The 72,089-nt window shown below is 36.2% G+C and overlaps 1 protein-coding gene across 1 annotated transcript; it reads left to right on the top strand.

The window, feature by feature from the left end:
- The first annotated feature begins 17,682 nt into the window (after positions 1-17,682).
- Positions 17,683-70,193, top strand: GNAT3 (G protein subunit alpha transducin 3). The gene is made up of 8 exons (XM_025873338.2): positions 17,683-17,800; positions 39,496-39,538; positions 45,244-45,385; positions 49,978-50,135; positions 55,348-55,476; positions 66,485-66,614; positions 66,819-66,975; positions 70,003-70,193. The coding sequence occupies exons 1-8, from the start codon at positions 17,683-17,685 to the stop codon at positions 70,191-70,193; spliced, it is 1,068 nt and encodes a 355-aa protein (XP_025729123.2).
- Positions 70,194-72,089: the final 1,896 nt, after the last annotated feature.

Genomic DNA, 72,089 nt, shown 5'->3' with positions numbered 1-72,089 from the left:
TGGGTGAAATAGGCGGCTGCGGGAAATCTCTGGAAAAAAACTAACAATCCCACAGCTATCATCAGGCAACAGCAGTCTAGCAATTGAAGGGGAGTAACCTTCAACCCTGAATAAGGGTGTGGGTGACTAGGCACAGGATCCACAACAGGATATCTATGCAAAATCCTAGTAAACATGTCCATTAGGCCACCCACAGGATAAAGAATTGTCCTGGAGATATAATCATCAGTGGTTACTTAGGGGAGTCCTATCAGAACATCTCTTTTGGGCACAGGACCAGGAAGAATATACTTTTTTAAAAAAGTGCCATAGGCAAGGCACTATTTTAATATTCTCTCATGTGTTAACTCATTTGTGACAATAGACCAATTTTATTATTGTCATTTTCAGAGATTACTTAAACTCGGTGAGCTCTGCTTGACTTTCCATTCCCCTATACTGCTTACTACAACAGCTTTAATAGTGTGATCTTTAGAGAGTAGAGTATGTCTGAATTAAGAGGTTCTGTTTTGTGCGAGGGTTTGAAGGAAGTGTGTCACTTAGAAAATGGGAAGTTTTGTGGGTCTCTGAGCTTTTAAGGAAGAATGTACCAAGAGTTAGGAAAAGAAAAACTCTCAAAAGGGAGGTAGGGTGTGCAAATAATGATGTCACTCATTTCCTAATAGGGTAACTTTCCTTAAAGGGATTGGTCTCAGGTCAAATAAAACTAAGGGAATGATTATTTAGTAATGTTGGCTCTTCATTCCAGGTAAACATCGTGGTGGATAATAAAGCCTTTTCTGCATTTTGCCAATGATCCATAATCGCCCTCAGTGGGAAATGTTTGGGTTCACCTTATTTTTTTAAAGCTAAGAAATGGAGAGGAAAACTTAATTCTTATTTTTTCCATCTGACCCAAATTGTTTGAGTCAACACAGAATGCAATATAAATCTGCTACCCTGACTGCTAGATCTGCACTTCCCTAAAATAGATTTTCTAATTTACATACCCCACATTTTCAACTTTTAAATGAATGTTGCATAACCTTGATATCCTGGACATGTTTGGATGTCATAATGACATTTCACATAGACATAACTTCAGGGAATACAGAGATAAAGCAAAGAGTTTGTTTTTGAGGAAGACTGAAAAGTCCTGGGAGATTTTGCCTTGAACAGCAAAGAACTTATGGAAATATGGTAAAGTATGAGCCGAAATGGGGATATTGGAGCTATTTAGCAGAGGGATGAGAATGCCACATCTCCAAAATCAATGGAAATTTTCGAATGAGGCTTAGAAAAAATATATTTAGTCATAGTGTGGAGACTGAATAGGAAAGGTAAGAATTACAGGCTGAGAAATCTATTACCTTGGTCTATAGCAGATTTCATCATGAGCTGCCCTCAGGGACGGAGAGAGTTCATGAACCTCACAATTCTGACATTCCAGGCTGAGATTTCTACCCCATTCTTCCAAAATAATCTCCATTTTCAAAATAAAATAATGGTGTCTCTTGAGTACTAGTCATGAATTTTCAAATACCTATTTTATGTTGCCTCAAGGAGGTCCTTCTATAACATCAAATTAAATAAATGTTAGTCTTCTTATTTCCTGTTTCAAATATGTTGTTCTTTTTTCCAAATCCTGTTCATTTACACCATCATCATTTCAATTCAAAATACAAAATGCATTACCATTCCATCATATTATAGTTACACAGCAAATTCACTGGTATCGTTAGTTTTACTTTACAGAGGAGATAACCGAGACTCAGGGAGATTGGGTATGTGATTAAATTCATGCAAAGAGTGAAGGTAGGATTTTGAGCCTAAGACTCTCTGACTCCAAAAAATTCCTTTCATTACACCAAATTTTCATTCCACGATCTCCTTTTCATCAAGCGTCTATCATCTTTCTGTAGGTAATATTTCTTCCATTTGTATATCACTTTTAAGTTACTTTTCCACATTTGATGCCTCAATTCTATTCCTTAGTTTCTAATGTTTCAATTACCATACTGGACTCTGGACTTGATGCTTTATTTCTATCCCTCTTTCTTCCAAGTATGGTAGATCAGTTTCTATTCTCAAAACACCACTTCTACTTGGCTATTGCGTTACTGAAGAACATTCACCGGCTCTTTCCAAGTTTTCCAGCTTATCATATGAACTCCTTACCTTGGAATAAAATGCCTTTCACAATCTTGTCTCAATCTATTTTTCTAAATATGTCTCACATTGCTCCCAAATATACACAATCCTTGAGCCAAACTGATCTGTTCATGGTAACTCACTGCGGTGTCTCCTAAACTCTCCTGTGTCTGTGGGAATTCCTGCCTCTGGTTCTCAGGACATGCAGCTTCCTGCATCTGGAAAAGTCATTCTGCTACTCTATACTGAAATCCAGTGATCCTCCAAGCACCATGCGAGGAGTTTTGCATACATTATATCTAATCCTCAAATAAAAAGAATGGTGTTAAGTCTCTCACTTTACAAGGAAAGAAAAATCAGTTTTTAAATATTAAGAAATTTGCAAAGGGTGACACAACTACCAAGAGAACGGTGTGCCTACAAATTCCATGTCTTTGCAGTAGTCTATACTGTGTTCTGCATGCCTTTTATTTTATTCATTTGAAATTTTATCTATAATTCAAAGAATAGCTAAAATCATTACTTCTTCTTACAAGATTCCTTATGTGTAAAGGATATAGGTCTCTCCTCTGAACCCTTTGAATCTTTGTGTGCATGTGTGTGTACAATTTTTTTTAAATATTTATTTGTTTTAGAGAGAAAGAGACAGAGGGAGCAGGGGAAGTGGCGAAGGGAGAGGGAGAGAATCTCAAGCAGACTCCCCGCAAAGCATGGGGCCCAACACAGGGCTCAATCTCACAACCCTGAGATCACGACTTGAGCCAAAACCAAGAGTCAGACACTTAACTGACTGAACCACCCAGGTTCCCCTTACAATTCTTTTGACATTAACCATAAACTTCTTGTACCACGGTTTTCTTTTCTTGTGTACTTGTATTACTGACTTAGTCATTTTTAAATATTCTTTAGGAATATCATTCTGTGGTATGACTACAGTTCAAAACTTTGGTAGAGATATAAAAAGGGTTGAATAGGTAGAGAAATCATTTGAGGATTTTCTAGGGACAAAATAATTCAATGGAGACATGAAATCATTCTTTTGCTAGCACGACAAAGGAAGAGAAAAATGCATAGTCATTGAAACAGATTAACTTTTCTTCCGGCTACCATCAAACACCCAGTAATGTCTCTCTGACCTCTAGGTGCATAGAAAATAGAAACCACCCCACAAATAGAAATGAAAATACTAGATCATGGGCTAGCGTTTGATTAGTAATTTCAGTTTAGAGTAGCATTATGAATTTTCCAGATGCAGGAAGCTGTATGTCTTGAGAACCAGAGGCATGAATTCCCACAGACACAAGAGAGTTTAAGAGACACCGTGGTGAGTTACCATGAACAGATCAGTTTGGCTCAAGGATTGTGTATATTTGGGAGCAATGTGAGACATATTTAGAAAAATAGATTTGATGAGTAATGGCTTTGTTTTTAGGCTTTCATGTGTTTTGGGTAGTGTGGGGGAAAGGGCAAAACACTCAGATTAGGGTTAGTTGGCATGAGTCATAGAAAGGAGGCCAAAGGTGGTGTGTACAGTGCAGTTTTTCAATGGCTGGGTGAGATGTGACTCCTATAGCAGCATCAGCTCGAGAGTTTGCATGTGGTGAGATGAATGGATTGTGGTGACAGTTACACAGGAAATCTCAGTGTACACATGCAGGCCAAACATGTAGTAACTGAAAGCTATTACCTACTTGTACCTATTTAAATTTAAACCCAAAATAATTAAAAATGAACCAAATTTTAAATTTATGTTTTATTTGCACACACCTCAAGTGCTCAGTAGCCACATGCAGCTAGTGGCTAGTGTATTGAACTGTGCAAATACAGAATATTCCCACCATTGCAGAAGATTCTATTTCAGAGTTCTGACTAAAGTACAAGTAATATGCAGGGTTTGTTTTTTTTGTTTTTTTTGTTTGTTTGTTTTTCAGATTTTTCTGTCTCCAGAGCCTACAGCTCATCAATTAGTATGAACAATTGTTGGGGGAGGTCATCAAGAAGATGTGACTGCTGGTTGGCCTGTGAGATGGGCCCAGCAACTGAAGAATCCTCACCCTCTCTCCTCTGTCCTTGGATTGGGGGGTCCACTTGCCTTCCCTGATCCCAGAGGCTGCTCCAAGGACATAGCCTTGAGCTAGTGATGTGCAGTTGAGACCATCTAGGTGGAATATGAGACTGAATCCAGTTAAGTCCTCTATATAAACATTTACGATTTCATGGGCAGGTGCAGAAAACTACTCATCTTGCAGTCACCCAGGTTAAGCCTCATATATAAGTTCCTTTCCTTCTTAAAATTGCCACCTACCAATCTGGAGCAACCTCTTATCTTCAGTCTTTCTCTGCCCTCCATGTTGGGGGACCAGTTTCAGATTATACCTGGAAATCCCCTGAGCTACTTGCAAACCAACAAGAAATAATAAACCAGATATATCAATAATTTAAATGAGTTGCAATAAGTTCAACAACTATTATAAAAGTGGTCCCAATAAAATTCTATATTTTCAGACAATATATAAATTGCTCAAGTTTGGGTAGAGTTGAGAGTAGTAGATGCAGTGACACTGAATTGGGCATTAAATATTTTTGAGATGGGAAGCGACATTGAGGCAACAAGAATAGCACAAGATTAATGATGAAAGGCATGAAGGCCTAACAAAAAAAGGTATGAAGAATAGTGATTAATTTTGACTAGGATTTAGAATAAATGTAGGAGAGAAATGTAAAATTCAGGAGTAAGGTAGATTGAGATCAACTAGTAGAGACTTAAAAGTTTTTGTTGTTGTTTTTATAAGGCATTTTACTTTATGATGTCTTCCTTCAAGCTGGAAACACAAAGTAAATATTTACAGAGATATTTGGAAGTGGAAGGTCTTCTTTAATGGATAACTTCAGTAGGCTTGCAGCTCTTTGGTCTTAGTGGTAAGTTTTGGTGTAGGGTGGACCTCAGTTTTATTTGAACTCGTAATTCAACAATTCTGGGAAAGTACAGTCAGAAGCGGGGAGTGGAAATTGTGTAATTTCCATTATTGAGCATTTCAAGGTTTTAGGATAATGGTTTCTCAAATCCTACTGTTTAAATTACTAAAAACTTAAAAACTAGAAAAAAAAACTAGTTTCTGTTCTTTGGGCCTTCTAAAAGTTTTTAATTTAAACAATGGACATGTTTTAAGAGACATTGCCACAGATTCCTTGGGAAGATAAATCTTCTATCCCTATGATGTCAGATCCATAAGAGTTTAGTTGAAAGAAAAGAGGAAGCAGGAAACTTTAGGAGTCTGCTCCAATAATCAAGGAGAGAGGGTGAAGTATGTACCTGGATAAGAAACAGAAAGGGAACAAAGGATTTTACAGAACTCAGGAGTGCTACAGAACCTATATTAAATGCAGTAAGAAAAAAATCAGAAATGACTCAGACGTCCAGTACGTGATGCTGCACAAGGGAATAAGGAGTTTATAGAGAAACATGGTGAGTTCAGTTTCAAAAATGTTAATTTTGAAGTGCTATAGGACTAGCCACAAACTGAGGAGGGTCAGTCGAGGTGGAAGTAAACATTTGGGGCTTCATCTTATAACAGTTGAAGCCTAAAGTGGAAATGAGATAGCCTGAAGAAGGAGCATGGGATTTAAAGACAGAAATGTGAAAGAACCCAGTTTTAGCAAAAGTAACAGGAAAAGAATACAGTGACGACAGAAGACCAGGTGTGAAGCATAAAAGGTTATTAGCCAGAACATGAAACCCTGTGTGACAGATGTTTCAGAAGAATGAACAGTTTAGCGATCTCCAAATTCCCAAGGAATTCAAGGACAACCCCTAAGGGAAAAAGGACTTGGTGATTTGTACACCACAATGACTGATGAGGCAACTTCGGTAGAGTTGAATGGGGGGGGGTATATGACTGATATAAAGGATTGTTTGGATAGAACTGGTAACAAATTGGATGACTATTTCACTCTTTCTTCTTTGGTATCTCCAATACGAACTCCCACTCTTGCTTTCTATTTCAGGGAGAAAACAGAAGCAATCAGAAGAGAAATATATTTTATTTGTATTTGTTATCTTTTTTTTTAAAGATTTTATTTATTTGAGAGAGAGAATGAGAGATAGAGAGCACGAGAGGGAAGAGGGTCAGAGGGAGAAGCAGACTCCCCGCCCAGCAGCCCGATGTGGGACTCGATCCCAGGACTCCAGGATCATGACCTGAGCAGAAGGCAGTCGCTCAACCGACTGAGCCACCCAGGCGCCCTGTATTTGTTATCTTTTTACTGAAGTATAACATATACTGGTAACTTTAGGTGTACAATATAGTGATTCAACAATTCTACACATTTCTCAGTGCTCATCAAGGTAAGTGTACTCTTAATTCCCTTTATCTCTTTCACCCATATGCCCCACCCACCTCCTCACCTGGCAACCACCAGTTTGCTCCCTCTGTTTAAGAGTCTTTTTCCCCCTTGTTTTATTTCTTAAATTCCACATATGAGCGCAATCATATGGGATTTGTTCTTCTCTGACTTATTTCACTTAGCATTATACTCTCTAGCTCCATCCATGTTGTTGCAAAAGGCAAGATTTCATTCTTTTTTACGGCCGAGTGATACTCCATTGTGTATACATACCACATCTTTTTTATCCATGCATCTGTGGATGGACCCCTGGGTTGCTTCCATATCTTGGCATAGAATGTAAATAATGTAAATAATAATCTTGTAAGTAGTAATCTTGTAAATATTGCTACAGTAAACATAGGGGTAAACATATATCTTTTTGATTTAGTGTTTTTGTTTTCCTTTGGGTAAATCCCCAATAGTGCAATTACTGGATCATATGGTAATTCTATTTTTACTTTTTTGAGGACCCCCCCGTACTGTTTTCCACAGTGGCTGCACCAGTTTGCAATTCTATCAACAGTGCACAAGGGTTCCCTCTTCTCCACTTCTGCTCCAACACTTATTATTTCTGGTGTTTTTTATTTTAACCCCTCTGACAGTTATAAAGTGATATTTCATTGTGGTTTTAATTTGCATTTCCCTGATGAATAGTGATCTTTTTATGTGTCTGTTGGCCATCTGTAAGTCTTTTTTGGAAAAATGTTTATCAAGTTTCTCTGCCCATTTTAATCAGATTATTTGGTGGTTTTTGTTTTGTTTTGTTTTGTTTTTTGTTTTTGCTGTAGAGTTGTATAAGTTCTTTACATATTTTGTATATTAACCTTTTATCAGATATATCATTTGAAAGTATCTTCTCCCATTCATTAGGTTGCCTTTTTGTTTTGTTGATGGTTTCCTACCCTGTGCAAAAGTTGTTTTGTTTTGTTTTAATGTAGTCCTAGTAGTTTAATTTTGCTTTTGTTTCCCTTGCCTGAGGAGACATATCTAGAAAAATGCTTCCACAGCCAAAGTTAAAGAAATTACTGTTTACATTTTCTTCTAGGAGTTTTATGGTTTCAGGTCTCACTGTTAGGTCTTAATCCACTGTGACTTTATTTTCGTGTTTGATTTAAGAAAGTGGTCCAGATTTCCCAGCACTATTTATTGAAAAGATTCTCTTTTACCCATTGTGTATTCTTGCCTCCTTTGTCATAGATTAATTGGCCATATAAGCATGGGTTTGTATAGGGTACCCTATCCCGTTCCTCTGATCTATGTGCCTGTTTTTGTGCCAGTACCATACTGTTTTTGTTACTATGGCTTTGGTAGTGTGTCTTGAAATTTGGGATTGTGATAGTTCCACCTTTGTTCTTTTTCAAGATGGCTTTGTCTTCTTAGGGTCTTCTGTAGCTCCATGCAAATTTCAGGATTATTTGTTCTAGTTCTATGAAAAATGTTATTGGTATTTTGATAGATGTTGCATTAAACCTGTAGATTGCTTTAAGCAGTATGGGCATTTTAACGATATTGGTTCTTCCAATCTATGAGCATAGAATGAACATCTTTTCATTGGTTTGTGTCATCTTTAATGTCTTTCATCAGTTTTATAGTTTTCAGAGTTCAGTTCTTTTACCTCTTTGGTTAAGTTTATTCCTCGATATATCATTATTTTGGGTTCAACTGTAAATGGGAACCCTTCCAGCATCAAATCCTAATACCTATCTGTTTCAGGATCAATTTACTTTTCCTTCTTTCTTGTTACCGTCAATGAACGGTCTGGTCTTCCAGTAGAGAACTGCCATCCACTTGTGTACTACCTCTCATTCTTTCTCACCGACTCAAGAAGATCACTTCAATAGCACAGTCCCTTCTTTATTACGCATTATCAAATCTTAACATTTTCCCTCTGCACTGTGTCTTCTCATCAGTATGTACAAAAGCATACCCCTTGACCAATGCTCCCTGCCTGTTACCATGCCAGTCTTCTCCTTTCCTTTACAGAAGAAAACCTGGAAAGCAATTTCCATTGCAGTCTCTAATTTCTCTCCCCATTTTTTCACTCTTAACACGGCTTTAAAACAACTGTTATCAAGGTCAACACTTCTAAATTCTGTACCACCTCTATATTCAGTTAAGAGGGGACACTTTCCTGGGCCCCACAACTTAGAAATCCCTGCTCTGGCCCTTCACTGGCTGAGCTCTTCCCTCATAAAGCAAGGCCAAGTGGACATGACCTCTTGGAGCCTGTTCTCTTCCTCTAGACCACACTTCAGGAAACCAGAATCCCCTAATTTCCTGCTAAAATCACTTCAACCCACTTCAGGATCTGCATGGGCCTCTTTCTTGAGTTTGACCCCTCAAGAGTTGATCACACCAACGGTATACTTATCCCTAGCCTAGAAAGATTGCCAATAAGCCTCTGTTTGTATGGTGTTAAGAAGCTTGGCCAGAGCTTGCCTGTGCAAGAATTCTGTCATGGCAGAACATAGAGTTGATGGTGGGAAGAGAAGAGGGGCAGGATCCTCATTCTTTCATATTTTGGTACTGAAAAGCACTCAGTATGCTAAATTTGAATGCCTTTTTACAGCACTATGAAGTTACTTTTTTTTAAAGAGGAAAGAATACCTTTTTTTTTTAATTGTTAGCTTGATTTATAATAAATATTTAGTTGTGTAGTATACGTGCTTTGAATGATATTCTTCCTTGAAAATGTTAGCGGTAGGCCTGATTGGAATCAATGGTTAATTCTCAATATATTTTACTTCTCAGTAGCATTTGACAGAGTGAATCATTGCCTTCATTTAAGAACCCTCCCTTTTGTTGGCTTCTAGGAGGACAGCATGTTTTCCTGACTCTTCTCCTTTCACACTAGCAACAACTTCTCAGACTTCTACTACCATCCCTGTACTCATTCTACTCCAAGCCACTCTGGTTCTCTTACAGTTCTTCAATCACACCAGGCACGTGTCTGCCTCACGGCTTTCACATTACCATTCCCTTTGCTCAGATTTGTCTTTCTCCAGGTGACTTTGTTCTTATTCCTCCTCTCTTTGATGCCCCTGCCTAAATGTTACTGAAGTGAACATTCTGCTTCACCACTTAGAAATCTTTTCCTGACTGAGACACTTGTTCTTTCAGCTAATGGGAGTGTTGGCAGCTGAGTCCCTCTTCAGGAACTGTGCTTGACCAAAAGGAGCTGTCTTTCCCAAGGCTTTAACTCCCACCTGAGGGAATCCCCCATCCAATGACTGGACAACTTGGGAGTATAAGGCTTCATCTCCCTTCTCAGTTATGACTTTGAAGACTCATTCTGGTTAAAGACTCCTTGTAAATGCATTGTACTTCAGCCTTTGCTCCTGCCAAGTTTTGACTCTAGTTCCATACAGGCATATCTGCCAAGGGTATTCCCCACTCCACTTCGTCATGTAAATCTGTCTCAGATTCTGTTTCCAGGAAACTTAATCTGAGAGAGTTAGTTCGAGGAGTGTACCTAAGAAGCAGACTCAAAAATGGGACGTTAGAAAAAGATTACCCACCCCTTACCCTCAATCTCTAGCCAGCTGAACTATTAGACTCCCTTTACTGGTGATAGCCGCTGGCTTCAGTAGCAGTTTAGTTTTGTAAGCTTTTCACCTGAGATGGCATACCAGTGAAAGTCAATGTATAGATGAGCAAAATCTTAGTGTTTGAGTTAAGGGAAATAGAAATTATAAGGACTGTAGTGGTGGACTATCAATTCACTGGAGAAAGACAATGAAAGATCAAAAGTGATTAAAGCCAACAGATCTCTCGTGCTGCATAGAAAGAGACTCTCACCTCCTGTAGTAAAGATGAGGGTGGAAAAACTGATGATCAGGTGTAGGACTTAGCTATAAGGGTAGGAGAGTTCCAAAGAAGATTGAATTTTCAAACCTTGGCAAGACTCTTACACCAAAATCAAAGTCCTCACTGGAAAGCAGTGCCTGGTCTGATGCATCAAAAAATCTTGAATCCTTAGATTTGGACCATGTGGGACTAGCAAAAGTAGAATACTCTTCTTTTTTAAAGGCTAGCACTCCCCCTTGCATGAAGACAACACAGAGGCCTTTGTCTTATAACATTTAACCTCATGAAGATCTATAACCACTGCTCCTATAGATCAGGTAAATAACTATAATCTACTTATGACATAACCTGGCCGGGGAAGCTCTGGAACTGCCATCAGAAGAGCCCACATACCAAAAGAGCTACAGAAATTAGCCAACATGTACAGGAGCTGGAATGCGCATACATATACATCATATACATATACAACTGGATTCTAAGGTTGCTAGATGAAAGGAAGGCGGGACATAAAGTTAGACAAAGGAGAGGTACCATACAGAAGCTTGTTCCCATGATACAGGGTGCCAGCACCCTGGGAGATGGTATTAACACATTTTATGGGATGGCTCTTAGAAGACTGTATATAATGTTGTCCCATGGAAGATGGTAGAGAAGAGCAACAAGAGGCTTAAAGAAGTGGGCATCCTGGATTGGAAAACCAACCAGACTTTAGGAAATGACCAAAAAGTTTTCTATGTATTAAAATAATAAGAAATACACTAGTGAAGAAAATTTCAGCATTACTGAGATAGTTCTTTATAAGCAGGGGTTAATAAAAAATTCAATTACAGAACTAGGCTTCCTCAAAGCAATGAGAAAAATAAGATCCCAAAATAAGAAAGACTAGGTTTCAGCACTTAATTATGAGAACAAAACTAAGTATAATATTGTAATGAGAGTCAAATTCAGAGTGGCAGCCCAGACACCCTTATATGCAGAGATCTATGAAAAAAGTTAATAGAACAGAATGTTCTTAAAGCCCAGATAAATGAGTAGGCAATACAAGTATTGCTCAAGTTAAACAACGAGAAAAGTGAAGGGTAATCATTACAGGATAAGAGTGGTCACTCTCAAAAAAATGTTATGAACTCTTGTTCTATTTCTATACCTGAGCTATTTCTCAAAGCCAGGACCCAATTACTGAAAGATCCTCATGAATGACAAAACATCAACAACGTGAAATATGTATAGGGTGAAGATTCACAAAAGATATCTTATGGGGTCTGTGTGAACCGTGATACTTGGGGACCAGCAATAGCATCATGGCCCTCATGTTAGAACGGAGACCTATGGGAAGCAGGTAATAAATGGTATCCTGGACCATATCGAGGTTACAGTGAATCCACTGGATTCACAGACTTAGCCAGTACTCATTTCTCAACTCCCTAAATACATAGTTGGAATAAATAGATATGGCAGTAGGCAAAATCCTCATATCACTTTTCTGGTTTATTCAGTAAGAGTAAACACAGTGAATATCAAATGGATGCCTATGATATTGCCCCACCCAGCCCCTGGCTGTTACAGTCCTTAAAGGAGGTATACTGGTCCATTGTAGTTCATTTCAATATAAATCTGAGGGACCATCTCAGTTTTTGAGCTCCCCATAGGAATGGCTGAATTCTCTGTTACAACTGCATTGCAATCTAATTTCTCCTTCTGTCAATATTGCTTTCTTTACTCATTCACATGGATTGTTCCAAAAAACACTTTCTGGTAAACTTCCTGCATGCATTTTTCATATTAAAGTCAGATTTTAGAAAACTTGATCTAAAATAATTACTTTTTCAGTTAGGTCTTCCCTGGACAAGTTATATAAAATTCTAATCTCACATCCTCATCACAACTCTCATAATCCTTATTTCATTCTAGGTTTGTTTTGTTTTAGATTTTATTTTATTTGCGAGCCGGGGGGAGAGCACAGAGGGAGAGGGAGAGCGAGAGGGAGAAGCAGACTCCCTGCTGAGCAGGGAGCCTGACGGAGGTCTCGATACCAGGACCCTGAGATCAGGACCTGAGCCAAAGGCAGAAACTTAATTGACTGAGCCACCCAGGTGCGCCCCCCTTTTTTTTTTTCATTTTGTTTTCTTTAACACTTGTCACCATCTATAATTCTACATACTTTAAGTATTTATCATGTTTATTGTCTGTGTGAGCCCCCATACATACTCACACCCTAGAATTTAAGTTGTATAAAAGGTGTTATTTAATTTGTTTACTGCTGAATCTGCCATGCCTGGTACATGACAGTTGTTAAGTATATCAATTGTTAAATTCCTGCAATTCTAGAGGTAATATTTCATACTTGCAATCACGTGGAAAGGAGAACCATGTATTTCCAAGACAGAGCAAAGAGGTGTCAAATACCATATTTCCATCAGTTACTTACAATTCACCAACTATTTCAATAAGGAAGATTTCCTCCTATGTACTCTTAGTTTGGAGCTTGCAAACAGAAGAGAAGCAGAAGGCACGGTCACTGGAAAGTATTCTACCTCATTAATGAGGAAGAACAAACTAACCAGTAATAGATTCCTCTTAGGAATTTGGAAAGTAAAGGATCACCCAATGGGTGGTAGCAGTTGTGAGGCATAACGGAGAATATACATATTAGGTTCTTAAGGAATGAACACTATGGAAAAAGCTAGCTATGGAAAGGCAAGATATTCTTACTGAGGAAAGAAAGCATGTGTGAAAGTTAAGTAGGGACATCTAGTTAGGAAAAAGATAAAAGCCTGGCTATAATAGAGAATGTGTTATGAGAAGTAATGGGAAATATATTGGGATAGTTGGACAGTACTAACTAGATTCTGAGTATATGGTGGCAGCAGACAGTCACAGTGAAGGAGTTCTTTGATTGTTTTCAACAAGAAGAGTCTAATCATGAAACTTGGGTTTGAGGGAATTTAACCTGGCACAATTAGACAGGTTAGAGTGGAATAGAGCAGAGACTAGAATCCGCAAACCTAAGTGAGAGGTGGTTGCAATTATCAGAACTGAAGTGACTGAGGAGTAAGAGTAAGGGGGTACGTGGCGGAAATATTGCATTAAAAAGACATAGTAAAAAACATCTTAAATAAGATCAGAATCTGGGCCAGGAAGTGGTCCCTTGGAGATAATTATGATTCTCACCTTTGTGGATTAAGCGTATAGCATTTTTAATTTCAAATAATCATTATACATAAGCATATTCTAATCTAAACAGAAGAACATGTAGAATAAGTAAGTGTAGAAATCCATTCCAATGAATAAAAACACATATTTGTATTACCTCTTAAGACATAAGAGCTGCTTAATGCTGGCATTGTAAATTTATTGCACCACATGAATGTACTAACTTGAAACAGCAAGTTTTGCCTTATTCCCTCAAGATCAAAAGAGTGTTCTCAGGAAGTCCCCAAAGATGTGAACTCTCTGGAGGAAATACCACACACACAGCTCCCAGAAGTGCACATTTGAGTACCATTAGCAAAGGTGGGATGGTTTGCCGCAAATTTCATGGGAATATATAAGGATAAAGGTCATTGCTAAGGCAGCCAGACTCAATCCACCCAGGGACCCAGTGTCTGAAGTCAACAGCTCCTATAATATGTGGAAACAAAATAAAGAGTGATACAGATGGTAGCCTGAATTTACAATTTCCAGAAGGAGCTGAGCCACTGAAGCCACTTATGAAAATCAGCCACATAGCACAACCTTGGAAGAAATCCAGCTTGAAGCCCAGGTAATACTGGCAAAAGAGACACCTACAAAAACATGGTTTGAAATCTCATTATGAAAAGCAGGTGGGGAATGATTGCATGTCCTCTCAAGCAAAATGTGGAATTATAAATGTAAAATAATGATTACTCAAACTTTTTAAAAGGCTAATGTCCCCTTCTGAAGATTACATTGAGACCCTGACCAAAAATATCAAGGGGAAAAATTATTCACACCATTCAAAGCTTGTGGTATTTCAGTGACCTTTAGAGCTGAGGACTCTCTCTGTACTTTACCTCAAGTCAATTTTCTTTTGCACAGCCTGGTACCAAAAGGAGATATTCTCAGGCAGGCTGATGCTGTGGAAAAAAAAAATTAAAAAGCAACAAGGTTCTACTAAGGACTCTGAGAAACAAACGGAGGGTTCTAGAGGGGAGGGGGGTGGCGGGATGGGTTAGCCTGGTGATGGGTATTAAAGAGGGCACGTTCTGCATGGAGCACTGGGTGTTATGCACAAACAATGAATCCTGGAACACTACATCAAAAACTAATGTTGTAATGTATGGTGACTAACATAACATAATAATAAAACAACAACAACAACAACAACAACAACAAGGCTCTTAGAAGTCATTCTAAATGATTATTCTAAACAACCATGACATTCCAGTACAATGTCTCCTGCTTTCAAGGGGTGGGTGTGTGTGTGTGTGTGTGTGTGTGTGTGTGTGTGTGTGTGTGTGTGTTTACACAGAGCAATTTATCCCTTCAGCTGGCTAATACATAGAACTCTAACATTATGGTGTCTTAGATAGCTTTCTGTTTGTTTTCAAGAACAAAATTTACAGCTGCTCTTTTCCCTGAATAAAAAGCTAATTTAGTTACCTTTCTCACTGTCAACTTTTATCAATTTTCTCTCACTATGAAATGAGGTTTAACCATAGAAAGGGATTATGCTAATGTTATTTTTAAGGCTGAGGGGAAAAAAGGTCAATGTTGGGCTAACAGTGGTAATTGTATATATTGACATTATTTCAGACCAAAATTGGGCTTTTTCATTAATTTTTGGAGACACGCTAAAATTTCCAGGTTGTTGAGATAGACCCACTATGACAATGAACCTTGGAAAGGAGCCCTAACCATACTGTCCCCTCAGCAGAGCATAAGAAATAAAAAGGACTCCAGGCCTCAATTTATTAGCAAGAAGTAATTTTTGAACATTTCCTATGGATAACACTGCCAAATACTGTGGAACACATCCAAGCTAGGAAGATATTGTCCCCACTCTAGTGGAGTTTATTATTTTACTTCCATCATTTTCTTAGGCCCAGAAAACTATAATCCTAAATGAAGCCACGGGACTAATAGCTGTATTAACAACCCCAGCTCATTAGTAAGGCTGCAGCCCAGGTACCCAGGGGAGAGCGCTGTAAAAGGAAACTTTCTCTTCTCCCTGGCCCTCCCCAGCCTGCCTCCCCTAAAGATAGAAACGTCTTGAATTCTCTATCAAGCTTATTTTAATCACTGATGAAAAAAAAATCATATAATCATCTCCAAGTTGATGACTAAACCTTCTGGGTTACACAGAAAAGTAGAAGTTTATAATTTTATACAGTGCAGAAAATTGCCTACAGCCCTGGAGGAGTTGGTCAGCTTAAGTTAATAACCTACTCAGGAAGGCTGAGTAAAATGCACACCTTTTCAAAGCCTAGGTATGTCCCCACCAAAAAGCTGTGGGGTATATTTACTCAAATGCAAATTATATGAAGTGTCTTAGTTCATAATTGTTATGAAACATACAAGAATCTTGTAGAGTAAGTGTACTAGGTATATTTAATTTTGATATAAAAACAATAGCGAAAACAAATTTATTTTAATGTTTGCTCTTTTGCAATGCTGTCGTAGTAAACTCTTTGTTCAGGGACGGGTATAAATAAACTAAGCAGTGCAAATCTTATTCCTTCGGGGCAGGCCTTTTGCATTGTAAAAACAGTACCACACGATTTGCACAAAGCCTTGCTACCTACCTTTCCACATTTTTATGCTATCATTACATGGCTTTGGAGAGGTGAAATCCAGGAGTTTTGATGATGCTTATTGTGTGGAGCCCAATATTGTATGTGAAAAAGTAAACAAATCAGGAATATGTATTTAATTTGGAAGACTAAAATTTCTTTGTTTTATGAATATGCAAAACCCCACCTGTTCTAACTTTGCACAAGATTCAAAAGAAGAACAACACTGACATGTTGATGGACTGACTGTATTCTATAATTTTCTGGTTAGGGCACATTCACAAATCCCAAAATATTCACTGAAAGATTTGCCTGCTGCCACAGGTAGCCAACCCTGTTTATAAAATTATATATATTATATATGTATAATATATATTATATAAAGTAATTATATAATTGAGATATATATCTCAGCTGAGATTCTATTATATATTATATAATTATATATATCAGTTATATATATATATAATCATATATATCTCAATTATGTTCTTTTATATATAAGACATAAATATTTCTCAACTACCTAACAAGTACTTTTCTATGCCTCATATAAACAAAAAGTTGTACAACATAATCTTTGTCCCCAACCTTGCAGGTCTTCAAGTGCATGATATCTATTGGGATAGTTGAAAGGCAGGGAACACATTTAGACATATTTACTGTTCTTACTTTTCAGGGTGAACCAATTACCTACCATTTCAAAGAACATTTTTTTTTTATTTCCTTGGTACCAAATCAATAAAAGTCCTTCCAGCACAACAGCTGTTGCTTAATGGCCCCAAAGAGTGAATGCACTGCCTAAATTGAACACAGTTCAGTGTCTACACCAAGTGGGCCCTCAAGTAATGTTGATGGATTGGCTTTCTCACAAGCAGTAAAAGCTCAATTTTTAGAGATGGCTCCTGTCAGACTAAAATCAGTAATTCCAAAGCAGTGTGTGTGTTGAATTCTAGGTTTGTGGCAATAGAACAATGTGTATAAATATAAAAACTACATTTATTTGTTTCTATTTTTTTAAAAAAACATGTTTTCTAGTTAATACTAAGAGATTCCCAACAATTTTGAGTGATAATCTGAATATACAAGACTATAAATTTGGATGATTCAATATAAATATTCTGATAGTGATACTGGAATGATCATGAAGAATTTGAAGACTCAAATATCTGAAGATACAAGCTTGTTGATTAGTAATAACTTTAAATCACAGTAATAAAGAGCATGTTCCAATTGAACTGCTCATTGCAGATTATCTTTAGGGTATAGATTTGGACCACGTTCTACATTATTATGCACTATTCTTTAAGCAAGATGGGCAAGTTGTTGAAGATGTGCCATAAGTGGTCATTTAATTTGAAAGCATAATGAATTTCCTCTTTTGCTTCCAGCCATACAACCATGGGGTTTTGTGGCTTTACCCTTTGATCAGGTGACAGCTCAGAAAGCATCTCCTTAGTCAAAGCAGAATCTCAGAGAGTAAGGGAGTGGGCTGTTAGGAAGCTCAGGGAGAGCAGTGCTTCTGCATCCTATGTCCAAGGCAGAGCTGTGCTCGACATTTGAAAAAGTTTGGGCAAATAAACTAACAAGTACCTAACGCCACAAGATGGGGAGCAGAATTAGTTCAGAGAGCAAGGAATCAGCCAAGAGATCCAAAGAACTGGAGAAAAAGCTTCAGGAAGATGCTGAGCGAGATGCAAGAACTATAAAGTTGCTGTTATTAGGTAATATTTTTTTTTCCCTTTTGCTTTCAAAACCCCCACTTTTTTTTCAATTATGATGTATTTCCTTTTCTCAAATTTTAATTTCAGGTATATTACCATATGGGGGATTTATAATGAATATGTACTTGGAAACTTAAAAATATTTTATATGCCCTCTATAAATGTTTACTTTTCTTGTTTAATATTTCACTTTTTTTTTTTGCTTAAGCAGAGAGACAAATATTTATGAGATGATTCAATTCCTCTTTGTTAATAATACAACTTACTATTATTAAAATAGAACTCATATCCACTTATTATTTTATCTCACCCTAATCATTTTCTGAATGTCAGTTATTTAGTACTGAAAACAATCCTTTAATTACAAGTTATAAAGAGTTACATTATTCTGTTTGAACAGAAACATGTTGAGTTGTTTGGGATCAAATTTAATATGTTATTTAATTACTTATGCTGTGAAAACCAATTAGTCTCAAGTTATTTAGAGAGTAATGAATGATAAGGTACTTTATATTAATAACATTATTCAGGTTTCTGAATATTGCCTGTGATACTGTTTTACACTTGTAAAATACTCCATTTAAAGTCTTTTAGGATATTTATATATGATTCAGGTCAGGAATTATGTTCCTTCTATCTTTTTATCCTTTTAAAACTCAGCACAATGTTTTACCACAACTCTAAATTCAACAAATGTTTAATGAGTTGAAGGAAATCTGTATGCTGCACATTTTTCTAAACATAAAAAAATCTAACATATAGTGGTCACGGCAAGCAAAAATGTTTTTGAAATAAAAATCAAGACCTATATAAAGAGATCAAAACAAGAACTTCAATCAGTTGTGTGTTCCTCCTGCTTAGTTACACACAACAGGACTTCATTTTATTTCAGAATTGTGTATTGTTCACACGAAATACCCTCATCTTTCTAAGTGCCCCCTTTCCTGTGTCTAGTTGGCTCCCCGTGGCAAGAGTGTCTCAGAAACCAACTGTGGGATTCCCAGCACCTGCTCCTCAAAGAAAAGAGCACATTCTCTCCCTTTATGCACAAGTTCTGTGGCTCACACTTGCCCAGAGCACTCGCAAGTAACCACCTAAGGATGGGTAACTTAGAAAGGTGTTGGGGCCAGCTCTTATGAAATCACCGAATATATTTTCCCTCACATTCCAGAGCATTCCCTGAGGCTTTGATCAAGAGTAGAAGTAATGTGGACATAGAAAAAGCAAATAAAAGATGAGAGGGAAAGCCAAGCACTCCTACAAATGCATTCGGTATCCCTCTCTTGTACTAAGAACAGTGATAGAAGAGTAATGATAAAATATATTTAAAAGTCCCTGTGTTGAGGGGCGCTTGGGTGGCTCAGTTGTTAAGTGTCTGCCTTCGGCTCAGGTCATGATCCTAGGGTCCTGGGATCGAGCCCCACGTCGGGCTCCCTGCTCCACAGGAAGCCTGCTTCTCCCTCTCCCACTCCCCCTGCTTGTGTTCTCTCTCTCACTGTGTCTCTCTCTGTCAAATGATAAATAAAATCTTAAAAAAAACCCTATGTTTGGATAAAATTTCCAAAAGACTAGACCTCTTCTCAATATACCAGTTATTTTTAGATTAAAGTGGTTGAGTTAGATCAAGAAAAGAGGGTAACTTTTAGTACTAGAGATAAAAAAGAATCATTAGGAGCACTATTTTATCTTTTACTTTCCCCAGACAGTCACAGTTTCATAAATTCAGTTCCAAAGTTACCAGACAACACGCTTGGATTTATTTGGTGCTGACAATATGTACACCGAACTTCTTATTTACACAAGTGAATCAAATTCTCAAGTCTTCCTCTTTCAGTTTAGTCCAAATATTTGTCTTAAGTTTTCCCTCTGGATTCTGAGTTCTATGTATGATCGTTCAATTGTCAAGTTCAAAACAACAAAGTCTTGTAAAAACTCTGCTTCAATCCTCATTTTTTCCTTGAACTCAAATTCTCTAAACAGTCATTTTTTTATATGCAATATGGCCTCATTAAGACATACAAGCGTTCAGTGGAACTAACCTAAACCTTGCCATCCTCCTACACTCAAATCCCCTCACGAATGAAATTTAACCTCTCCCATCATTAAAACAATGATTCCTATTCATGAGAGCAGTCTATGTGTGCGTGTCATGCGGGACTGACCAGTTAAGGCTTGGTAGTGATCAGATCCTGATTCTAAACTCAATTTTTTAAAAGATTCAAATTGAAAAATATTTTTGACAGAAGTCACGCTTCATGCTGATCCTCTCATCTAATAAATTCTAGGTGCTTAAACACATAACACAACTTACCAAATTTAACATGTGCTGTAAAGCAGGTGTACCATTTGGTATTATTGCAGGACACAAGACTTCACGGAAGTTAAAGAGCTATCTAATTGCTATTTTACAAATAAAGAATCAGCTTGCAGACAGGTTCCCTCTTTATTATGCCTTTCAGACATTTAGTAATATTACAGAAGAGAGGCCACATCTCTTTCCTTCGCAAAAAGCAGGCTTCTAGGAAACACTGGAGATGACTCAGACATCCCGGCCACATGTGAAAATTGCTATCAGGACAGTAATGTCACATGGTTTGAAAAGAGGGGGGAAAAAAGCCTGTAAAGATGCCCCCAGAAAGAGTACATTTTAATAAGAAGAACAAATTCTAATGAATAACATGTTCTCTTTTGGAGATTGCCTAAGTTATTTTTTAAAGGCTTAATTTATAAATGTCTGATTAAACTTTATTTCTATTCAAAAGGAATACCTGTCATTAAATTGCAGAATCAGTGTGGGTCATTTCCATTCTTTCCACGTCCCTTCTTTTTATATTTTACATTAATTTCTTTTGTATTTCTGTAGGTTCAGAGCTTAATGGGAAATATAAGGAGAACTTAGCTTTGTTTTCTCTTCATATTTGAAACACTGTTACATTTATTCTACAATTTTCAGCTATGATATTATAATTAGCTTTTAGCCAGTGATTTCCAGCACTATCCTGGACTGTTCATCATTTATTTTCTTCTAGCTCTAAACCCTTATATTCTTTATTTTCCTATGTGCTATATTATAAATGTCACATAACTTTTTAATGGTGCCATTTGAGCTTTATTGTTTTAAAGTATTATGGCAATCATCTGACTCTTAGAAACATGAACTTGAACATCCAAATACAAAAGAATATCTTTAATGTGTTAATTAAATTCAAGTAAATTTAATTTAAATAAATTTAAAGTAAATTAAAGAATACTTTAAATGTGTTTATATTTACTTAGGTAATCAACATTTTCAAATTGTTCAAATGGCCCCACTTATTCAACAAATGGATATTTTGGAAAGTGTATCATTTTTCCAGTATGACAGTAGGAGAATTATAATAATTCTGACACTGTCTAAGAGCTTATTTCAGAAATAATTGGTAAAACAAAATCTGCACAGCAGAATTGACTAAATAGGCTTATCTACCTGGCAGAGTGGAGAGAATATAACTCAAAACAAATAGAGTACAATGTGTTTTTAAGCCATGTGAGATTTAAAAAAAAATTGATTTAATGCTTTCATTATGTTATGCCTTTTTCACATCTCTGAGTTACCTCAGGCTAGCCACATAACCTCAGAGAGATGGTGGGTGTCAAAGTATTTTATAAACTGTAAAAATCCAGACAAATGTGATTTTTGTGGTGTAATAGATTTGCAAAACTGAAATAAATTGAATGTCAATTAATGTATACAATTTTTCTTCCTTTTGTTTTCCTGTTATGTATACCTAAGAAAAAAGAAGACAGAAATTCAGGTTAAATCAAAGTTCTTACTTTTATTCTTTTCTTTTTAAAGTAGGTCTACTTGGAGAGTTTTCAAATTTTCTCCAAAATGCAATGAACCATTTGCACCATAACAATTTGAAAGTTCCAAAAGCAAAGCCAAATATTTATAATGTTGTATTTATTTACCAAGAATGACAGATGGCAGTATCAAATAGCTCTATATAATGTCCCCTTTTCCAACAGGCAAAAAACACTTAGACAAATGCTTTGCATGTATTTGGTTGTTTGCTTTAAGTTAATCTATCTTAAATAAGCAGCATATTTTATACATAGACTCAAGTCTCTCACATAAAAGATGCAAACCATTTATTAAGGCATTCCATATTTAGCCAAATGATGGTATTTGCTAATGAGATTAAATACTCTGGAAAAGACTCTGGTTAACTCTAACTTAACAGAACCTCTCTAGTAGTATCACAGAATTTTTTTGCATTCACTTTTTATTTCATTCAAACTCTGAATTACTGATTCAAGGGCAAGCTATACTGTACCTTTAAAAACATTTACGTAAGCACCATGAGCAGCTAACAAAAAGTTATTTACGCCCCCAGACTGTTAGAGAGATAGAAGGGTAGTGAACTTTTGAGAGCATAATGACTCCATGAGAGATTTCACATAAAATATACCTCCAGTTAAGATTTGAGACTCAAACTCAGAATCCATCTGCTTATCTAAGTTTTCTCCAAGTATTGATGTGTAAATACATCAGTGTAGCCTTGACCCTATAGAAGTAGGATTGATTGAATGTGAAACTGAGGATGAGACCCACCAAGATGTGGAAAAACACCCATTCTGTTCATCAGCTCCTGATGCTTTAAAGCAGATTTCACAGCTTTCATTCCTGCCTCAGGATTTCATATTCAAATAGAATAAATGTGCTACTTAGAATTAATTGTTCCTTTCTCAAGATGTCTGAAAGTTTCAATCTCTGACCAGCGTTTTATATTCTCTCATTCTTTTCGACTCTTGCTGAGTTAGTTCTTCTATTTCATATACTTTCCTGACCCCTTCAATCGGAATCAGCCATTTTGGCTTCATTCCTCTGACAATTCTGACATAATCCCGTCCCTTTAATCTTTTGCCTTGAGATTCATACCCTCAACCCTAGCTAATTCCTCAAAACTCTCCATTCACCGTTGTTCTAATACCCTGAAGCCAACCAATTTCCACCAAAGTGATGCTATTCAACATCTTTTCAGCCCTTAGGGAAGATCTAACCCTGACCCCCACGCATCCTCCCAACTTCCTTCATTCCCGGGTGTTGTAGAATAAAATGGTATCATTTTCTGTTTCCTGGCTGACAAATTTCTGTTTTTAACTTTAGCTGATAACCTTAACTTTATAACCAATGAGTATTTTACTCAGTCCTAGTTTTCTCCTAAAGTCACCCAAAGGGAAGCTGTTTTTGTGTTCCCGATATCACTTTCATCTAAAACCCCTCCTCCCCTCGCCTCACCCTAGATGAACATCCGTGTACCAGATAGTGATCAGTCATCGTCTCCAATCTCACGGAACTATTCCATTTTCAGTTTAAAGCTAATTTCATCCTCTGTGTTATAAATTTGATCCTCTTTCATATCTTAAGAATTTTGCTCTATGAATTATTTTTTCTTTTCCTTTTTCTTAAGGCAATAGAAGGTAATTAAGTGCATTTTCAGAATTCTCTACTGGCTCCTTCCTCGGGGCATATAGAGCTATTTCTCTCCATTAGCCTAAAAAACATTCTTTGACTCCATAATCTCCTTGAATTGACCTTACACGGGTACCTTTTTAAACATGTTTTTGCATTGAAATACTTCTCAAAGTGTTTGCTCGCTGCTTGTTTTCTTACCCTCTACATTCTCTTCAGTTAATGACAATCTACCTGTGTATCTTCCTCTCTACTAAAACGTTATCTCTCGTAGAGCCCTGATAACCCCCAATTCACAAAACTCAGACCTCGGTAACTTCGCATCTCTCTTCTTTCTTCATCTTGTAACACTGCACTACCTTCCGGTGTTTTATATCCTCTCACTGCTCCCTTTATTGAAACTTGCTTCTTCTCCCCATTCTTAAGTGCTTTCACCTATCAAAGTTTGTCCTTGGATCTTATGTTTTGCAATCTGTCCTGTCTCTTGGGGACCTCACATCAGAACTTAATGATCTCTTCTGGAAGAAGGACACTAATATCCTTCCGTTGCCCATGTTTTGATCCATATTTGCAAATTTCTGTTATTTATCAGTGAACTGATTGCAACTTAGGAGATCTCAAAATTATTTTTCAGGTTTATCTTGCTGCCTATTTATCCTTAAACTTCGTATTTTATGAGGCTCCCCGTTATAGTCTTTCTCCTTACAGCAATTCTGACTTCAATCTTCTTTAACTCCTTTGTGATCATTCTTTGTCCATTGCCCGAGGGCAACCTTGTGGCAAAGCTGAGTTTTATCTCTATCTCTGATAGAATGGGATCTCACATTTCTCCACTGCTTGCTATTGTTTTCAATCTACAAAAACACCCCTATAAAATAGATATTATTTTCATTATACAGATAGGAATCTTAAGAAATTAAGAAGATAATTCCGTTTCTAAGATCACAAATTAGCTTACAAGAAAACAAAGCCTCTTATTTTTATCCGTGTCAGTTTTAGATTTTCATCTGCATTCTAAGGTCTATGAAAACAAACATGTCAGGCTTTGTTCTTCATTGAATTCCTATGGCTTAGCACAGGAATGCATGCATGCATGATGTATGTATGGAAGAATGACAGAATCGGAATCTAAAATATTTCTGTAAGCTGTTCATAGTGTCTAAAGCATACACATACATTTGATATGTGGAAACAGAGCTAAAGAAAAGCCATATATATGTCTTCCCATAAAGAGCTTGTTTAATTCAACTGGAAGATATTGATACGTTTTCAGAATGTAAGTGAGAATGATAATATTTGGATTTTTTTTGGGGGGGGGTCAAAAACCATCCTGGCTATACTATAAGACAAAGATTTTATAAGAATGATTGAGGTAGGTGGGCCAACTAGGAAACTGTCACTACTATGCAAATACTTGATGAGATTGTAAGTTAAGGTGGAAATTACAAGTTTGGAAGTAAGATTTGAGGGACATCCAGAGACAAGGTGAACAGAACTTGCTAGCTGACTGCATATGTTGTTTTTTTTTTTTTTTTAAGATTTTATTTATTTATTTGACATGGAGAGAGAGATAGTGAGAGAGAGAGAGAGAGATCAAAAGCAGGGGGAGCGGCAGGCAGGCAGAGGGAGAGGGAGAAGCAGGCTCCCCGCTGAGCAAGAAGCCCAATGCTGGGCTCGATCCCAGGACTCTGGAATCATGACCTGAGCCGAAGGCAGCGGTTTAACCAACTGAGCCACCCAGGCGCCCCTGCATATGGGTTTTAAGTGAAAGGAATGATTAAAGGTGAAATTGAATATGGTGATCATTTTATTCATCGGTATGTGAAAGGCAAGACAAAGTTTAAGTTGGGGAAGATACGAAAGGAGAAATGATTTAGGACATTCAAATGGGTGATGTTTATAGCACAACCAAGTGGAGATACCTATTAAATAGATGAATATATGGGTCTGGAAACCAGGAGGGACAACTCCAGTAAGCACTAGAGATTTGATATATTCAATCCTCTGTTTTCCTTTGCCCAATCATCAAATGTGGATAAAATAACCATGTAATTAACCAAGGCCCTTTTTTTTAAAAACTTTATTATTTAAAAATAAAAAGGTGTTTAAATGCCTGTTCCACAATTAATGAATACTTAGACAAATCTATCTATCATCTTTATCTCTAATTAAAATAGGCCTCTTTGGGGAAAACCACATAATTCTGTATTTTAGTTTCTTCCCTTTCCAGCCTAAAACATATAGTAATAAGAAAGATGACATATTTTTAAAATACTTCTTAAAATCCAAAAAGGCTCATATCATCTTTTAAACATTATATTTTTGAAACAAGTATAAAATTGGAAGTACTTAAATAAAATTTCATTAGAAAAGATAGTACATAGCCACAATATTTCTCACGAATAAAACATGCTTAGTTTGCCTGATAAGGTATTTTACGGATTTGTGATGCTTATTAGTATTCTATCACAGAAATAGGTACTCAGACATACTAATAGTCATAGAAATATATCTAACACCATAAGCATACTGATGTGATGCACAAAAAACCCATATTATTTATATCATATTTATGCTAAAATATTTATGTTGAATCTAATCAGATAAATACAGAATACTGGACATTATATAAGAAGTTATCCTAGGGGGCCCTGGGTGGCTCAATCATTAAGCGTCTGCCTTTGGCTCAGGTCATGATCCCGGGGTCCTGGGATCGAGCCCCGCGTCGGGCTCCCTGCTCCGCGGGAAGCCTGCTTCTCCCTCTCCTACTCCCCCTGCTTGTGTTCCTGCTCTCGTGTTCTCTCTGTCAAATAAATAAATCTTTAAAAAAGTAAATAAATAAAGAAGTTACCCTAGACCTTCCAAAAATGCTAATGTCATAAAAACAAAATAAAAACAATATGAAAATGGAGATATTCTAAATTGAACAAATTTAAATAGCATAATAACCAGAAGGAATATATAAACCTTGACTGGATCTTGGATCCAAGAACTATAAAAGGTATGAAAAACATTTTTTGGAACAATCAGATAAAACTGAATATAAAAATACCAGATCACATTTTGGATTAATATAAATTTTCTCAAACATGAAACTAGTATTGTGATTTTATAGAAAAAAAATGGCCTTATTCTTATGCATTCTGAAGTATTTCTGGGTAAAGTGATGCTTTCGGAGGTTCAGCAAAACAAAGCATATTATATATATGTAAATACATATATATCATTATTTCATATATATATGAAAGAAAAGAAACATGACAAAACGTTAACAATTGGTAAATGATACAAAATATAGGTGTTTAGGGGAGTCCAGGGAGGATGGTACAGTAGGAGGATGCTCAGCTCACCTGTTCCTTGGACACACTGAGAGAATAGCTACACATATGCAACTAACTCCGACAATGACCTGAAGACTGGCCAAAGAGACCTTCCACAGTTAATTGTAGAGAGGAGTCCACATCAAAAAGGGCAGGAGCAGTGAAGATGCAGTTGTGACCCAAACCCCCGGTGAGACTAACCACAAACAGGAGGGACACCACAAGTGCAGCAAAGCAAGAGGATCAAATTCCACCCCAGGTACCCCAGGAACTGAGAACTCACAGTGGGAGGACAAGTTTCCATAAGGTCTGGCTTTGAAAACCAGTGGGGCTTAAATTTGAGAGGTTTTATAATCAGTGGGGTTTAACTCCAATTACTTTAAAAATCAGTGGGCTTAACTCCAGGAGAGTCAGAAGGCAATAGGAAACTGAGTCTCTGCCCTTAAAGAGCCCCCCCCCCACCACCACCACACTGTGCAAGCAGCCCCAGCAGGGAACGGCACCGTTCCAAAATGATTCCTGTCTTGGGAAGAAGGGAAGATAACCCCCGACACCAGCACACCACAATTCCTGCATCCAAGCTTCCTAGCTGTCTGCACAGGGAGCAAGCCCTGCCACTGGATATGTCTGCACCCAATACATAGCAGCTGGCTGGGCAGAAAACAAGCACAGCTCAGTGACGACAGTAGGGCACATGCAGCCACACAGGAGATACCCTGGATCATCTGGTTCTGGTGACTGGTGGGGGGCATTGTGATACAGGGTACCACAGGACCTCTTCTACACAAGGCCACTATTTTGAAGACCAGGAGATGTATCTGATCACCCTTGTGCACAGAAGCAAACATAGAGTTAGACAAAATGAGACAGAGGAATAGGTCTCAAATGAAAGAATAAGACAAAATCACAGCAAAAAAAAGCTAAGTGAAACAAAGATAAACAATATGTGTGGTAGAGAATTCAAAGTAATTGTCCTAAGGATACTCACTGGACTTGAGAAGAATGGATAAACTCAGTGAGAGCTTTCACAAAGATATAAAATATAAAAAAGAATCAGTCAGAGATGAAGCATTCAATAGTGAAAATAAAAAAAATACTCCAGAGGGAATCAAGAGCAGATTGGAAGATGCAGAAGAACAAATCAGCAATGTAGCAGAGAGCAATGGAAAGCAAGCAAGCTGAACAGCAAAAAGAGTAAAAAATGGGAATCATTTAAGGGAACTCAGTGACATCATCAAGAGTAATCATGTCTGAGAAAGGAAACAAACATTCAGGACCAGGAATCACAGAAAGTCCCTAACAAGATTAACCCAAGGAGGTCCATGTCAAGACACATAATAATTAAAAATAACAAAAAGTAATGATAACGAGAGAATTTTAAAAGCAGCTAGAAAAAAAAGAAAACCGTTATATACAGGGCAACCCCATAAGGCTCTTTGCAGATTTTTCAGCAGAAACATTGGAGACCAGAAGAGAGGGGCATAATATATTCCAAGAAAGGTAAAAACCTGCAACCAAGAATACTATGCCCAGCAAGGTTATCATTTGGAATAGAAGGAGAGATACAGAGCTTCTCAGATGAACGGAGTTAGAGGAGTTCATTGCCACTAAATCAGCCTTACAAGTAATGTTAAAGGAAATTCTTTGAGTGGAAAGAAAAGGTCATAACTAGATGAAAATTTTCAAAGGAAAATATTTCACAGGTAAAAGCAAATATAGAGTAAAGGTAATGGATTTCTCACTTATAAAGCCAGTGTGAAAGTTAAAACACAAAAGTGGTTAAGATCAATTATATCTACAAAAATAAGTCAAGGGATATAGAAAATTACATATATAAAGTATAACTTTATATACATAAAACATCAATGAGGGAGGGAAAATTTCATGTTTTTCGAATGTGCTTGAACTTAATGACTATTAGCTTAATACAGACTACTGTACATGTGAGATGTTATATATCAACCTAAAGGTAATCATAAATCAAAAATCTGTAGCAGATACACAAAAAATAAAGAGAAAGGAATACAAGTGTAACATTTAAAGAAAGCCATCAAATTACAAGGGAAGAGGGCAAGAGAAGAAAGGAAAGAAAGAAAGAAGAAGAAACTACAAAAACGACCAGAAAACAATCCACAAAATGGCAATAAGTACATACCTATGAATAATTACTTTAAATGTAAATGGACTATATGCTCTAGTCAAAAGGTGTGGGTGACCAAATGGATTTAAAAAACAAACAAAAGTCTGGGACCAGATGCCTTCAAAGGTAAATTCTACCAGACATTAAGAGTGAATACCTATTCTTCTCAAGCTAGTCCAAAAAATAGAAGAGGAAGGAAAACTTCCAAATGCCTTCTATAAGACCAGCATACTGTAATACCAAACCAGACAAAGACACCACAAAAAAAAAAAAAAAAAAAAAAGAACTACCAGGCCAGTATCTCTGATGAACGTACATGCAAAAGTCCTTAAAAAATATTAAATTGAATTCAACAATACATTAAAAGAATCACTCACCAACAATCAAGTGGAATTTATTTCAGGGATGCAAGGGTGGTTCAATATTCACAAAATCAACATGAAATATCACATTAATAAGAGAAAGGATAAAAAACACATGTTCATCTGAAAACAGCTTTTGACAAAATAGAATATACATCCATGATGAGAACTTTTAACAAAGTGGGCCTACAGGAAACATACTCAATGGTGAATAACTAAAAACTTTTCCTCTAAGATCAAGAACAAGATAAAGATATTCACTTCACAACTTTTATTCAACACAGTACTGGAAGTTCCGGGCACAGCAATCAGACAAGAAAAAGAAATAAAAGGCATCCAAATTGGTAAGGAAGAAGTAAAACTCACTATTTGCAGATGACATGTTACTATATGTAGAAACCCCCAAAGATTCCACCAAAAATATTACTAGAACTGATAAATTAATTCAGTAAATTTACAGCATACAAAATTAATATACATAATCAGTTGCATTTCTATACACGAACAATGAAGTAGCAGACTTTTAAAAAGTCCCATTTACAATTGCACCAAAAAGAATAAAATACCTAGGAATAAATTTCACCAAGGAGGTGAAAGACCTATACACTGAAAACTATACAATATTGAGGAAAGAAATTGAAGACAACACAAACCTATGGGTTCAATGCTCATGCACTGAAAGAATTAATGCCATTAAAATGCCCATACTACCCAAAGCAATCTACAGATTCAATTCAATTTCTAGCAGAATACCAATGGTATTTTTCACAGAACTAGAATAAATTATCCTAAAATATTTATGAAATCACAAAAACCCTAAATAACGAAAGCAATTTTGAGAAAGAACAAAGCTGGAGGCATCACAATCACAGATTTCATGATATACTATTGAGTTTTAGTATTCAAAACAGTATGGCACAGGCACAAAAATAGACAAATAGATCAATGGAACAGGATAGAGAGCCAAGAAATAAACACATGCCTATAAGAGCAATTAATCATAGTCATAGGACTAAGGAGGAAAGAAGGTACAATGGGGAAAAGACAGCTTTTTCAATAAATGGTGCTGGGAAAAGTGGAGAGTACATGCAAAAGAATGAAACTAGACTCCAAAAATAAACTCAAAATGGATTAAAGACCTAAATGGGAGATCCAAAACATAAAACTCCTGGAAAAAAAAAAAAAGGCAGTAATCTCAGGGACATCACTCTTAGCAATTTATTTATGGAAATGTCTCCTCAGGCAAGGGAAACAAAAGCAAAAATAAACTACTGGGACTACAACAAAATAAAAAAACATAAATATATGTGCGCAGTAAAGGAAACCATCAACAAAAAGGCCACCTAGTGAATGTGACAAGATATTTGCAGATGTTATCTCTGATAAGGAGTTAACATCCAAAATGTATAAAGACCTTATATAACTCAATACCAAATCATCATCATCATCATCCAATTAAAAAATGGACAAAGAACCTGAATAGACATTTTCCCAAAGACCTACAGATGGCCAACAGACACATTAAGAGATGCTCCATATCACTAATCATCATCAGTGATGCAAATCGAAACCATGGGATTCAGGGAAATGCAAACCAAAACCACGGTGACCTATCACCTCATACCAGTCAGAAACGCTAGTATCAAAAAAGACAAGAAATAACCAGTGTTGGCAAGGATGTGGAGAAGGGAACCCATATGCACTGTTGGTGAGAATGGAAGTTGGTGCAGCCACCGTGGAAGACAGCTGGCAGTTTCCTCAAAAAATTAAAAATTGAAATGTTGCATGATCCAGTAATTTCACTGCTGGATATTTACCCAAAGAAAATGAAAACACTAATTTGAAAAGACATATGCACCCCTCTATTTACTGCAGCATCATTTACAATAGACAATATATAAAAAGCAACCCAAGCGTCTACCAATTGCTAAATGGATAAATAAGATGTGGTAAATACAATGGACTCTCACTCAGCCATAAAGAAGAATGAAATCTTGCCGTCTGCAACATGAATGGACCTAGAGGTATCATGCTAAGTAACACAAGTCAGAGAAAGATGCATACCATATGATTTCACTCCTATGTGGAATCTAAAAAGCAAAACATGTGAACAAACAAAAACCAAACAGACTCTTAAATACAGAGAAGTGGTGGTTGCCAGAGGAGTAGTGCGTTGGGAAGACGGACGAAACAGATAAAGAAGATTACAAGCTTCCAGTCATGAAGTATATAAGTCACGGAGATGAAAAGTACAGCAGAGGGAATATAGTCAATACTATTGTAATAACACTGTACGGTGACAGAGGATGAATATACCTATTTTGGTGAGCATTTATTATACACTCAATATATACCATTGAAGAATGAATAGAACTGTTGAATCAATATGTTGTATACCTGAAACTAATGTAACACTGTATGTTAATTATACTTCAATTTAAAAAATAAAATAGAGGTTTCCAATGTACTATTTTCTCAAACTTCTGCAGGTTTTAAGATTATTAGAATAAAATGTCTGGGAAAAATAAGTGTACATTGAGATGCTGTTTATTATCTGGCAAAAGAAAATGTACAAATTTATCTACAAATTCAGTATATGACTTTACAAGTAAATCCGACCAATTATCTCATGAACAAATCATTTAAAATTTACATAAAGAAAGAAATACCTCTTAATGCATTATTTGATAACCTTGACAACAAAATTTAACAGACGGTGACGGGCCTATCTCCCTCCTTAGAAACATAAATCCAAAGACCAAAGCCAATATCGGCAAGCTGATTCTGACAATGCATAAAATATAAGAAAAAAAAGTGTATGTGTGGGCGGGGGGGTTATCTCAAGAATGTATGGTTAAAATAGTATTAGAACATTAATATCATTCACTACATTCTCACATTAAAGGAGAAAAATCATTATAGTTATGTTAAAAGCTGAACCAAACACAAATAATAAACTTCCTTCATCCATTCCTGATAAAAATTCTTATCAAACAAGCTATAAAGGCAATTCCCTTAACCAGATAAGTAGTATGTATAAAACCCTTCAGTGGTTGCCATAGTTAACTACTGTTAGCCCTGTTCACTACACTGTTAACGTTGTTACTACAAAGAGTGAACAAGGGCTCGTGATGATTCAGGCACTTGATGTAGTTTCCTGCCCCTCACCCTTTCCTATTCAATGCTCCTATCAGGGATTCAGGTGAAGGTGGATAGGCAGCATTTCACACTCAAGTAAGATTCAGAGTTTGGCAACATATAGTGACAAACAAAATCAAAATTCTAACTGACTCGAACTACCAGAAATGATTGGTCCAAATAAACAAAATGGAATTTAACAGAAATCTTCAAGTGAGGTTTAAAAAAAGAGGATACATGTGTACTATATGAAAGAATCTGTTTGCTAAGAGGTGGTGTGGAAGAAAAGTAGAAAAATCTTAAATACTCCAAACTCAATATAGGTCAAGAATGTGATAATGATACAGAAAAAAAAAAAAAAAAGGCGGCAAATGAATCATGCTCCGAATTAAGCATTCTATTTAAAAACAAGCACCAAGAGCAAGGGCAGCCTAGGTTACATTCCTATCCTACCACATCAGAATATCAGTCATGTTGGTAAATCTCCTGATATCTAAGACACAATTTTCAGTACCAGTACTTCATACACTGGCTTTCACATGGAGCACAGTTCGAGTGGAATGGGTCTAAATATCACGTTCCACGAGAAAGGATTAAAGGAACAGAACATATTAAACTTGAAAAGTCTCTTAGAAAAGAGAGCATGCTTCAGTTAAGAGAAAATGTTGAGAACTCACCATGAGTTGAAGTATGTCCTGGGTATTTCATATCTCTAATTTAACCTGTCCCGACCCTCAGAGGTAGATACTAATAGCTCCATTTATAAAGGAGAAAACTGACTCTCTGATTAAATTTGATCAAGATCTCCAAAGTCAGAAATAACTGCGAGCCCACATTTGTTTAATTCCAAAATGCTTATCACATTTTCCTACTTTCAGTCTAGACGATTTGAAGGGCTGTCATGCAGAAGAAACAGATAATTTTGTTGTTGCTCCATAAGAAAGAGGAAGAGTCCCTGCAATAAAATTAAGTTGTTCAAAAGGGCTACCCTAAAAACCTTCCATGCTGCAGTCTATAAATGCATGACAAGCAGACACTGCATACCAGGATCTATGAAAAGGATACTGCTTTCATTTAATTTAAAATGAAGGAATTTAAAATAATTTCTGTGTTGAAATCATATTGATATTGACATTACCAGTACTTATTTTTTTTTTAAAAAAAAGCAACATTACAGCATTAATATGGGAGTCAGAAGACAGAGCTTCTCTGTTTTAAGGTAGATGTGGGACTTTGGGTGAGTATCAAAATTTCTACTGGACCCATTTTTCTCATGCATGGAATGAAGAGATATGCATAGGTAACTGGCTGATTTCTGAGGTTTTATTCTACTGCACAGTTGTGTGATTTTTAAAACCACCTACAAGAAATCTTATGCAGGATAACAAGTTGGAGTGTTTATTCTCATTTTGCCTCTTTTAGCAAATGCATGTGTTCAGCTGAAGTTCAGTTACAAGTATCTATACAGCTTCAAAATTGTTTTGAATATTTGCAAATAAAAATGTGGAATAAAATCTCTAATTCCCAGGAATAATTTATAAGTATTAAAATATGAGGCATAAACCGAAATATTTAATTATTTGAAACATTATTCCCTTCCAAGAAATAAAATTCCCCTAGTACCCCTTGACCCAGAAAATAATTTTAGTGATGACCAATTTGGAAGGAAGAGATTATTTCTGGATGCCCTCAGCCTATGTGAACACGCTGTTTTGATGTCTATATTTGACTCTGTAACATGATCTCATCATACAAGAATGGAATGGTTATTGTGAACTATGACCCAGAATCATTGTGAATATGGGACTTGATAATTTATTTTGGAAATAACTTTATAATAGAGTTTCAGATAATAAATGAGATTTTAGAGAGATTCGCTTTTCTTCAGGAATTTTCCTGTTAATCCTGTAGCTGACTGTACTAGACCTTCATATAAAAGACTGGAGTCACTACATAGAGCAAGAAATGTTCCAGATACCTTTTGTAAAGTCTTCCAAAGAAAATACTCATTTCATATGTAGTTTCATTTAAAAAAAAACTTACATACTATTTTTTAAACATGACTGATTATTCTGCTTACCCAAGAAAGGTCATGAATGATCAGCTAACCTAGAAAGAATCATTTTATAATAAGATACCCTCTAGACTCAGAAATAATTTTGGAAATGTGCCAGATCTTAGTGTTGTCAGTATGCTTCACAATTAAATATAATAGAGATGAGCTCCTTTTCTCAGTCTCAGATTTTCTCCAAAGTTTCCCCCCCCACACTATTTCCATTCTGATTCAACAAAATCTAAGACTAAATACACCTGCATGAACAAGCAAGGGAGTTCCTATTGGGCCCGTCGGCTTTCCTCCCACATCCCTATCACTCTGTAATTTTCCATATAGCAAAGTTATTAACATAAATATAAATATAAACATAAATATAAATAATATAAATATAAATATGAAGAAGTGAGATATTCTCCAAATATGTCACCTATAGAGGCTGATGCTATAATTTCTCATGTCCACATCTACTGTTAGAGAATTTAAAACAAAACTACCAAGAACAGTTTTATAATCTTGCCGGATAACTTTTTTATTTTTCCAAAGTAATGCACAGCCTGGAGCAAAATAGCAAATTTTCTGAAGCCAGCAAACCACGATGTTGTACAAAGCTCATCGATTTGCTCTTACCACTGTTGCAAACAAGCAATGCTCAACCATGCAAAATAATATAGCCAGTTGTCTTCTGAAGATTGGTGAGGTGATATTTTAATGTGATTTTTATTTGATCCCCAGAAGTTTCACTCTTGGACATAGCAGTCACTATTAAATGAGATGGTTTTGCTCCATCTGTCAGTCAAAGAAAGATTAGCAAATTGCTGTGGTTGATTTTGCATTCGTCAAATTTTATGCTGTGTGGTGTAGACCACACTAGCATAAAGCCATAAGGAGAAGTATGCCAGAGGCTTACCCAAGAAGAAGAATCCATTTATCCCCACCAGGCAATAAAATTTCATTTCCCATAGCTTTGCCACTCTGATATCCTGGCTATATAAGGTGCGCAGCCGTTGCAGATAAACTGCAGGAGCTAGATCCACTTAGATAGGCTGAGACAATACAAGTTCATTGTGAGGTAGAATTTAATTTAGCTGTCATTATATCTGTTTATCATGGCTTAAGAAAATAGTGCCAATCAGGGAGAAATGTTGCAATGTGAAAAATATAATATACAAGACAGAGGGCAAAATTGTATTTTTGAACCACAAATTTAAAGAATTCATTTATTGCATTGAAATTCTACGATTAGGCACTCTTCTAGATGCTTTAGATCCATCAGGGAGCAAAACAAAAACCCCCGCCCTTGCGCAGTTAACCTCACAGCATTGGAAGACAGACAAGAAAAATTAAAAACAGCATGTGAGTAATCTGTAAGTTTGTAGAATAAGATAAGCGCTTGAAAAAAGTGGAGTAGGGAAAATAGAATAAAGTGAGTGACAGTGGAGTTAAAAATTGAAACAGGGTAGGCAGGGTCCTCTGATTCAATACATATTTTGATATAAATTTCAATAAAATTCTGAGATTCCGGGTTACCAAAAGTCATATTACTTTTGCTTACATAAAAACAGAGGTAAAACAAGGCAGTTGACCGCCATGCTGGTAAGGGATATATGTTTATTAGTTTTCCTGAATTAGGATTTTTCCTAGGAAATTTTAAAACTGCCAAAATTAACAGGCACACAGAGACTTCGAATGTGTCCTGTGACCCAATTTTTGGAGCTGACAGTAATATATCGGTCTCTTGCTTCTCTTAAAGATACAAAAATTAGGATGAGAAAACCAAAAAATCTACCCATTGGTATTCTAGTTCGGGTGCTTGGTCACATACCATATTTTAATGTCAAATTTCTAAGAAAAGTTTGTTGTAACCTGAGGATACATTCCAAAAAATATGATTTCATATCAATTACAAAATGCTGAACTTCCCCCCCAATACCTTCAAGATTTACTGGTGACTGTATCTAAAAATTTTATGAACAAATTTGTTTTATCGGGTTTTGCCAACTCTTGGTGACTCTCCGCTTTTCTCCTATCTATAAAATCAGAACATTCAAAGTTCAAGTGGTTGCCTGAATTTTCTCCTTCCCATAAAGAGAAATACGTATTTATCACATAGATACACTAAAGATAAATACATAGGTATTTATCACATAGATAATACACTAAAAGGTATGTCGTTATATCCCATTTTATCTATACAATATGTCCTACATCTTGCAGTAATTTTAACCAAATTCTCCCATCATTTTCACTCTCAAGAGTCATATCCATTTTTAGACTCTTCATATGGCAGTCATCCTCACATTAGTCATCATTTTAATCAACACTCTTATATGAACATTCCTGAGTCCCACTGCATTTATCCTGTTTAAAGTATAACTATAAATATGTAATATCCTACTTCAGAAAACACACATTAATGATATTATGGCACTATTAGACCTCAAAAATTGTTGGTGTTTTCTGTTCTGTATTATTCTGGATAATGACCTACAATGTTGTTGTTCTAAGTTGGTGAGGATGTAGGTTTTTTAAGCAAGATTGAGATAAAATCTATATATAATAAACTACAAATACTGAAAGGGTACAACTTGATGAGTTTTGATAGATGTACGCACCATGAAATCATTATTACCATGATTAAAGATGCTGAACATTTTCATCACTCCCAAATTTTCCTCAAGTGCCTTTACAATCCTTGCCTTTCTCCTCTCCCACGAGTAGGAAGCACTGGTCAGCATTCTGTCACTATGCTTTGGTTTGTACTTTCTAGAGTTTTATATAAATGAAACAAATATACTATGGAATATATGGGATAAATATACTTTTTTGTGTCTTCTTTCACTCAGCATAATTACTTTAGGTTTATTAATGTTGTTGCATGAGTCAATAATGTGTTCCTTTTTACTGCTTGTAGCATTTCATTATAAAGATAGGCTACATTTTATTGTCCCTGTTAATGGGCATTTGGGTATTACTGCTCTGGGGCTATCAAATAAGTTTCATGAACATTCATGTACAAAGCCTTGTGAGGATGTACATTTTCATTTATTTGAAGTAAATGCCTAGGAGTGTAATGACTGGATCATATGATAGGCTTATGTTTAACATCTTAGGAGCTGCCAACTATATTCCAAAGTTGCTATCCTATGTACTTTTCTACCAGCAATGTTAGAGTCTTCCAGTTGCTCTATGTCCTTGTCAATACTTGGTATTGTGAGTCTTAAATTTTAGCCAATTTTACTGGATATGTAATGCCATCTCCCTATGGTGCCATTTGCACTTCCTCAATTACGAGTAATATCGGGCATCTTTTTATAAGATTATTAGTCACATATATCTCTTTTTGAGAAACATCAGTTCAATTTTTTTGCCTAATTTTTATTTGATTTTTATGTCTTCTCATTATGAACTTACAATAGTTTTTATAAATGTGGGTACCTGTCCTTTGCCTGACATACATGGTGTGAACGTTTCCTCCTAGGAAACATTGGATTGTCATTTTATTTTCTTGATAGTGTTTGGAGAGCAGAGATTTTTAACCATGAACAAGTCCAATTTATCAATTTTCAATTTTTTGGGTTTTTTTTTATGTCCTATCTAAGAGCATTTTGACTACTTCAAGTTTGGAAAGATTTTGCATCTACATATTGCTCTAGAACTTTTAGAGTTTCATTATACACAGAAACACATACATGTTTATGAATCAGTTCAAATTAATTTTGGCTTACTGTCATATAAAAGTCAGTGCTGTTTTTCCACATGAATACCCGGTTGCTTCAGCATCATTCACCTAGTACATGTAGGGTATCTTGACACTGTTCTCTTTGCAAAACACCACAGAATTTCTTTCATCCTTGGATTCTTAAGTACATTGCTCTATGTTTTATTTTGCATGGTAGTTGGCAGATAAATTCATGCTTATTATGTCATAGTCTTCTAATAATCTTGTGAGGTAAATATTCTCAGTTTATAGACAAGGAAATTAAGGGGCTAACGAATTTACCAAAGATATCGCAGCTCCACACAAACACATATGTGTGCACACATGGGGACAAAGCCAAATCCTCAAACCCAGGTCACTTCATTTCAGTACTTCTTGGGTTTCATTTCCCAAGTCAACACTCATTAATGGCAAAGGACACTCGAGAAATATGCTCAAAAGGCCTTGAGACATAGCTGGAAAGAATCAGATTTTTTTTCATCGAAGTTTTATCTTTTGTATTTTAAAAATCATGTGAATTTTGGGGCGCTTGGGTAGTTCAGTTGGTTAAGTGTCTGCCTTCAGCTCAGGCATGATCCCGAGGTCCTGGTATGGAGCCCAGCATTGGGCTCTCTGCTCAGCGGGGAGTCTGCTTCTCCCTCTCCCTCTGCCCCTACCCCCTGCTCATTCTCTCTTTCTAATAAATAAAATCTTTAAAAAAATCATGTGAATTTTGCATCTCTTTATACATTGCTTGCCAAACATACCAAAATAAAGTTGCATATTGTATATCATCAACTAAAATAAACGTTCCAGGTAAATGCAACTGGTTCTCTATGGTATTACTGCTGCCCCTTGTTCCTCCCCCTGGAGTACGCATCCATTTGCGTATAGTCCCACATCATTGTTATCTGCAGGCTCTTTAGGTTTGCTTAGTGTTGTTAGTGTTATTAACTCCTTTATTTAAGCAGAAGAGAAAACACCTATGTACTAAGGTAAACACAATAATAAAGACAAGAGTCCATTCTTCAATTAGAATAGGCTTCAAACAATTCTGGAAATAAAAGACAATTGTCTAGTGTTCTTTTTTATTGCTATTTAATCAAATAGGATATATGAGGAGACATTCTGGGAGACAAGAGTTTTCTAGAGACTGCAAAGTTGGGACTACTTTCCTTGGGGTGCAAACCCAGGAGACATGAGCTTTCCAAATTATGTTCAAAGGCAATAATAATATTTTTTTTTTTTTTCCTGAGAGTACACGTTTCTTGTTTTAGAAGATACCCTTTCCCTTGAAGCCGGACCTGTATCTGGATTTAACATCAATCATAGAGGGTTTTATTTTCTTCTGCTCTCCTGGAAAGTGGGCAGCTAATATCTTTCAAGACTGGACAGAGATTATTTTTCTTCTTTATACAGGAGAGTTGTCTGGTCAAGATTTACCCACAAGAAAGTAACAATCCCAGGTTTTATTATCTATATGAATTTAAGGTAGCAATTGGTAACACTCCCTTCTTTCTGTTGCAGGTGCCGGAGAATCTGGAAAAAGTACAATCGTTAAACAAATGAAGTAGGTATACACCATTTTACATGTTTGATATTTGAAGTCCGTCTGTGTACTCGACCAGTCTAAAAAGAAATACTTTGGGAAAATCTGACTGATGGTCTATACATGCAGGTGGTGGAAGAGCTAACTCAATTCCCGTGCAAGTCTTCCTCCTATCCTTTAGCAGGGAGTGTAACTTAGGTGTGGTATTGGAGTTTCCATTTTTCTTTTAAATTTTGCCTCTCAACAAGATGAATACTCAAAGCAGTCATGTTTTAAATATATTAATCTGGGCCTAATCTAGGGCTTCGGTATTGTGGGCAGGAGCCATAAACATTTCAAAATATGTCCGTCGATGACCCAGTTGAATTTAAGAGGAAATGGTATTTTTAATTGGCATTTTGCCTCCCTGGGAATAAAGTGCTTATTCAAAGTTATTACCATTGTGGATTTCAATTTATTTTTGCACTTCTTTTCTCTACTTTTTAAATATCTTTTTATAATGAAATAGACGTGGATTCTTTAATGAGACAACAAACACAAAAGTGCTAAAATTCAAGAATATAATGACTAAATGAATAAAATTCAATTGGTAAGTGGAGGGGATCGTGTAAAACTTCATGGCTCTGTCACTGCTGGAGAATTTTCAAGGACAACTATTGCTATAGGAGAAGAAGAGCGTCTTTTTTTTTTTTTGGCTAATTTTTCATTCTATGTTGGAGGATCTTGTTCTTTGGAATAGGTCACCTAATGATATCCCAGTCAATGATGCGATTGTCTGTTTAGAATCTAAATCACTGGTCTTTTCTTTCTTTTCAAATAATAATGTCATGCAATTCCAAACAAACAATTATTTAAGTCCCACTTTTGGAATTTCCTGACAGGTGTACTTGCAACCAAATTTTGTTCCTTTTCTTCTGTCTTTGAAGAAAAGGACACTCCTTTCCCCTGATCATTGCTCAGACGGCTTTTGGGTTCTCAGCTCCATCCGTGCACCCAAATCATCTCCCACCCCCATCACACTCCCACTGTGTCCACCTGTTCTTTTCTTTCTGGTTCTAATCATGCTCGAATCCCTAACCTTTTTACCTCTTCATTCTCTATGAAGTTAAATGCAGTAAAACAAGACATAAGCAATTATTTGGCTATTTAAAAACTAAAACTTTTAAATACATAAACCATAAATAAGTTTTAAAAAAGAAAAGAAAAAATCTATAATGAATATGATATATAATTGACTATCATAATATAAACAGTCATATAGACTGGTGAGAAAAATAAGCTGCCCAATATATATAAATGGAAAGAGACTATGAACAATTCACACGAGACAAAATTCAAATATCTATTTAAAGCAATAATGAGCTATGCTTTATCTTAGTAGATTAGCAAACAATTTTAAATAATATTACCCAATAAAGGTGAGGTTTTGAGAAGTTAATATTTCTCATTACTACCGGTAAAATAATTTGTTATAGCAAATTTATAGAAATAATTTTTGCAATCTACATAGGAAACTGGGAAAATAATAATTATTGATCTAAATATATTTCTGAGAATTTTAGTAAAATAATTTAAATTTGAAAAAGCACAAAAATAAAATAATATAAACAAGAAAATATGAACATTTATGACCCAAGAGATTTAGATTAGTCTTATTTAAAATAATGAAATACGAGATAGAATAAAGTACCCTAAATTAAAATAAAACACAAGGAAATAGATTGCAAAAGTATGAAACAATTCACCTTTCAATTGCAATATTTTGCATCCATTACAAGTTATAAGTATATGAGAAAGTTTTAATAGCAGAAAATACTTACGCTAGTTAAAAAAACTAAGATCCAAAATTGCATAAACATCTTTACCTCAACTATGACAAAATAGTTTTCTAAAAGGGGAGAATATAGGCCAATGTTCAATGATATTTATTTCTCAATACCGGGATTTAAAGTTACATTGCACCTTCATTTTGAATACTGCTGGACTTTTCACACTTTCTACAATGAGCAAGTATTGCTTTTGTTAGTCACAAAGAGTCTCCTCATTCTATCTCCTCCTTCCTTTTCGCGGCAGACCCCATGAAGAATCATTGCCGTTAGGTCTCTTCACTCTTCTACCTTCCCTTTGCTCTTAAACCATTTCCATCACTCCTGCCTCTGGCATGCCACATCAATTGCCCTTATAAACATCAGTATTATCTCCTAATTGCCACTTTGTCTGGAATGCTCATGAGTTCCTATTTTATTTTTTTATTTTTTGTAAGATTTTATTTATTTATGTGACAGAGAGACCCAGCGAGAGAGGGAACACAAGCAGGGGGAGTGGGAGAGGGAGAAGCAGGCTCCCCACTGAGCAGGGAGCCCAACAAGGGGCTCGATCCCAGGACCCTGAGATCATGACCTGAGCCGAAGGCAGACGCTTAACGACCGAGCCACCCAGGCGCCCCATCATGAGTTCCTATTTTTTTTATTTTTATCATGTTATGTTAATCACCATACATCATTAGTTTTTGATGTAGTGTTCCATGATTCATTGTTTGCGTATAACACCTGGTGCCTATTTTAATTCCATTCAACTCCACTGGGCTTTTCTCTTCTAAAACTTCACCCTGGCTTTTAGAATAACTCTTTCCTAGTTTACTTCCTAATTGCCTGCTTTATTCTCAGATTCTCTGACCACATCCTGACTGCTGGTGTATCTAATGCACTTGGCCCCCTTCTCTGCTTACTTTATACCTTCACATGAAAACTGCTAAGGTACCGTGATTTTTACTCTCATCTTCAAGCGGACTGTCTCAGGATATTTCTTTCAAATTCACTTTGTCTAAACTGGGGAAGCAGGTACGTCTACCTCCATATTCTATGGATAGGTCCAAATCAGAATAAACAACACTAAGTGATCTCCCCATCTGGCCTCCTTGTCCCTACAATGAATTATAGCAGCAGAGGTCTCTAAAGCAATTAATCTGGGTGTAGATAGGTTGACATTCACTTTCTAAGTTTTGCCACATCTACACAACTCTTGTCTTCAAGGGTGTGATTTATCCCTATTGTCTCTGCCTTAGCTTAAAACCCCCGCATTTCTGAACTGGATTAATACAGTATCCTGCAAAGCCCTTTTTCCCTCCCTCCTCTTTCTTCCACTGCAATGTCCACACCAACACCAACCGATTTCTTTAAAAAAGAAAACTGCATCTCTTTCCCAAATTGTACTCTTCATGGGCTACCGAGAACAGACTCCTTGAAGGATACATAAGATACTTTAGAATCCAGCTCTTAGCTGTCTCTTCGCTCTAATGTCCCATGACTTCCCCTTTCCTGCTTTCTGCACTGGAAATGCTGAACTCACATAGTTCCGTGGACTACAGAAGGCAGAACAGTTTAGCAGCTAAGATCACAGGCTCCCAAACCAGACTGCATTCGTTGCCCGACTGTACCACGTACTGAATAAGTTAGGGGTAGTTCCTTCAGTTATCTGTGCCTACATTTCTTTCCTGTAAAATGTAGGTAACAATTTCACCTTCTTTAAAGGACTTAATTGCAAGAAATGAGAAGACATATAAAGGACTTAACACCATGCTTTGCACACACGGAGAGCCTGATGATGGTAACCATCTATTTGGTCATACGGATCCTTCAGCCTAGAACGTTCTTCCTTTTCATTATCTGGAAATAACGACTTCTCCTTGAAAACTCAACTGATCATTACTGCTCCCAGGCAGTCTCCTGTGATCCCTTATACCTACTCCCAATAAAGTTTATCACTTTTTCTTTTCTAGTTTATGGTACCACCTGCAGACATTGTCGTTATATACTCTCACACTGCATAAAAATGGATTTTATGCTCTACCTTTCTATAATCTAGTACTATCCAATAGAATGTTCTGTGATGACAGGAAGATTCTCTATCTGTGCTCTCCAATATGGCAGCTCCTAGTCATATGTGGCCATTAAGCATTTGAAATGTGGCTAGTGTGAATGAGGAATTATTTTAATTTTAATTAACATCTAGTGGCTACTGTATTGGACAGTGGAGCTCTAGTCTATAGGTTTTTGGGGAGGAGAGAAAGTATAATTCATTCTTTTTAGCACATAATGCAGTATGTTACAGAAAATGCCCAGTAAAAGCTCATTAATTGGAACAGATTTCGGAATCAGCTTGCAAGTAGAAAGCTCTATCTCACAGAAATGGATTTATGCAGTTCCTAGAAAAACAACGTTGCTTAAAGTCCCACTACGGCTGGATTTTTTAAAGTCCGCTCTTGCCATTTTGCTTTGTGATGTTTCCTTACCCTATGATGAAAAGTTAGGAATCAGAACTTGTTCCAGTAAGAAAACCTAAATGGCCCCAAGTTTACTGGTAACTGCCATTTTAATTTAGTAATTAAAATAACTTTCCAATTTCAGTTTTTGAGAAAGACCTGAGATTTAATGAACTTATTCTTGATCTATCCACAAAGACATTTTACTGCATTTTTCTACAACCTTTAGTTGTCTACTTTATTTACTTATTAAAGTTTTTGTTTAATACAGCAAGATAAACATGGCCATGCTTAAAATAGAAATACAGCAATTCCTGGCAAGCAAATGGCAAAAACAATCAATAATGGACATAGGGGCTACCTCTATTTTCACAGCAGAAATTCTTGTATTCGGGTTTTAGAGGGGGCGGGGGGGATGGGTTAGCCCGGTGATGGCGCTTAAGGAGGGCACATACTGCATGGAGCACTGGGTGTTATATGTAAAAAATGAATCATGGAACACTGCATCAAAAACTAATGATGTACTGTATGATGACTAACATAACATAATTAAAAAAAAAGTTTTAAAATCTTGGGGAGCATTTGTATTCTTTTTCCCCTATGCTAAAGCTTCTCTGTGGATAGATAAAACACAAACCCTTCAGAATATGACTTACAAAATGATGCCTAATGTACACAAAGAACTTCAAAAACAACAACAACAAAAAGAAAGGGGCAATAACATATTATACAATAAAGAAGCAATAAAGTAACTAGCATATGCAGAGATTTTAGCTTTTGAAGGTAAATCTATTTCAATCTAATATGCCTAAACAATAAAACTTTGAGTTCTGACTGAGTGAATGGAAGGAAAAGAAGAGTTCAGCCAAATAAAGTGAGCCTTTCAACTTTGAGAACTAGTGGCACATACACAGATGGAAAAGTTACAGGGGATTTAATAGCAGGTAATTACCTACATTAAAAAAAAAAAGATGCCGTTGTTAAGGCTATAAATAGAAAGCAGTCACTCCTATTTTCCAGTGCATCTTAAGTGATAGGAAAAGAAATGAATGTTCTACTAAATTACTTTGCTTCCTCTAGACATCACGTTATAAAGACTAGTTTCAGAACTCTGTATGTATCTTTGTCCCGGGAAACTGGAAATTTATTTTTTGAAAATAATAAGCTTTCTAAGTAAAATTCTCATGATTTACTCATTTTAAATACTGGTTTACTTTGGGCAAATTCTAAGTCCTCTTTATATTTTGCACAAGGAGCTCAGAAAGAAAATATTGTATTAAGTCCCAATGATAATAATAAAAGTCCAAAGCCATGTAATTGTTCAGATTTAACATGTACATATGGACAATATTTTTTGTAACAAATATATACCGGAATTTTAGTCAAGCAAATTATTGTTGCTGTGTTTTAATATTATTTTTAAAAACTGCTCAACTCACAAAAGCGTTTCATTTTTAAATTATAGGATCATCCATAAGAATGGTTACAGTGAGCAAGAATGCATGGAGTTCAAAGCAGTAATATACAGTAATACATTGCAATCCATCCTAGCTATTGTGAAAGCCATGACTACCCTCCAGATTGATTATGTAAACCCCACAAGTGCAGTAAGTATGCAAATAAATGACAGTTGTAGTCCTACAATGGAATTTGAGCTGTAAAACAGAACTAAATTTGTAGTACTAATCTATACCAAAAATTCAAGAATATAAAATATGAATTTGGGGAACTTTAATTCTGTTTAGTGTAAGATATCCTTTTTTTCTTTAAGTGAAACTTTGTGTGCCATAATATTATTCAGCATTTTCTCCCAGGAATCAAACGTGTTATCAAATAATGTACTGTATTAGAGTAAAATATTGATGTTTACTAAATACAGAAGAGTTCATCCCATAAAATCAAACTGCAATAGCTCTACTTTTATTTTCCTAGTCTAATTATGAGTCATTTCATGGAGTGATTATAATTATATTCATAACATTGTAGTAATAGTAATAATATTCTAATTATCATTATTGTTCAACAATAATTATAAGACAATGTTGGGCAGGGAACTTATTATTTTACAGTGTTAATTTTTTAAAAAAGAATTCCAAATTGTGTGACTAAGTAAGATTTTTGTGTAATAAATATATTCAAGTAGTCAGAGTTATGTTTATAAGGTAGCATCTAAACAGTTTCATTTCATTCTATTTTATATTTTGTAATATAATTATTTTATGTTAAAATACATTAAAAGCCCACTTAGTTTCAAACCGTTTATGTGCAAGCATATAGAACTATTTTAGTTGGCAACTATATATATAGCGTTCTCCAAAGAACAATAGTTAACCACACGCAAAAAAGGAGTAATAGTGTACAATCAACAGGAAAACACTCATTTCCATTTGTCCAGTCCTGGAGCAGCTGGGTGCCCCCAGATGATATCAACTGAACTGCTCCCAGTGTAACTTAGATACCTTGTACACTTACAATAAGAAAGAGAGGAACAGCATGTTAAGTATAGAGAAGAATATGACCCTTGTACTTTCCTCTTCCTACCCCTCCAGAAGTTTAGGGTTAGACCATGTAAATTACCATTGGACACCATTAGTATAAAAAGAAAAATACCTCTTTCATGCTGTTAATTTTAAAGGAAATGGTAAACCCTCATCTTGTTCTGCCATTTTCCAACAAAGAGCACAAAAATTCTAAGTATGTTCTCAGGGCAGATCCTTTGTAAAGCAGAGTCAGGAGTTCGGCTAGACTCCTCTTCCATTTTTAGTTTTCCTCAAAGTGGGCTCCAGTAAGTCATCTCCTTCTTTAAGTTACAGTTTCCCACTCACATATAAGAGGGGAACTTGCAAGAGCTCAACTCCAATATCCTTGCATTCTTTACCATTCCATGACTTGGTGATCCCCTTTTTATTTAAGGGTAGTTTGGTTATCCCTCTGACCTTGGCTGTTTCTAAGGATCTGAGACTTTAAATTGGCCCTTCAGAAACAACCTGGTATAAGCCTCATATTTAAAGATGTGAAAAATAAAAGTCAAAGAAGATTAGCAAGGTGGCTTGCATTGCATAGCCAGTGTTTTGGACAAAACCCAATTCTGGCTTCCCTTAGAATGCTTTTCCCAATGCAGGGATTTTTATAAAAATACTTTTAATGATCAGGAATGATTGCTAATCCCCCACTGATTAACATCGTAATGATCTGGCATGCAGGTGGAGTGAAAATAATATAGACTCTGTAGATTGCTGCCACTATGCTGACTGAAAATTAAGATAAATGCAATTTATTCAAACTGTACATTAAATGGTAAAAGAGTAATTTATGCAGCACCGAAGGACTGATACGACTTCTCAGGACGACCTATGCCCTTAAGTGTCAAACATCAGTTGGCAGGTACTATGTAACTCAAATTTTTATTTCAGTTGTTGAAAACTATAGTAATTTCAGTGACCTTCTTTAGTATTTGATTTTAAGATTAATATACTCAATACCTGGCTTGAACTGTTTCTTTGACAGATTAATTGCTAAACATCTATGTGTGTGTACTCTGAAAGTAGTTTTCTATAGCTTTCAATTTAGCTATTTATATAATTTATATATTTTTACATTATAGTCCTAAAGGAAAATGTCCATAAGCTTTATTGGTTACTGGTTCTGTAAATTTGGATGAGTTACTTAATCTCTCTACATTTGGGTTTCTTTATCCACAAAACTTTAGTGCTTTTTTCATTAAGTTTCAAGGACTATTACAGAAGCAAAGAGAAATATAGGAAAGCCACTTAAAAACAAAACAACTTCTTTGGAGCTATTTGAAAAATGTGAAAAGTTGGGGCACCTGGTTGGCTCAGTCAGTTAAGCTTCTGCCTTTGGCTCAGGTCATGATCCTAGTAAATATTGAGTATTTATTTTTCAATAATCACTCCAAATGTAAGCTCATTAAAATTTATGTACTAAAGTCTATATATCTAATATCATTTGAAAAAATTATATTTCATTAAACTGATTTACATGGCAGACACCTGACTAGACATTGGGAATATATTGAGGGATCAGCAGTAAATAAAATAGAAACAGTATCCGCTCTCAGGAGAGGGAAGTCTGAAGCTGGACAAGTAATTACAAAGCATCAGCTATTTCAAAAGAGCAGCACAGCTGGGATGGGGAGCCAAATCCTCATTTACAGAAAGAATTACTGAAAAAGGAAATGCTATCACCAGTGGGAATAGGACAGAACTAGTACATTTCTTTTAAGAAGTGTTGTGTTTCTGGGGCGCCTGGGTGGCTCAGTTGGTTAAGCGACTGCCTTCGGCTCAGGTCATGATCCTGGAGTCCCGGGATCGAGTCCCACATCGGGCTCCCTGCTCAGCAGGGAGTCTGCTTCTCCCTCTGACCCTCTTCCCTCTTGTGCTCTCTGTCTCTCATTCTCTCCCTCTCAAATAAATAAAAAAATCTTAAAAAAAAAAAAAAGAAGTATTGTGTTTCTGAGCTCTGTAACATGTCCACACGTGTAAGTGGCTGAAAATGTGCATGGGAAATCACTGGAGCTTTTAAAATATGAGAGTAAGATTATCAGTAGGAATCAGTTTTCCATCACTTTGGCTATTTATGAGGAAGACATCTTTTCATAATACTGGTTGATTTGGGTATTATATATTTTAAAAATTCAAATATGATTGGGGGGCCCAACTCCTTAAACACATGAATTTTGATTCTTTAAATTGCCATGTCAGGCCTTTAACAACTGTAGAAGAACTTCACGAATTAAAATACCGTATGTCCAATAAGATATTATTTACGGTTAAAGAAAACTCTATATTGCCAGGGATTCTCAACTCAGGCTGCACATTTGAGCCACCTGCAAGATTTTCAAAAATACCTTTGTAGAATCTGACATCCAGAGGTTCTGCCTCATTTTGTTTGGGTTGAGGTCCTGGTATCAGTATTTTTAAAAAGTGCCCCACATGCTTATAAGGCACAGCCGGTTGGCTGTGTAAAGCCACCATTGGCTTTACCTACGCAAGCAATAAGCTAAAAAATAAAAGGTCTTGAAAGACAAAAAACCAAGCTGATACGATGACCTGCCCTTTGGCGGAAGCACAAGGACTGAGGTTGTGGTCGAAGAATACTTTATGACATCTACATGTTCAAGATGAGACTATTTTCATGATATCTATTCAAATAAAGTGTAAACTGAAATTGGAAAAAAAAAGTTTTAATGAAAGAGTATATTAGAAATTAGCTTGGTTTGTAAAGGAATGCTAACAGGGCATGTCATTTTTTCCCTTTAGGGACTAACTAGTCTGAGTAGCTGTTTCACTGCATCCTTTGTCCTAAATGGTACCTTAACAGTGAAAGGAGGCAAATGGGAGGATGCCAGCTAAGCTGGCTGGGTCATATTTTGCTGGATTTGCAGCCCTCTCTCACATCCAACTTATTGGGAAGAAGGACTTAAAAATTTACTCTGTGCCAATATACGAAAATGGGGTCAGTCTCTGGATTTGGGCCATTTACGACTTTTGACTTAATAGTCATCTGATCAATTCCGGTTAGCAATAAAAACTGAATGTGAAGACAGATGTAATAAGATTTTTAGTCTTAACAGAGCCTCTTTTTGACACTGAGAGACATACCTTTCATTTTTAATGCAAAGAACAGATTTTTAATAAAATGGTGAAATAAACCATTATTAGTATTTTAAAATAATAAATTGAATTGTATCAGAAAAACAGCAAGTTCTCATTGGCCATTCTTCACTGGGAGCCACCTCACACCGCACAAAGTAGTCTAAGTTTGACTCTTCTGATGTTCATTGTCTTTCTTGGTTTCTCAAATTAGTCTCCTAGTTTTGGATTCATTTGTAAAAGACACTATATTTTCTCCTTGCATTTTGACTGAGATCTCAATGGATTTACATTGAAGTATTATCGATCCCTTTGACATCATATTCAGAAGTTAATGATATATTCCAAAATATCCTAATTTCACCATATAACGATACATAGTTTTTGCAACAGAGAACTCTTCACCCAGCCATTATAAGGACACTTAAATTCCATTGACCTTAAGATACACTGAATAGATGCTCAACAAAATTATTACCTAAAAGAATAAGATAAAAATAATAAAATTGAAATGCTCTATTAAAAAAAAGTTACCTGATTCCAAATAACAACACATTTTTATCATTGTCACAAAAACATTGTTCTAGGAAGACCAACAACAACTTTGGGCGATGGCGAACACTCTGCAAGATGGTGGCATGACACCCGAACTGGCCGAGGTAATAAAACGACTCTGGAGGGACCCTGGAGTTCAGGCCTGCTTTGAAAGGGCATCTGAGTATCACCTCAACGACTCAGCAGCTTAGTAAGTGAATGCGTTTGACAATAATTATAGTTGAAACATTTTATATTAAGAATTCTAATTCTTCAAACTCTGCTTTTGTAATCACCAATGAGGAATGCAAACAGCTTCACATTTTGTTAGACTAAGATAAAAAGTAATTGAAGAGAAATAAAGATCAAGGTGACATCATGAGATTTAAAAATCTAAGCAAAGGAGCATTTAAAATAACTAATTTTGAAACTATTTGCCTGAGACCCCTGTTTTGCAAATATTTTCTCCCAATTGAAAGGAATTAATCTCTGCGCACTGTGCTCAACATTAACGCAGATTGGTGACACGCATACTGAGGTTTTGGGCCATTCATTTCATTACTAGTCTTATTGTTGAAATCATCTTCCAAAATAATTTTATTAATGACACATTCTTTCGCTCCTTTGGTTCAATGATTAGGATACTGAATTCTAGAGGAAAATAATGATTTCCAAAACATTTGTGTATTGTGGGATTCTGTTTGAGTCTTCAGAAAGATTATGTAATCTTCACAGCTACTTTCATCCAGTTGGCAATTATCAGCCATAAGGAAGTTAGGAGGTTATGACAGTATGAATAATTTCATTATCAAAATTATTTTAAATTTCTATTTTAGTAAGAAATTTTTAACCTGTGCTGTGTGTGCACATGTATGCAAATATAATTTAATTATTCTATATTAATTATATTTACACATGCATAGCAATGTCTAAAAAGGTATAAATACAGTCCTTTTGATGAGCTCTCAACAGAACGTTAGTAATACTTTAAAAAATATATATACAGTAAAAATGAAGCCAATGAAAGATTACATGAAGACAGAACAATGAAACTTGTATGATACTTCAGACTTCTGATCATGATAGTCAGAAGGATTATAGAGAGAAACCAAACCATATAAATTTTAGGAAAATCTAATAACAACAACAGTCTTCTGTGATTACTCACTCGTGTTCATTTTAAATTCTAAAGCCCTTGGAGGAAAGTCCTGCTCTTGTCTCTTTGGTGGAGTAGAGAATGCATATCATCATGTGATTACACAAACTCAAAGAATTATTTTATGGGTCCCAGTACCTAGCCACATCTTAATACTAACAGAACTCTCTGTAGTATAGAAAACACTGCTTTTCTATATAAATCATTGATAAGGGCAGTCACAATAAGAAATTGAATTGTGGAATAGTCTCTGAAAACATTGTTTAACAAAATTCTAGGGAAGAAGTGAGAGATTAATGGTGTTGGTATATGTGCTGCCGAAACAAGCACAAGATAGTGTTGGGGACAAAGAATTCCTGTCCCCTCCAAGGTCCTTCTAGCTGGCCTAAGAATCATATTGACATGAGACAGATTAACAGGAGAAAATAAAATGTAATAGGCATACCTACAGGGAATCTACATGGACGTGGAAATTTCAAAGTCAGGCAAAATGAGGTATATATGTTATTCTGAACTAAAGAGAAGGGGGTAGTGCTCTGGGACTTGAGAGGAAAGGAATGTTTCACAGAGCGATAAGAAGAGCAGATGTTTGGTAATTAGATGTTTGCCCTGCCATACAGATAGGTCACTCAGATAAAATGTATCTTTGCTAAATTGAGGGCAAAGACTCTCAATTTAGATTCTTCTGTGCAGCTGAGGGAGGGGCAAATGTTCTCTTGAGCCTGCAGGGTCTCAGGTGCCTTCAGCTCAAAACAATCCACATGCCAAAGTGGCACATTCTGGGGTACGGGGGGATGTGCTGTCCGGAACCCCTTCAATAGCTGTACTTAATAGATTTAGTTTTAGATATACATTAGCTATTAAGCATTATTTTCCCATTCAAATATTCTAAGACGTGTTTTGCAATTATACTATCATTATGTTTACCAAACACTTTGCTTTTTATTAGCAAAAATATTTTACATATTGTATTGTTAAAAATGGGTAGATGAAATGACATTTTATTTTCTAATCTTTCTAAACTTTAGTTTCAGTTTTTCTGTTTTGGCACACAAAATATATAATTTACAGTGGAACTATCACATTTATAGATTCATATTAAAAGCATTTATCTGTTCAAGTTAAATGCAATTACACATTTGTACCCATTTTGTGAATGTTGCCCATATTATAATGGTTTTAAATACCCTGACTGATCTACAGAGCCGTAGGACAATAAATCTGATCCACTCCTCCACCTTTACTTGCACCCCCATATCTAAGAAAATTTTCATTATTAAAAACACCTCCCAATTTAAATATTATCATTTTCTGTCCTTAGAGGCCCTTAAAAGAAAGATTAAGTAAAACACAAAGAAAAATAGCTGAACGGTCATTGCTTTCTTCCAAAAATTAACATTTTTTTTCAAATACTGCCTTACATTCACATTTTAAAACTAAATATAATATCAGATAGGTACCAACCCCATGTCTATTTCACATGTACTATACAAAACAAAGGCCTCTTTCCCTCTCTGCCTCCCTCCACTTTTCTTTCTCTTCTCCCTCTCTCTACATTTTCCCCTTTTTCCTTTTTTCTTCTTTCAGTCAAAATAAGATATTAATCATTTTTTTCAAACCTGGAGCCCCTTCAGGGCACCTGGGTGGTGCAGTCGTTTGACCTTCTGACTCTTGGTTTCGGCTCAGGTTCCGATCTCAGGGGTCAGGGCAAGATCTCAGGATTGTGAGACCAGCCCAGGTCAGGCTCCGTGCTAAGAAGGAGTCTGCTTAGGACTCACTCTCGCTCTCCCTCTGCTTCTGCCTCTGCCCCTCCCCCTTACTCCCCACCGCCACTCACCCTGCCCCTACCCCCACTCAGGTGTGCATGCACATGCGTTCTCTCACTCTCTCTCAAGTAAATAAATCTTAAAAAAAAAAAAAAACCAAACCCTATAGCCCCTTCAGGTTTAGGCTAACAAAGAGGTGAGTCCTAATCAGAGCAGGGAAGGTAATGTCCATGGCAACAGGACACCAAACTGCCTCCATCAGTACTAGCAAACTGAAAGAAAAAGGGCATGACAGTGACAAACAGGGGAAAGATTTTTTTATTAATGCTTCATGGTTTACTGATTGAGGCCACCTAATGTGCTATTTAAATTCTATAAGCCTTAAGATTTAACAAAGGCTAACAGGAAAAAAATACTATTTTTACATGATTAGAAAAATAATCAGGTTATTTTATTTTATTTTTTAATGATTGGAGCTATATGTATGTTGGGCTTATGGCTTAAGTTCTAGACCACAGGCCTGAGCACTCAAATCTTGTATTTATTAAAAGCAGGCATCTTAAATGCAAATTTGTCACTCTGCTAATGCTTCTGCTTTGCTTGAAATCATTTGTATATGCAAATGAAAGTACATTAAATGTGTCTTTACCAAAGTATTCATTTAGCTATCATTAAAATGAATTTAATCGCTCTATTGACAAGTTTGCTTTTGTTGTTGTTCCCGCGTAAACCAACTGACCAAAAGTAGACTTTCCCATATGTGAAGACTTAGTCAATAGGGAATTCACAAAGGACCCGACTTCATAAAATAGAAAACAGATGAACTGGAAAAATCTTCCAATATTTTCTTCTGATAATATCTGTATCTTGATTTGTCTCTTGGTTTTAAGAAAAATTCAGCTTTTTTAGAATAAAGCATGGTGATAAATTTTCACATCACATATACATGTGTTTCTGAACTATAATTGCCTATTTGGCCAAAATCCCTTTGGGGCATTCACTCCATTTGTTTCGGCTCAGAAGCTGAAAGATCCTCCAAGAATAAATTATCCATATTGCTGTTGAATTTATTTAAAAAAAAAATGACAACACAGTTTTGCTGTTTAAGGCATTGTGTGAGGTGCTTACATGCAACAACTCTTCAATTAAATCCCTGAAAAATTCAACTTTTGAATAATGTGTAATATTTAGCTAGATTCTACCCCTCGAATTCTGTCTGGATGGATGTATACCCATCCTGATCTTCCTGTTTAGCTACATAATGTAAACTTCACTTAATATAGTGGCCAATTTTGTCATAAAAACCTTACCAGACTTTTACTATCTCTATTTAGCATTTTCACAGAAATAGCCATATTGTTAAGCTACTAAAGCCTTAGTATTGAAAGTCTAGAATAGTGGTTGTCAAATGTTTTGAAGGCAATGAAATACTTTTAAAGACATGATCTGGTTTCAAGAAGGAGGCAAAGAGCAGTTCCTTTCCTCTCCTCTAACTAACAAACTCTAATAGAGCACACAGTTTACTCAGACCTGTTCCTCCTTCTCAGGACCCCTAGATCCTGTGGGCAAAAAGAGGGCAGTATTCAGCTTGGTAACGGTGTGGTAGGGTTTTTAAATATGTCCTCCAGGAAAGAGTTAAGGACATTGACACATGGGTGGAAGAGAAGAGTAGTAGGAGTGGGTGTAATGTCTAAGTTCAGCCTCTGTCCCTTGGATGGGTCACCAATGTCATGAGTTAGTTCCATTGTGAAACAGCAAGAAAGTCAAAAGTTTTTTGTTGTTTTCTTTTTCTTTTTTTTTTCCCAACAGCAATTCAACATTTATTTTACTATGTCAATACCTGAAAAACATGTACAATCTTAAAAGATGAACATACAGAGTCTAAATAAGGTCATTTTTTAAAATTTTATTGGTACTGTTTACCAATGGGGAGATGCAGTTTATTTACACCAGCAGCCATAGGGGCTGTTGTTTTCTTTTTTTAACTGCACTAACTGTATACAATCATGGCACTTAACACAAATGGTCCAGAGCCCTAAGCTAGACAATCTGTGGAGAACAACATTATTGCAACCAATTACTCTCTTAAAATTCAAAGTGCCTAAATTCAAACCACAGCATTTTTAGGATAGTCTAGTGCCTAGCATTACATGATAGCATTTTTTTGCTTACCCATTTTTGGATGATCAAAAGCCAAGAATAGAACTTTTCTCTGAAATATATCCATACACCACCAATTCTGTTACATACACCTCATAAAATACAGGCTAAGTTAGCATCAATCTAGCAACCTTTATAAGAGGCCTCCATGGGTCAGCTGTGCACCACACTTGGCCCTCTGCCACAACCAGCCACCAAGCTCTGAGAAGCAGAATTTAAAAAGCACCAGTCTGGAGCTTAGTAATTTTAATGGACCTTGAAGTAAAAACTCATTTGTACCGAATCCTGGCCTGTTCAAACATAAATTTAAAAAATATATGCTATTTTTGTTGTTTTATTAGCTATCTGAATGATGTCGACAGAATCACAGCTCCTGGATATGTCCCAAATGAGCAAGATGTGCTACATTCTCGAGTGAAAACAACCGGAATCATTGAAACTCAATTCTCCTTTAAAGATTTGCATTTCAGGTATGCACCATGTCTGTTCTAACCATCAACAAAAATATTCAATATTTTTTCACAGAGAAAGGTCTAACCCATATGCGAGCCAAGTGAGCGCTTGGGCATCCTTCCCAGGCCTGGTTCGCTTTCAGCACCACCTGCTTTTACTGCCTTCCTGTGACCCTACACCTACCCTTCACCCTACGCCCCAACCCTCCCTCCAAGAAGCATGTCTTGTCTTAACTAGGTGGGAGTTTGATTTCATTTTCCTCTAGAAACTGATATACCTACTTTGGAAAAAAAAAAAAAGAAGAGAGAGAAAAGAAAGAAAATATATTTAAAAAAAATTTAAGTAACAGGTGCTATGGATAGTATGTCTTTGTCCTCCAATCTCCCATTTGCCTGAAATACTCGTATTCACTTCCTTAATTTAAAAAAATGCAAATAATTGAGAGGACTATTTGAATGTGATGCTATTTACTGAAATAACAAGACCTATTTTATAAGCGTGGTTTGGGTATGAAAATGAGTCCACTATTTTTATTGCTGTCACATTATCAAGACCTTTCTAGAAATGCTATTGCAAAACCACTCACTTACTATACCAAGAAATGGAAATCCAAACTGTAGTTGTTATAAAATGTCACAACACTTAAGTGCCTCTCCCTGTGGATCATGGATAAGATGGACTGTTAAACATCAAAACCAGGTTCCAGATGTACCACTTAATGAATGAAAAAATTAATTAAAAATGCAATTAATAAACTCATTCATGTATGGAAACTGGGAATATTTTTTAAAAGTAGAAAAACTGAACAGAAGTGACATGAATTATCTGTATCCATTTGTGAAGCAAAACTTACTTCAGTGGGATAAAAGTTTTAAAAGTTTTTTTATTATTAACATTGGTGAGACAGAATATCTAACTAGAAGAGATGTTATAGAGATAGCCAGTATATTTTCAAGTTAATATCAAAGAAAGCTCTTCAAAATTTACACCTGAATTTCAGGTCCACAAATAGTTAATTTTCTGACAGATGAGTCAAAGATGAAACCAGGATAAAGGGACTGCCAAGATTTACATCAACATCTACACTTGGCAGATGTAAGCAGTTTGCCTTCAGTCCTGTCATGGCTGCTGTACAATTCCTCTTTGGCAACTACTTTCTCCGGACGCCTGGTTTTTGATCCAGTTTCTAAGGTTTTCCTATGGGAATCCAAGTCCAATTGCTTGGACCCTCTGCCCCTCCTAAGCCCGTCAAAGCATTACACAAGTTAATGGAATTTTCTAGAGTTTAGACTGGATCATGAACCAGTTACGCAAATTACTATCACATACTGAATACCTAGAAGTTTACAACTCCAGTCAGTCTATGCAACACTAATTTAGTATCTTCTCTGAAATAGTCACTATCATAAATTACCTGCTGTATATATCTGTTCCTTGAACATTCCAAATCTTAGGGCCTTTGTACTTGCTGTTCTCTTTGCCTAAAATGCTCTGACCCTGGATCTCTGCAAGGACTGGCTCCTTGTTATCATTGAGTTCCGAAATGAGATGCTGTCTCCTCATGGATCCTTGATCATTCTTCCTGCCATCCCTGCATATACTTGTCACTACTATACCCAATAGTGTGCTGGTAAACATATCGGTAGGCTCTCTGGGACAGGGGGAGAAGGAAAGCCCGATGTGTGGCCCCTGAAGATTCCCTTGGTATAAAAATACCTTAACAACGGCTAATTACAACCTAGCAATGTGAGGTCACTAAGGGCAGTACCAGGAAGAAATACAAACAGCTCTCACTTGTCATACCAATGTGAGCCAATGTCTTCACAGGATTGAAATATCACACTATTTTGTTCTTTAAAAAAAAAAAAAACTTACTAATATGTGAAATTGATTTCTTTATTTGTTTGCTCTTTGGTTTCTGTTTCTGTCTCATATGCTCTGAGGTCCCAGAGGGTAGGGGCCATGTCTTCACAGTACCATCTCCTGTGATTATCATGGTGGCTAGCACAGAGTAGGCTTGCAGTCAGTTCTTGCCGGATGAATAAATGTGCTATGCCAATCACTGTATGGACCCTATTTGTACACACTCCTTGTAACATGTTGAACTGAGCAATGCTGCCTTATGTTGGACAAAGAGTTCAAAAAAAAAAAAAATGGAGGCTAAAATGAGGTAAAAGATTTCCCCAAGAGCATACATAGAAGTGCTAGAAATGTGAATAGAACACATCTTTCTGACTTCCAAGACCACACTTGTTACACTGGCGTCTCTGAGTGCCATGAGGTAAATCGGAGCAGAAACCGTTCTTTCTTCCATAGAGTAAACGCTCCTTCCAATGTTGTTGGTCCTCTGTAACTCCCTTCAGAGAGAAGAGGGAACAGGGAATAAAATGACAGCCTGTTGGGGAGATATCTCTGAGTTGACAGGCTCTGGTACCTTCGCACATCTGTGCTTCTGAAACCCAGGGACATGACAACGACCAATGAGCACCCAAAACCTCAGAAAGTCACGTTCATTTCCTGGAACATCTATTTCTCTCAGTACCAAATAATAGTCATAAAATTTTAAAAATTATATTCTGAGTAGAATACAGTATTTGCATTAATTTTTAAAAAATAAAACACCATATTAAAGATATGTGACCTCATAATAGGCCTCTTCAGATTATACCTCTAAACTCCCAATGGTGCATCATCATTTTCCTGTCCTTTTGCAGTTCTGTGGTTTGTGAGGCCCTGAGTCCTACAGGTAGGTGATTGCCTACTCTACTTTCATATCTCGCTGGCCCTTACGAAGGAGTAGGAAGGGGCCTGTTAAATTCTCCATGACAGCATCAATGCTGAAATGGAAGGTGTTTGTGAACTGGATTGTAAAGCCAAGTTAGGACTTCTTTTGACGTAACATTCTCTATACTACACAGCTACTACCTCTTTGCCATTCACTAAAACAGGTTTTTAATTCTTTTAATAGGCTTTGTATTTCCTCCCGCTCAAGAGGGTTTGTTAACAAAAGGCATCTTCTATAAGGAAATGGAGAATATTAATTACTCAAATGCAGGGAGTTTCTCTAAACATAAGTATTTAAACAATGAAATTTTGAAAATATTTAGGTTTTACTACAAAATATAAAAAAGGCAACTCTTCTTTCTTAAGGAACTATTTAAAATCACTTAATTACATTTTTAAGTTTGGTCACAGCAACGGAGATATATTAATCCCTTAATAAATTCCCACAGTTAAATAACTTTTTTTTTTGAAGGGTTGAATAGGATTATCTAAAAGTGCACACAGGCTTTTGTAGTGTAAAATTTGGTAGTATTTCAAAATAGAAAGTATAAAAATAAGATACCTTCCAACTTCATTTCAGTAAGTGCCCAGGTATTAAAATATATTGCATTAGCATTGATTTGTATTCACATAGCATACATCATCCGATGATTATTTAAAACTAAAGATTTAATTTGCATATTAAATTAGAGAACTCTAGAATTTTAAACAGGAACATCAAAATGAAAAATTCTCTCCGCCAATATACTGTATCATCTTCCTGTATCACCTAATTTAATGGAAATTACCTTAGAGTTCTTATCAAACCAGAACTCCAACAGCCAAACATGAAAGAAATTATTTTTACAGATGTGAAAGTACTATGTAAATGGAAAATACAAGTGTGAGCTCTTTTATTTGTTATAAAATAATTCCTCAGGACAAAGAACTTAAAGATTCACAAGACTATCAAATAATTATAGAGAAGTCATTTTCTTCCTAATTGTTCCACAATTAAAAAGAGAACCGAAAGGACATAAAACTGTGGAAATCAAACAAGTCAGCAGCTATTACAATGTGGAGTTTAGGTTTTGTAAGTTCAACATAACTATTTTCAACAATGTTTGAGTGGATCTATGATACGACATAAATTATAATTTTCTTGAATTTTAAATTGATCATGTGCATTAGGTTCCTTTTTGTGGGGGTATAAGCTTAGGAGTGAGTCTGATTGTCTACCCAGCTGCTAGATCCCAAATTAGCGTTGTCATTGTCTATTAAATCACACACAGCAATAACTCATATATAACTTTCTATTTGTTCCAGGTATGTTCATTGTCAATATTATCCAAACAATAAGCTTTATAACATGGCTAATTTATTCTAGTAATATATTTTAATGATTTTATGAATTAGGTTATTCAATAATTAGAGGATTATCTAGTGGGCGTTTTAAGTTCCAAACAGACACACACACATTGGTAGAAAGTATATCATGTTATTAACAACCATGAGCATTTAGAGATCTGACTTTTTTATGGTTATAAGTCCTTTTGATTCTGTTTTTTAATCACAAGCAATTAAGGGATCTAGAATGATCTCTGTGCATATCTCTTTTGTCTGAAAATATTTCAGAACTTGGCACAAGGGAAAGTCTTGGTTAGGCCACTTTGTTATGTCTATATAGTGATGACATAGATCTATATGGCCATCTTAAGAAGTTATGTCAATTCTGATACAACAAATTATCTTGGAACGACTCCACTCAACATAATAATTTAAAATAAATTCCAACTCAGATTAGGTCTGCTTTTTCTGTGGTCAAATATATAGATGTCAGAAATTGTGATTTTTTTTTTCCAAGAGAAGTCATATACTTATAAGAAGAACAAAGACTTCTAACAAATTAGCTGCAGTAGCATTAGTAATTTTTGGCTATCCTAGATTATGTAATAATTTTGTAAGCACTACAAAGTACAGATTACTTCATTATAATCTATTCTAATATTAAGTGTGAATAATCTGGTGTGGTTAAATATTTAGCCAACTGTTTGACATAAAGCCATAAAATTCATCAGCTTTCCCAGTTGTTTAAAATAGACTACACAACTCAACTGCTGAATATAAAGCCATAAAACCCTGATGACTCGTCCTATGTTAATGCTATAGGTAGTTTAACAAATAATCAATGTTCAACTGTCACTTAAAAGACTTGCCTGTGGATTTTTAGCGGTATTGTACAGCTCAGGCATTAACCTTTTTTTTTTAATTTAAGAATTCTAACTGAAATATCAGATGTAATAAGGAAATATGTATTACCAAAAAATTAATAAGTAAAACAAAACTTCTTCACCCAAAAATGAGAACTGCACATTCCATTCACTATCATGAAGACTCTGGTTACTTTCACTCCTCAGGGAATCAAGGGGACTCAATCTGTATCACATGTAAGTTTATCTCATTAATTGTCCCTGTAGATTTGACCAATCCAAATGTTCAGTCAGCGAGATTGCATGTTTTTCTCGGATTTCTCCTTTTGTTTTTCACAAAATGGTCATGATGGAATATACATGTATTCACATTCATGTATATTCTGATATATTTCTCTTTTTTTTAAAGATTTTATTTATTTGACAGAGAGAGACACAACGAGAGAGGGAACGCAAGCAGGGGGAGTGGGAGAGGGAGAAGCAGGCTCCTCGCCGAGCAGGGAGCCCGATGTGGGGCTCGATCCCAGGACCCTGGGATCATGACCTGAGCCGAAGGCAGACGCTTAACCGACTGAGCCACCCAGGCACCCCTATTCTGATATATTTCTATACTCATATATCCTTACATATATTTTTTAGATAGATATTTCTTATTCAATGAAATATTTAAGTAAAGGCTTCTACTTTGGGAATCTCTAAATTGTTTCAATAGGTTTTAATGCTTTACACCTCTAAAATAAGTCCCAAATTAAAATTTAGAGGAAGAGCTAAAAGTGAGGAGAGATGTATGAAAAGAAATTACTACAATAGCAGCAACACAACACATAACTTCTTAGAGCTAACATAATATCCAGTAGACTCAGTATGAAAGCAAAACTCCAGCTGTTGGTCTGATTTGCTAATGAATATTTAAATTCTGTAATGGCAGATGGCATGTTCTATGCTTCTTGGACCTTTGTTTCTAACATCAACCTGAGCACATGCACATAGACACACACCAGTGTTGATCAGGTGAGTCATAAAATGAGAAGGTAATTAGCATGCCATCTAAGACTTTCGAAAGCCCTTTTTATCAATATGACAAAACCCTCAGAGGACAAATCTTTGTCTTCCCTTCCTCAGGAGAAAGCTTAGCCTATTAAAACACGTTTACTGAAGGCTGCATGATACATTAAAAGAACAGTGGTCTAAGGGGCATATTACACATTATACCCCTCACTAATTGTATATATTTACCTGAAGAGGAGAATAGCTACCCTTACACAAAGGTGGTAATGTCAACAGTAGGCTGTGAAGAAGCTGAATGATCAGAAAACATCAGGAGAGAGCTAGCGAGTTTGCTGGGCTTGCTCTGAATTTCGTCTCAAAGATTTTTCAAATATTCTATTTCTTGGGAAAGTCATTTGAGATCATTACATTGTAGAAAAGAAAAACATAGAAAGTACATGAAGTTTCTGTTTTTCCCTTTTCCTGGGGAGTTTAAATTCCCCCCAGAGTTCATAAATTGGTGATATCCATATCTTGATAATTCTTATTACTGTTTTCATTGCAAAGGGCTCCCTGCAATTTTTTTTCTGATTTAAAAACTATTAACATGAGAGCCATAAGGTTATCCTCTTTGAGATAAAATATTTGATCACTGTGCCAGGAATCTGAGCAGTTCTACTAGTAGAATATCCTCAGATTTGTAAGTTTTGAAAATACTCTAATTGAAAATACAGAAGTAATTAAAAAGAAATCATCAGATAGATGGAGATAGCTTATTTAGTTGGTCATAAAAGCAAAGAAAAAGAGACTCAAAAAGAAATGTTAGTTAGACAAACCCACGTCCCATTTATCTGGTGGAGAAAACTTAACCAAGGTGTCCTGGAGTTTGGTTCCTACTGCAATGTCATTTCTACTGTAGAAATTCAATATCAGGCTCTCTTAGCACAGACATTCTATTCATCCAGCAACTTTTCTCCTCATTCTGTTCACTCTCCACTGTGGGATGCCCATGATGGAAGCAAACCCTGAAGAGAGTACTATAACAAAAGAGAAAACAAGAATCAGGGAGATACTTACATATTCAAATCTAGTGGGTGGAGACACAACAGGTGGTTTTAGTTTGAAAAGCTTGCCAGGAGTTTAAACCTACTGATGCATAGTCAATCCTCAACACACCAAAATCCTCAAGTTAATGTATTTTTGTTCAATCACAGTATCACATTTCTGTGTCAACAAATGATCCATCATATATTTGTCTATGACCAAATGGAGAATACACACAACACCCAGAATCCTGACAGTCTGTACTACCACCATTAAAATCACGGAACAAAACACCTGGGAAGGGAAGAGTTTTACATTTTTGCCCAGTTTGACAACATATAGAACTACTGTCTGACCCTAAGGGAAAAAAGACAGACTACAGCGAAGGTAATTCCAGCCCACTGGTGAGAGTTTAAGAGTTTTAAAGCTAACTGTGGACACTAGGTATTAACTGAGGAACTCTGGTCCAAATAAATAAATTTACACTTGATGAGCGTCACAACAAAGCTTCACGATCATACCCACAGAACCTATCATGGTGCCTGGTACATAATAGCCTCCACAAATAGGACTTGCATTAATAAGCCATGGGCTAGTTGCTTTAACTTTTCATATGAAAAGTAGAAATAATAATTGTACCTACCTTATGAGTTTATAGTTTAAAATTTGAGTCAATTGTTGTAGATTGCTCACATGCCTGGCAAATAAACTCTCATTAGGCATGTTAAATTAAGATTAAGACATTACAATTGGTGGGAACTTATGGAGGAAATAAAAGTCATGATCTAAATTATTTCCATGTGTACTACATTTTATAATTTCAACAAAACTATAGATAAAATTATTTTTCAAATTCTGCAAAAAGACTAAGATTACTTTTATAGATCAACAAATTATTTGACTACAATTTAAAGGTCTGACCACATATTAATTATCTTTGCTTCCATAAAAGTGTTGACTCATTTTTAAAAATTAAATGTGTTGGTTGGTTTACACATAATATAAACTTAAAGTCAATATTTTGTTCTCTTCCTCCATTTCTATTACAAGTCTGATACTGCAGAAGGTTTGGTATTAGCAGCACCTATAACAGTGCTTATTGACACTGTATTTCAATTTCCAAAGCACTTAACTACTGAACTCTTCAACATTATCTTGAATATTGTGAGCATCTCTTCTTTCAATCTACTACTGAAGTCTTTTTGGTGGGTTGGGGTGTGTGTGTGTGTGTGTGTGTGTGTGTGTGTGTGTGTGTGTGTGTGTGTAGATTTGAGGAATTCAATTCTATATGTCTGTTCTCTTCCTGGCTCACACAGCAGGGTTAAAGTAAATAGAATGTACTCTACAATGTATTCTACTTTTGATTATCTTCAACAAGTCAGCTGATTGGCATTTATTACCCCAGGTACAGTTGCTGCCTTTGAAATCTCTGTACAGCTTGGATGCTTCTCGGTAGTTAACATGTTGTGGTTAAACTATTATGAAAGCCCCATAAATTCTTTTTCTGCCTCTAGTCTCTTCCTTATCAAATCTATCTTCTGGCCTCAGATCAAAGTGACCTAACATAACAACAAGCAAACAAACAATGTTAATTCCCTACCCCCAAATCTCCCATAGCTCCCCCACTGATTGCAATATAAATGTCATCTTCTTGTGTAATACAAAAGACCCAGTTAATCTATTTCAAGACTAACATGTCAGGTTTACTCCTGTCTGCTCGAATCCTTTGCTCTTCCTGTTTCCTCCACTGCCTCTACCTGGAACGTTTCCCCAGACATTCGCTTGGCTTAATCCCTCAACTCCTTAAATTTTTAATTAGCAGTTTCCAGTTAGTTTAGTTCAAATTATGACCCACCCCTACACTCCCTCTCTCTATATCCTAAGTCTGTTCACAAACACACACACACACACACACACACACACACACACACACCATCACCACTGCCGCCGCCACCCCCACATAGATTAGAAATTCTTGAGGTTGAATCTCTAATGCCTGGCATGATCAATAAATATTCATTGAATAGGGGCGCCTGGGGGGCTCAGCCGTTAAGCATCTGCCTTCAGCTGAGGTCTTGATCTCAGGGTCCTGGGATCGAGCCCCGCATCGGGCTTCCTGCTTGGCGGGAAGTCTGCTTCTCCTTCTCCCACTCCCCCTGCTTGTGTTCCTGCTCTTGTGTTCTCTCTGTCAAATAAATAATCTATAAATAAACAAATAAATAAATAAATATTCATTGAATAAATGAAATAATTATCAGGCCATTTATCTCGATGGTTTTAGCTAAGTTTTCACGTTCCTGAAAATATAAATTCTGTGCTTACCCCAGACATGCCATGTTCTCTCTTTCCTTGATAACTGACATGAGCACTTGATATCAAACCCCGCCCCCGGTCCCATTAACACTATCCTATAAAGCAATCCTTTATAGGAAAGAAAATGATGTGAGAGAAAGTAAATGGTGATGGGGAGAGACACAATTCACATGGAGGCTCGAGGTGGCTTCCTTGTGGAGGAGACACTGACTGTAAGACCTGCGAGGTTAGAATGAGGCAGGGTCATGTCATGAAGAAAGGAGTCATGTCACCTGGGAAGGAGACAGGCTGTGCCAAAGTCCTGAAGCAGCAAAATGTTAGGTTTATACTAAAGGAGCTTCAAGAGTAGCCTTGTGATCTCACTGTATTAAAGAAGAAAGTGGTATGAATTAAGCTGGGAAAAGTAAGCAGGAACCAAAATCTCCAGAGCTTTAGGGGTCATCAGACTGGCCTGTGTGTTGTCCTATGGCTGAGAAGCCTGCAGGAAGTTGCAGAACTCTGGCTGTGGCCGTGCTGAGAAATGTTGGTGGCTTGGACAAGTGAAGGGGCCTTGGAGAGAAGTGGATGAATTGGGAACTGCATTTTGCATGCATGTTATATGGAGGGTAAGGGAAAGGATGGTCTTAAAAAGAGATCCTCGTTTCTTTACTGAGTTACTAGGTCCATGATGGGGACTCTTATCAAAATACTAGCACTGGGGGAGAGCCACATTTTCAAACATCTCCTCTGAGGAAGTTCCAAGATGACTCAGGCTGACTTAGATTTTCCTCTGGGCTCATATTTTACCTTGTGTATTAGGATACTCATTATATGGTGCCGGGCACCGGGGTGGCTCAGTCAGTTAAGTGTCCGATGGTTGGTTTCGGCTGGGGTCATGATCTCAGGGGCATGGGATCGAGCCCCCTGTCAGACTCCACACTGGGCAAGGAGTCTGCTTGAGATTCCCTCTCTCTCTGCCCCTCCCCTCACTTTCTCTCTCTCCCTCTCTCTCTCAAATAAATACAATCTTTAAAGTAAAAGATTATTTATCATATAATCCTATAATAACATATTGGTTTTCTCTCTGAGACAGCAGGCTCTTTGAAGATAGTGACCATATCTTTTCATCTTTCTGTTGGTAGGCCTAACACAGTGTCTTGCCCAAAAAATGCAAACAATAATTGAATGAATGAAGAAAGGAAGGAGGGAAGAACTAAGAGAAGAAGCAAGAATCATAGTATTAGAACTATGTTAGCTTCTAATCTTTTTGTAGGTTCTGTTCATTTAAGACTATGCATAGACTTTTTTAAAATTTTAGTTCCTGTACAGTTCACATGCAGTGTTCTATTAGTTTTAGGTGTACAACATAGCGATCAGTGTAACACTTCCACATTCTGCATTGACTTTGATCAAAAATCTGTCAAGTCTAGTAAATTTCTTACTAAAACTGTAAACTGCTAAAAATTGCGCAGTTCCTCAAAGTCAGTATGCGATTTTATCTAGCTTGCATGAATACAAAAATACATATATAAAGAAAAAAAGATGAACTTTTTGTTTCTGTAGTCCTTGAGCTGCAAATCGGCCAAATAAAATATTTTATAATCAATGAAAACAAAAGACAATCTTTTGAAGATATGAGAGCGTTCATTTATAGTTCTAAATGTTAATATTAATGTAACTTTCGGTGGGTATTTCTGAGACTTGTTACCCTGTTTTTATTTTTTTAAAGAATGTTCGATGTAGGAGGACAGAGATCTGAGAGAAAGAAATGGATTCACTGCTTTGAAGATGTTACATGTATTATATTTTGTGCAGCACTCAGTGCCTATGACATGGTCCTGGTAGAAGACGAGGAAGTGGTAAGTCTCAATGGAAAATAAAGCCAGGGTAAAACAAACAAGCAAAAAACCAAGCATCGGTGCTTCCCAACATGACTACCACATTCCCCAACTCAGGGAAGATCTTCCAAACATAGACGTTACTTCTAGATCCTTGCTTATAATGCCCAAGGTTAATATTTTGCCAATAATAATCCTACACATGCTCATCTTTATCCCTAACAGAACAGAATGCATGAGAGCCTTCACCTGTTGTTCAACAGTATCTGTAATCACAAGTACTTTGCAACCACCTCCATTGTCCTGTTTCTCAATAAAAAAGATCTTTTTCAAGAAAAAGTAACCAAAGTGCATCTTAGTGTCTGCTTTCCGGAATACACTGGTAAGATACTTTTTTAATTCCGTACAAAACTCTTATATAGACCTCTATTTTCCTGTCTTCATCTTGACAGGTAACATTTATGAAGTTGAGGCTTATGATAATTGCTTGAGTCACATGTACGACCCAAACTGGAAGAAGTCTTGCAGCTAAATAGGAAACGCCTCTCTACACTGCCGGCATTAAAGAAAAGCTCTAACGAATAAATAGGAGGTTAGGTTGACCAGCGTTGCTAATCTATGTATTAAACAACACCACAAACTGTATTATCTTAAACATTATAAACAATATAATATATTACAAATTGGCATTTTTTAAAGATTAATTTTATTCGCAAGAGAGGAGAAAACAAGCAGGAGGAGCAGAGAGAGTCCTAGCAGACTCTGCGCTGAGTAGGGAGCCTGACGCAGGGCCCAATCTCAAGATCCAGAGATCATGACCTGAGCTGAAACCAAGAGTCAGAGGCCCAGCTGACTGCGCCACCCAGGCACCCGCCCCCGCAAATTGGCACTTTTTATGTATCTCCTGATGAAACTTTATAATGCAGTTGTTTCTCAAAGTCTGAATTAAGTTTCCTGAGGGACAGTTCGAATGATTTTTGAGAATAGTGACATTTTCTCTTTCCAGTTTTCATTTTCCAGTTTTCCTAGGTCCTAGAATGTTAGTGCTGATCCTGTTAATGACTATAAATGTCAGGTTCTATAAGTGGGTTTTTTTTTCCTTCAGAGACACCTTTTTTTTTTAATATAGCTACATGCTCTGTTAATGAAACTGTGTATAAGACGGAAACACTTATGAATTAAAAGACAAACGGGTGCCTGGGTGGCTCAGTCCATTAAGCGTCTGCCTTTGGCTCAGGTGGAGCTCCACGTCAGGCCCCCTGCTCAGTGGGGGATCTGCTTCTCCCTCTCCCTCTGCCTCTCCCCCCCCGACTCATGTGTACGCTTGCTCTCTCAAATAAATAAAATCTTCTAAAAAAATTAATTTAAAAAAGCACAAATAGAAGCCCAATTCCACCACTTTGTTTCATGGGTAGCCCAGATGTTACTTGAAGCATAGCATTCTGTCATAGTAGCTATTTACGCTAATCTAAAACTAGTGCTTCTATCTTTCTTCTAGCTTTGTAAATATTAATTATATTTTAACACATTTATCATGTGATTAAACATAGTCATGATTCCATGTTGAATATTACAAACTAAATATAGACTCAATGAAGCTCTGTATGTTCTCTTCTGACGAATAGGCTTTATTTCTTAGAGCAGTTTTCAGTTTACAGAGCAAATGCATGGAAAAGGCAGAGTTCTTATCTACTCCCTCTCTGGCCAGCTTCCCATTTCCCTTATTATTCACATTTTGCATTGATGTGGTATATTTGTGACAACTGACTAACAGGTATTGTTACGTTATGACTAAAGTCCATAGTTTATTTAGGGGCACTCTGTGTCATGCAGTTCTGTGAGCTTTGCAAATTCATGTCACGTCCCTACCATTATAGTAACATACAGAATAGTTCCACTGCCATAAAAGTCATCAGCTTTGCCCCTCCCGTCCAACTTGTGGCAACCTCTGATCTTTTTTACAGTTGTGCCCTTTCCAGAACATCACAGAGCTGTAATCATACAATATATGGCATTTTCTGACAGACGGCTTTCACTTTTCATTATAAAAACTATATGCATTTAAATTTCCTCCATGTCTTCTCATGGGTTGATAGCCCCATTTCCTTTTATTGCTAAATAATATTTCACTCCAAAAACCAGTTTCTTTAATCTTTCACCTATCGAAAGACATCTTAGTTACTTCCAATTTTTGGCAATTACGAATAAAGCTACTATAAACATCTATGTCCAGGATTCTGTGTACATGTAAGTTTTTGTGCAAATATCTAGAAGCTCATGTGTTGGGCTGTATAGTAAAACTATGTTTAGCTTTGTAAGAAACTGCCCAACTGCCTTCCAAAGGGGCTGTACCATTTGGAGTTCCTGTGGCTCCACATCTTTGCCAGCATTTGGTATTATTAGTGTTTTGGACTTTAGCCACGTTACATCTTTTTAAAGATGGTCTCTCATGGAATTTTTCTCCTAGTTACAATAAAGTGAGGAACACAAATTGTGTCTCCTTGGAAAATTTTCATGCTGCTGCCCTATCCTATGTTAGGTTCCCTGAAAGTATATTCTGTTATAAAGCCCATCAACCCGGGTCACTTTTTGCTGCCTTGTGTTTCTTAGCGTCTGTATTTTTTTTCTGCCTTTTCCCAGTTGATCCATTGTGTGTCCTGCTACAAGGCTAACCATTCCCGAGCCCACCCCTCATCAACTCTCCATTTAGCTCTACTAAAGCATCAGTCAAGGACAGCTCTCTCCAGTTTCACCTATGTCATCTCAACTCCTTTGTTTGGTTAGCAACATAGTCCATAATCTGACCTGTACCATCCATTCTACTTGATTTGCTACAATTCCTCTGCAAAAATCTGTCCTTTCCATCCAACTAGACTCTCCAAAGTGCACGTTTGACTCTCAACCCTACCCTCAAGTCTACTGACACAGGCCATTCTCACTCCCACTTTTTGGCCTTCACTCAGACTACTTCCTTCTCTCTTCTAGCTCCCCCTCAAGATCCAGCTCAAACACCACCTCGTTCTGTAGTCCACTCATCTACAATTGCTATTCTTCTTGTAGTTCATATTAAAACACACACACACACACACACATCCCTACACAGATAAATGCACAGTCTTTGTCATATATGTAGACTTCATTGCTCATTTATGTATGTATGTTAGTATTTTTACTGTATTGTGAGTATTTGAGGCAAGTGAAGCCCCCACTCAGTGGGGCAAGCATAGTTCCCAGCACAAATTTAATATCGCATAAATCCCAGATAACTGGCCATTGCCATCTTGATTTTTCAATACTGAGTATATCAAAGCACAGCACACAAAGTAAAATCCTAAAACTTAGTGATATTTCTAATTTTATTCCTTTTAAAATGCAATTAATGTTTCTTTTCTTTTTTTTTTTTAACAAGGACCAAATACATTTGAAGATGCAGGGAACTACATCAAAAACCAGTTTCTAGACCTGAATTTAAAGAAAGAAGATAAGGAAATTTATTCCCACATGACGTGTGCTACAGACACCCAAAATGTCAAGTTCGTGTTTGATGCAGTTACAGATATAATAATCAAAGAGAATCTAAAAGACTGTGGGCTTTTCTAATCAATCCTTTTTTTCTTCCACTCTTGCTATTGTACACTTTTCAAGATACAAAAGGAAAGGTGCTGTGTGATGTGTTTAGTTTTAACAGATTAGTGTTCTAAAACAAAAAGTTCTCATACAAAAATTTTACTATATTGTCAGCTATATCTGGGTAAGTTTCAATTTCTCTGGGACATTGAGGACTATTCATTATTGGTCAATTCCTCCAATCAGTAAGTTGTTAATGAAATGTTCACTAGATATGTACTTGTTGGTGAAAAATTCCATATGCAAAAGAAACGCATACAATTTTATCTGCTATGTTTTTCTTAGGGAAAAAAGTCATTCATGTTGAATTTACCCTTAGAATTGGAGATTTTAACAATCTATCTTTTTGTACCAGCCTAGCAGAAAATGGGACTGTGTGCGGTCAATACATAGAGTAAAGCTGATCAGGCTGAACAGCAGTCCTCAATGGGGTACTCATTTCCCACATTTTACTCCAAAGTGGCACGGAGCATTATTACAACTGATGTTTGGGGGACAATAATCTTAGACACAAGAGAGAAAAATAATTCCATTTCTTGACATTTAGTATGTTTTGGTTTTGTGAATAAGAGGTAGGAAGTAAGAGTTAATAATTAGGAGATTTTGTAGAAGAGAAACATTGAGCTTCCCTATTGGTATTGTAGGGTCCATTCTAAATGTTCAACTGCATGCTAATGGTCAAGCCTACTTTATAAAAGCTAATTTGGTGCCTTACAAACAGAAAAGATGTCATTTGCAAACAGAAGAGATGACCTTTCTTTTTTAAAGTGTGTACCACTTACAATATATCCTTTTCAAGCAGGTCTCGATATTGTTCACTCTCTATCCTAGTAGAAGGTCAGAATAGTAGGTCAGTGGATGAGATTTATAAGTACCCTGAAAAGGGAGCTAATTAGTGTTCTACAAGCTAAATTGGGAAAACAGAAATTAAGCAATTTGCCAATCTGTAGCTCAGATGGGTTTAGGTAGCTATGTTTCAGGGTCACTTCTTCCTGGTTCTGTAACATTTCCATTCCGAACACTTCGGAATGATCACTATTCAATAAATAGCCTTGACTGGAGTGTTTCTGGCTTTACTTTAAAAAAACACAAAGGAGTTATCAACAAATATAATCCAATAAAAATGTCATTGTAAGAAAAATTAATTGGAAATTTCTTTGCGGAATATAAATTATTAAGGAGCCTAAGACAGCAAGGACAGAAAAAAGAGAAAACATTTAGCTCAAGAATTCAATAAAATTTTCTGGCGAAGAACCAATATCTATATGACAAAAACCCAATATTTTGCTAGGAGATATTCAATGCTCAGAGATTCTAAATTAAGGTCACAAATGCTATCATTTCATCTTTTGCTTTGTCTTTTTATTTTTTCCCATTCTACTTTAACCTGCTTTTCTCTAACAGTGTGAAGAGAATTTTCCATAATGGAGTAAGATAGTTTGTGAAATATTACTATTATTATTTGGATTTTGACTTTGTCTTACCCTTAGGATTTCTCTTTTTGGTGTAAATGGTGGAGTCAGAAATGGTTCAATTTGTCTTTTAAAAATACATAACTCATTTCAATATGTGCAAAAATTTGACAAGTATCAATATTTATAAAATACTATTCCCTGAGAAATTAAAAAGGTACGTTAAGTGATCAAACTAAAATTAGAGGTCACTTTGGATTACAGGAAAACAAAACAAAACCTATTCCTTCCAACCCAATGATTGGAATTTTGCTAAACAATTCATTTTGATTAAAAAGAGAATTTTTAGTAGAGAAAATAGAAGTTTGCATTATTACTTTAGTGATCACCCTCCTTAAAAGTGAGTCTATTTCTGATTTTACTTTTTAAATTTTTAACGAAAAAGGTTGGCCTAGAC

Source organism: Callorhinus ursinus, unplaced genomic scaffold (genome assembly GCF_003265705.2).
Source record: "Callorhinus ursinus isolate GAN/ISIS: 27379988/994484 unplaced genomic scaffold, GSC_fseal_2.0 scaffold12, whole genome shotgun sequence".
Classification (NCBI taxonomy): domain Eukaryota; kingdom Metazoa; phylum Chordata; class Mammalia; order Carnivora; family Otariidae; genus Callorhinus; species Callorhinus ursinus.
This window is presented reverse-complemented; position numbering and strand designations above follow the sequence as displayed.

What these genes read in the sequence shown, in the direction of transcription:
- GNAT3 (XM_025873338.2), top strand. Translation starts at nt 17,683, where the DNA reads ATGGGGAGCAGAATTAGTTCAGAGAGCAAGGAATCAGCCAAGAGATCC. An exon ending in TATAAAGTTGCTGTTATTAG is followed by an intron (nt 17,801 to 39,495) that starts GTAATATTTTTT and finishes TTTCTGTTGCAG; the next exon opens with GTGCCGGAGAATCTGGAAAA. An exon ending in ATGTAAACCCCACAAGTGCA is followed by an intron (nt 45,386 to 49,977) that starts GTAAGTATGCAA and finishes ACATTGTTCTAG; the next exon opens with GAAGACCAACAACAACTTTG.